At 48.7% G+C, this 70,611-nt stretch overlaps 1 protein-coding gene across 2 annotated transcripts; it reads left to right on the top strand.

The window, feature by feature from the left end:
* The first annotated feature begins 14,552 nt into the window (after window positions 1–14,552).
* On the top strand, window positions 14,553–56,567 carry LDLRAP1 (low density lipoprotein receptor adaptor protein 1). Of its 2 annotated transcripts, XM_043998160.1 has the most exons (9): window positions 14,553–14,689; window positions 31,083–31,225; window positions 32,772–32,884; window positions 37,662–37,776; window positions 49,542–49,614; window positions 49,802–49,882; window positions 51,195–51,325; window positions 52,269–52,303; window positions 55,558–56,567. In XM_043998160.1, exons 1-9 carry the CDS (start codon window positions 14,602–14,604, stop codon window positions 55,700–55,702), a joined length of 924 nt encoding a protein of 307 aa, XP_043854095.1. In that variant the 5' UTR covers window positions 14,553–14,601; the 3' UTR covers window positions 55,703–56,567. The 2 variants fall into 2 exon arrangements, with proteins under 2 accessions (XP_043854095.1, XP_043854096.1); XM_043998161.1 differs by lacking the exon at window positions 49,802–49,882.
* Window positions 56,568–70,611: the final 14,044 nt, after the last annotated feature.

Here is a 70,611-nt window from a genome sequence, read left to right as displayed (position 1 = left end):
CCCAAACACAGGTGGGGTGGGTATCAAGCAGTGTCCAGAAAGGGCTCAAAGGGCTACTCTCTTGGGAGTTATTTTGTTAGGCTTCCTGGCATTCCTGGAAAGTGTGAAGGGGCAGACAGAAGCATGTCCATTTTATTTTCTGATGGAAACATTGAGGCGCAGAGAGCCCATAAAAATGGGGACATGGGGGCAGCTAGGTGGCACAGTGGATAGAACACCGGCCCTGGAGTCAGGAGTACCTGAGTTCAAATCCAGCCTCAGACATTTAACACTTACTAGCTGTGTGACCCTGGGCAAGTCACTTAACCCCAGTTGCCTCACTTTAAAAAAAAGGGGGGCATGGAAGAGCCTTAAGGAATCCTCAAGAAATAAAACACGTACAGAAGATGTTTACTTATTTATTATCCTGAATCATAATGAATGTTATTTGGAGTTAAATAAAGATAAAGATGGCAATACTGGGGGTTCATATGGATTTATATCCATATAATAAGGCTAAACCTCTCAATGGTTCTCAGGTTTAGAAGTACCATCCTAAGGGCCTTCTGAGTTCCAACATCCCATTTTCTAAGGGCCCTCCCAGCTCTGATTTTCTGGGTTCTAAGGTCTCTGGCATTCTACATTCCAAGGCCCCTTTGGCCCTGATATTTTGTGTTCTAAGGTTCCTTCAGAACTGCTGGAACAGCTCAAAAAGGATTTTAAAAATCAGATAAGAGAGGTAGAAGAAAAATTGGGAAAAGAAATGGAAGTTATATAAAAGAATCATGAAAAAAGAGTCAACAACTTGGTAAAGGAAACACAAAAAATGGAAAAAAGACGTACAAAAATTCACTGAAGAAAACTCCTTAAAAAGTACAATTGGTCAAATGGAAAAGGGGGCACAAAAATTCACTGAAGAAAATGATTCCTTAAAAATTAGAATTATTTTTTTAATTAAGTGGAAGCTAATGACTCCATGAAACATCAGGAAACAATAAAACAAAATCAAAAGAATGAAAAAAAATGGAAGAAAATGTGGAATATCTCTGAAAGAGATCCCAAAATTAAAATTGGTTATCATAAACAAATTTTAGAACTCCCAGGTCAAAGAGAAAATACTATAAACAGCCATAAAGAAACAATTCATGTATCATGGCGCCACAGTCAGGATTATACAGGATTCAGCAGCTTCTACATTAAAGGATTGGAGGATTGGAATATGATATTCTAGAAGGCAAAGGAGCTAGGACTATAACCCTATCCAGCAAAACTGAGTATAATGCTCCAGGAGAAAAATGAATATTCAGTGAAATAGAGAACTTTTTAAGCATTTCTTATGAAAAGACCAGAGCTAAATAGAAAACTTTATTTTCAAATGTAACATTCAAGAGAAGTATAAAATGGTAAACAGGAAAGAGAATACACATGGGATTCAATAATGTTAAACTGTTTACATTCATACATGGGAAGACGATACTTGTAACTCAACTTTTTCACTATTAGGGCAGTTAGAAGTGTATATATACAGAGGGCATGGGTATAAGTTAGTTATGATGGGATGATATCCCAAAAAACAAAATTAAGAGATGAGAAAGAGGACTATATTGGGAGCAGAGGGAAGGGAGAGGTAGAATGGGGTAAATCATGCTATATGAAGAGGCAAAGAGGGAAAGAGGGAAAGGTGGGGGTACAGTTTGGGCAATGCTTGAACCTTACTCTCATGGGAATTGGCTCATAAAGGGAATAATACACACATACTCAGTTTCATACAGAAATCTATCTTACCCTCTAGGGAAGTAGGAGGGGAGGAGGATAAGGGGGGCAATGGTGTTGATAGAAGGGAGGGCAGATTGGGGGAGGCAGTGGTCAGAAGCAAAATGTTTGCAAGGAAGGATAGGGTAAAAGGAGAGAGATGGATAAATAGGAGGAAACAGGATGAAGGGAAATACATAGTAATCATAACTGTGAAGATGAGTAGGATAGAGTCACCCATAGAATGAAAGAGGGATAGTACAGTGCATTAAAAATTAGAATCCTACAATATGTTGTTTATAAGAAACACATTGAAGCAGACACACACAGAATAAAGGTAAGGAGCTGGATAAGAATCTATTATGCTGGGGGCATAGGTGGTGCAGTGGATAAAGCACTGGCCCTGGATTCAGGAGGACCTGAGTTCAAATTCAGCCTCAGACACTTGACACTTACTAGCTGTGTGACCCTGGGCAAGTCACTTAACCCTCATTGCCCTATCACACACATACACCCCCCCCCAAAAAAAAAAAGAAGAAAAGAGAAAAAGAAAAAAGAATCTATTATACTTCACCTGAAGTAAAAAAAAAATCAGGGGTAGCAATCATGATCTCAAAGAAAGTAAAGCCAAGAATAGATCTAATTTAAAAAGATAAGGAAGGAAACTACATCTTGCTAAAAGTATAATTGAAAATTAAGTAGTATCAATACTACACATATATGCACCAAGTGGTATTGCATCCAAATTTTTAGAGAAGTTAAATGAATTATAAGAGAAAATAGACAGTAAAACTATACTTGCGGGGCAGCTAGATGGCACAGTGGATAGAGCACCGGCCCTGGAGTCAGGACTACCTGAGTTCAAATCCGGCCTCAGACACTTAACACTTACTAGCTGTGTGACCCTGGGCAAGTCACTTAACCCCAATTGCCTCACTAAAAAACAAAACAAAACTATACTTGCAAGGAACCTTAACTGTCCCCACTTAGAACTAGATAAATCTAAGCAAAAAAAAAAAATAGGAAAGAAGTTAAGGGAGTCAATAGAATTTTAGAAAGGTTTGATATAATAGACCTCTGGAGAAAATTGAATAGGAATAGAAATAGAAAAGATATACCTTTTTCTTAGTGATATTGGTTGACTAGGTGGCACAATGAATAGGGTGCTGAGCCTGGAGTCAGGAATACTCATCTTCCTGAGTACAAATCTGGCCTCAGACACTTACTAGCTGTGTGACCCTGGGCAAGTCACTTAACCCTGTTTGCCTCACTTTCCTTGTCTGTCAAATGAGCTGGAGAAGGAAATGGCAAATCACTCCAGTATCTCTGCCAAGAAAACCCCAAATGGGGTTACAAAGTCAGACATGACTGAAAAATGACTGAACAACATGGCACCTACATAAAAATCGATCATGTATTAGGGCTTTAAAACCTTACAACCAAATGCAGAAAAGCAGAAATATTAAATGTATCCTGTTCAGATCATAAGGCAATAAAAATTACATTCAATAAAGGGCCATGGAAAAATAGATTAAAAGTTAATTGGAAACTAAATATTCTAATCCTGAAGAATAAGTTGGTCAAAGAATAAATAATAGAAACAATCCTTAATTTCATTAGAGTGACAACAATGAGACAAAATACCAAAATTTATGGGATGCAGCCAAAGCAGTATTTAGGGGAAAATTTATATCTCTAAGTGCTTATGTCAATAAAATAGAGAAAGAGAAGATCAGTGAATTGGGCATGCAACTAAAAAAAAAAAAACCCTAGAAAAAGAACAAATTAGAAATCCCTAATTTTAAACACAACTTGAAAATCCTTCAAATCAAAGGTGAGATTAATAAAGCTGAAAGTAAGAAAACCATTGAACTAATTCAACTAAGAGCTAGTGAAAAAAGAAAACAACAAAATAAATAAGCCCTTGGTTAATTTGATTTTTTAAAAAGAAGAAAAAAACCACATTACTAGCATAATAAAAAATGAAAAGGATGAATTCATCACCAATGAAGAGGAAATTAAAGCAATTATTAGGAACTATTTTGCCCAATTATATGCCAATAAATCTGACAATATAAGCAAAGTGGATGTATATTTACAAAAATATACATTGCCCAGATCAACAGAAGAGGAAATAGAATATTTAAACAACTCTATCCTAGAAAAATAAATTGAACAATTGAACAATGAACTCCAAGAAAAAAATTCCCAGGGCCAGATGGATTCACAAGTGAATTCTACCAAACATTGAAAGAACAATTAATTCCAATAATATATAAAGTATTCAAAAAATAGGCAAAGAATTAGTCCTGCCAATTTTTTATGACATAAATATTGTATTGATACCTAAACCAGGAAGAGTGAGAACAGAGAAAGAAAACTACAGACCAATTTCCCTAATGAATATTGATGCAAAAATTTTAAATAAAATATTAGCAAGGAAATTACAGCAACATATTACTAGAATCATACACTATGACCAGGTGGGATATAGCCCAGGAGTGCAGGGCTGGTTCAATATTAGGAAAACTATTAGCATAATTGAACATATCAATAAAAAAAAAACAGAAATCATATGATTATTTCAATAGATGCAGAAAAGGCTTTTGACAAATACAGCACCCATTCCTATTAAAAACATGAGAGAGCATAGGAATAAATGAAACTTTCCTTAAAATGATCAATAAAACCATCAATAAGCATTATGTGTAATGAGAGTAAGCTAGAAGTCTTCTAAGTAAGATCGGGGATGAAGCAAGGATGTCTATTATCATTACTATTATTCAATATTGTACTAGGAACTGTTAGCTATAGCAACAAGAAAAAAAAGAAATTGAAGAAATTAGAATACGTAATGAGGAGACAAAACAATTACTCTTTGTAGATAATATGATGGCATACTTAGAGAATGCTAGAGAATCAACTAAACTAGTTGAAATAATTAACCATTTAAAGTTGCATGATATAAAATAAACCCACATAAATTATTAGCATTTTTACATATTACCAACAAAATCCAGCAGCAAGAGATAGAAAAAGACAATATTAAATACTTGGTAGTCTACATGCCAAGACAAACCCAGGAACTATATGAACATAATTACAAAACCCTTTCCACACAAATAAGCCAGATCTAAACAATTAGAAAAATATTAATTGCTTATAGGTAGGATGAGCCAATATAATAAAAATTATAATTCTATTTAAATTAATTACTTATTCACTGCCATACAGGTCAAACTACCCAAAAATTATTTTATACACCTAGAAAAAAAATCACAACAAAATTCATCTAGAGGAACAAAAAGTCAAGAATATCAAAGGAATTAATGGGGGTGGGTGGGATGTGAAGGAACGTAGCCTAGCTGTACCACATCTTAAACTGTATTATAAAGGGGTAATCATCAAAATAATCTGGTACTGAGCAGAACATTGTATACAGTAACAGCAACATTGTGAGATGATCAACTGTGATAGACTTAGTTCTTCTCAGCAATACAACGACCCAAGACAATTCCCAAATATTCGTGATGGAAAATGCTCTCCACACGCAGAGAAAGAACAATGGACTCTGAAAAAATGTCATGGGGAAAATGGGATAAGGGGTTCAGGATAGGGGTTAGGGGTTTGGGATAGGGGTAGGGGTTTGGGGTCCTTAGGAATTCCCCTTTAAAGAATTATACCCTCTTGCACACAAAAGCAATTAGAATGGGGCGGCTAGGTGGCGCAGTGGATAAAGCACCAGCCCTGGATTCAGGAGTACCTGAGTTCAAATCTGGCCTCAGACACTTGATACTTACTAGCTGTGTGACCCTGGGCAAGTCACTTAACCCCCATTGCCCCGCAAAAACAACAACAAAAAAAAGCAATTAGAATAAGACAGTAATTTATTTAGTGGCAGGGGAAGGGACGGAAACCATGAAAGAAATCCTTGGACTTCTCATGGGGAGAAAGGCATGGCAGAGTGTGGCTCTGAGACTATTTTCCCCATGACATACAGATCAAAAAATAGTATTTTCATGTTTTTTTGCTTTTTGTGTTTTTTCTTTCTCATGGCTTTTCCCTTTTGTTCTGAGTCTTCATTCACATATGACTATTGTGGAAATATGTTTAACATGATTGCACTTGTATAACTTATATCAGATTGCTTTCTGTCTTGGGGAGAGGGGAGTGGAGGGAGGGAGAAACATTTGGAACTCAAAATCTTATTAAAAAATGAATGTTGAAAACTATCTTTACATGAAACTGGACAAAATAAAATACTATTTATTTAAAAAAATAATCTAATACTGGCTAAGAAGTAGATGGTGGATCAATGGAATAGATTAGGTACACAATACCCAGTAGTAAATGACCATAATAATTTACTGTTTGATAAACTCAAAGACCCAAACTTTTGGGACAAGAAATCAGTATTTGACCAAACAAAAATGGGAAAATTGGGAAAAAGTATGGCAGAAACTAGGTATAGATTAATACCTCACACTATATACCAAGATAAGTTCAAAATGGGTACATGATTTAGATATAAAGGTGATACTATAAACAAATTAGGGGACCATGGAATAGTTTGTCAGATCTATGAAGAAGGGGAGAATTAATGACTAAACAATAAATAGAGAGTATTATGCGATGTAAAATGGATAATTTTGATTGTCTTAAAGAGTTTTTGCACAAAGCCAATGCAACCAAGATTAGCAGGAAAGCAGAAAGCTGGGAAAGAATTCTTACAGCATGTGTCTCTCATAAAGGCCTCATTTCTCAAATATATAGAAAGCAGAGTCAAATTTATAAGGACAAAAGTCATTCCCTAATTGATAAATAGTCAAAGGATATGAACAAGGAGTTTTTAGAGGAAGAAATCAAAATTATAAATGGTCATATAAAAAAATGCTCTAAATCATTATTGATTAGAGAAACACAAATTAAATCAACCCTAAGGTACCACCCCATACCTATCAGCTTGGCTACTATGACAGAAAAGGAAAATGATAAATGTTGGAGGGGATATGGGAAAATTAGGATGCTAATACACTGTTGGTGAAGTTGTAAAATGATCCAACCATTCTGGAGAACAATTTGCAATTATACCCAAAGGGTTATAAAACTATGAATAACCTTTAATCCAACAATACCACTACTAGGTTTGTATCCCAAAGAGATTGTTTTTAAAAAAGGAAAAGGACCTATTTGTAGAAAAACATTTATAGTAGCACTTTTTGTGGTGGCTAAGAATTGGAAATGCAGGGGTTGTCTATCAAATGGAGAATGGTTGAACAAGTTGTGATATATGATTGTAATGGAACACTCTTGTGCCATAAGAAATAATGAGCAAGTTGATTTCAGAAAAGCCTGGAAAGATTTCCATGATCCGATAGGGAGAGAAGTGAGCAGAACCAGGAGAACAGTGTTACATAGTAACAGCATCATCCTATCTTGGTCAACTGTGAAGGATTTAGCTATTCTGATCAATTAAATCATCCAAGACAATTTAGAAGGATTTATGATGAAAAATGCTCTCCACCTCCAAAGAAAGAATCGATGGAGTCTTAATGCAGCTCGAAGCAGACTATTTTTCACCTTCTTTATTTTTTTTTTGTGGGGTTTCTTTTGGTCTATTTTCTTTTACAACATGACTAATATAAAAAATATGTTTTGAATGATTGAACAAGTATAACCTCTATCAAATTGCTTACCATCTCAGGGAGGGGAAGAGGGGAAGGACTGAGAGAATTTGGAACTTGAAATCTTATAAAAATGAATGTTGAAAATTGTCTTTTAAAAAAAGAACAAAAGAAAATTGTCTTTACATATAATTGGAAAAAACCAAAATACTACTTAATTGCCAAAACAAACAAACAAACAAAAAACCCTGAATGTTAAAATTTTGTTTTGCATGTAATTGGGAAATAATGAAATATTGTTCCAAGTTCCCTTCAGTTCTGACATTCTGTGTTCTATGGGTCCTACCAGCCTTGATATTCTGTGTTCTAAGAGCCCTCCCAGCTCTGACATCCTGTGTTCTAAGGGCTCTCCCAGTTTTGGCATTTTGTGTTCTAAGGCCCCTCCCAGCCCTGACATACTGTGTTCTAAGGCCCCTCCCAGCTCTGACATTCTATGCTCTAAGGGCCCTCCCAGTAATGACAATCTATTAAATCCTTTCCAGAAACGACTTTCTAAGGTCTTTGAAGGCACCATCCCAGCAGCTGCTTATTCCACCTACGCATGAGGTCATCCCTTCCCAAATGCAGAGCACAGAATTATGTGATTCTGGAAGGTAAGGACTGTTTCATTTTTCTTTGTATCCCTAGCACATGGTAAAGACACAGATATGGTGATTAATAAATGTTTGTTTAATGGACTCCAGGGGCGCAGGATTTGAGGTGGGTCTTAAAGATGGAATAAAGGGGGGATGCAGTAATGAGTCTGGAAATATACAAGGGGCAGTGAGGAACTTGGAGGAGCTGCAGCAGAAGGCAGGAGGAGAGAGCTTTCACTGTCTTTTTTTTTTTTCCTTTTTTGAGGCAGTTGGGGTTAAGTGACTTGCCCAGGGTCACACAGCTAGTAAGTGTCAAGTGTCTGAGGTCAAATTTGAACTCAGGTCCTCCTGAATCCAGGGCCGATGCTCACTCAGTCTTCTTGTGGGACTGCTGGCATGGGACAGGCAGTCGGGGTAGTGTACCACAGAGAGATTTCATTGCTCAGTATTTATAGATCCACATGGGAACTGAAGAGGCAGCTAGATGGCTCAGTGGATAGAGCACTGGGCATGAAGTCAGGAAGGCCTGAGTTCAAATATGGCCTCAGACACTTTACTAGCTGGGTGACCCTGGATAAGTCACTCAACCTCTGTTTGCCTCTGGAGAAGGAAACGGCAAACCATTTCTTTGCCAAGAAAATCCCATGGATGGTGTTGGTATGATATATTCTGTGGGGTCATGAAGAGTCTGAATCTGAAGCCTTGGCCTCCTCTGTCTAGGATCTGAGGCCCTGACCTAACCGATTGGCAAATTCTAGGACTGATCTATGATTTGGCTGGCCCAGTCCTGACCAGTATGTCCCTCCTCCCAAAGGAGAAGATGGATGGTCTCAGCAGGCCTTCCAAACGACAACACACAAATGCAGACAGAAGTCGGTTGGCAGCTGGAGTGACCCTGACACCTTCAGCTTGTGTGGGCCTTATCTGCCATTCTGGGGAGTACAAAGAACCAAAACTCTCTGCATGCCACACAAGGAGCCAGAGGCCCAGCTGGATACACAGGGCAGGCAGTATGGCACAATGGAGATGCATGCCAGCCTCAGATACCAGTAGACCTGGGCTCTGATCCTGCTTTGGACACCAGCTATGTGACTCTGGGCAAATCACTTATCCTTTCTGAGCATCATTTTTCCTGATCTACAAAATGGGGATAAGATCAGTGGTACCTACCTCATATGGTAAGGAGCAAATGGGGTAATGGGGGAAAGCCCAAGCACCACTTGCCATTGGAAGCCTTTCCTGATTACTCCAGCCGCTCACACCTTCCCTCTCCCCAAATTATCCTGTATATGTTTTGAATTGTATACATAGTTTGTCCATGGGAATGTCAGCTCCTTGTGGGTAGCAATAGCTTCTTTTTTGTCATCTCCTCAAAGACCGCACATAGTAGGTGCTTTAGGAATACTTGATAGTTTCAAGTACTTGACAAGTCTTAAAACACTTGTCATAGCAGTCATTAGTATTATTACACATAGGATATGTGTCCTGTACAGCTGAAGTGTGAAACATACGGCCCATGATATTCCTGGGTGCAGACCAAGCCAGATTAAAATGCAATTGGGAAATATTTCACAAAACAAAGTACAACAGAACATAGATAATGTTAATATGTAGTCTTCCAAGTCACTACTCATATAGTAGGAATCATTATGTATGGTTTAGTGACCCATTTCTATTTTAGTTTTTTTTTTCTGTGATGACACTAATGCTTTTTATTTTTTAAAGTAACAAACATTTTTATTTATAGTTTTGGGTTCCAATTTTTACCCCTCCTTCCCTCCCTCCCTTCCCCCCTCCCAGAGGGGGCAAGCAATCAGATATAGATTACATATGTGTGATTATGTAAAACATTACCATATTAGTCACTTTGTACAAGAAAACTTGAATAAAAGAAAAATAATGAAAGAAAGTGAAAAATAGCATGCTTCAGTCTGTGTTCAATCAATATCAGTTCTTTCTTTGGAGGTGGATGGTATGTTTCATCAATAATCCTTTGGGATTGTCTCGGATCATTGTATTGTTGAGAATAGCTGTCTTTCACAGTTCTTCATCAAACAATATTGCTGTCTCTGAGGTGCACAATGTTCTCTTGGTTCTACTCTCTTCACTATACATTTTCTATTTGAGTTTGACACCATTGCTGTGCAGGGTATGTCCTATATGTGATCTTATTATAGATTTGGGGAAGGGAACAAGCATTTGTATAGTGCCCTCTACATGTAAAACACTATTCTATGTGCTTTACGAATAGTATCTTGGTTTTCCCAACAATCCTGGGAGGTAGGGGTTATTATGGATCTCCATTTTTCAGTTGAGGAAACTGAGGCAGAAATTATGTGACTTGTTCAGGGTCACACGGCTAGTAAGTATCTGGGGTCACCTTTGAATTGAGGTCTTGAACTCCAGGCCTAGGGCTCTGTGTACTATGGTGCCACCTAGCTGCCTCTGAGCTGGAAAAGGCCATCTAGCAACCTTTTACAGGTGAGGAAACTGAGGTGCAGTGATTTTTGTTTTGGGTTTTGTGTGTGGGTGTGTGACTTGGCCAGGATTATGCAGCTAATAAGCACCTGAGGATTCAAACTCAGGTTTTTCTGACTTCAAACCCTGTTTGGTCTCCACTACACCATCTTGGGAGAGGGGGAGGGGGAAGCCACATTCTAAGCCACTTGAAATGGAGAGTTGCCACAGAAGGTGGTTTTGTGTTTAAAAGTTTCAGGGAGGTGGAGGCCGGCAGGCTGCAGATGAGAGTAAATGAAGAATTCCTTGGGCAGAGGCCAACCTTCCTCATGCTGACTCAACATGTGGAATCAAGGGAGCCCTTCCCTGTATCTGGGACTATAAGGCCTGGCCTAGCTCTAGGGAGGCCCGCCTCTAGAATAGGAGGCTCCTCTGTAGAGGTGCAGGAAGAAATGCAGAATCACTGCTCCAGACAAGACTGTCCCTTCTGGATCCTGGAGAGAAGTCCCTTGTGCCTGGGCTGGTGCCGCCCAGCTCCCATAAGCAGCTGTCAGGCATTAGCCTTCAAGTGTACCTATCTCAGCTCTGATGGAGTCAGAGCTGGAATGGGTCTAAGTACCAGTGATCAGAACACAGAACATGTAACGATAACGGGCATCCATCCAGGGCTTTCAGGTTTAAAGAGTTCTGTAGGGATGTTCTCTCATGTGATCCTCATGACAACTCTGAGAGGTAGGTGTTGCTATGATCCTCATTGTGCAGATGGGGGAAACTGAGGCTTATAGAACAGAGAATGTCAGAGGTGGGAGGGCCCTTAGAATACAGAATGTCAGAGCTGAAACCCCTAGAACACAGGATGCCAGAGCTTGGAGGGGCCTTAGAACACAGAATGTCAGACAGGAAGTCAGAGATGATAGGGCCCTTAGAACATTGGGAAGAACCTTAGAACACAGGATGTCAAAATTCGGAGGGACCTTAGAACACAAAGCTGAGAGAATACAGAATGTCAGAGGTGAGAGGGGCCTTAAGGATTATCTAATCCAAATGCCTCATTTTATAGATGAAGAAACTAAGGTTGAAAGGAATACATCCTTGCCCAAATTTCCACAGTTTTTGAGGTAGTAGGGGTAGTAGAATCCCAGTATCCCGCCTCTTAGTATATTTCTCTAACCATTAGACCACACTCTCCACCAAAGCAATCCAGAAACCTCAATTTGTTGGATTCTACTAATTCATTAAGATGTATTTATTCATTCATTAATTCATTTATTTATTATTTTTTCATTAAGACATATTTACAAAGTATATAAGAGACCTTTGGAATCACTGAATTTACAGCCTAAATGCATTCACCTAAGCCAATTTAGCTTGGAGACTCTTTGCTAAGAAAAATGATTTTTTTCTTTTTAAAAGCATGTTTCCCTCAATTCCAAGTAAAAATAATTTAAAATTTTAAAAAATAATTTTCAAGTTCCAAATTCCTTCCCCCCCCCATCTCCTCCCCTGTCCTTGGGAAGGTAAGTACTTTGCTATAGATTATACATGTGCAGTCATGCAAAACACATTTCCAATAACTTTTTCAGAGAGGGTTGTGGGATTAGCTCTGGCCCTAGCTGTATGACCCTCAGCAAATGTTTTCCCATCTCTGGACTTAGTTTTCCCAACTATAAATGACAGGGTCAGCTTGATGATGCATAAGGCCCTCCCCAGCTTGGACCCTCTCGGTCTTGAGGTCCCTCTAGCTAAGGTGTTTGTTGAAGTGCATACACTGGGAGGACCTCCCAGAAGAAGGAAGCACAGCCCCTGCCTCCCACCCCACCACAACCTCTTGGCAGAAGAACCTGGGTGGGAAGGAGCCCAGGAAGAAGGCAGAGTTGGGTGGTTGAGGAGGGCAGGATCTTTTCAGGAACAGAAGTCAGCTTCGGGGAGGGGGGGGAAGAGAGAGGGAGGGAGGAGAGGGAGAGAGAGAGAGAGAGAGAGAGAGAGAGAGAGAGAGAGAGAGAGAGAAAGAGAGAGAGAGAGATGGAGGGAGGGAGGAGGGGAGAGGGAGGGAGGGAGGGAGAGGGAGAGGGAGAGGGAGAGGGAGAGAGAGAGAGAGGGAGAGAGGGAGAGAGAGGGAGAGAGGGAGAGAGAGGGAGGGGGAGAGGGAGAGGGAGAGGGGGAGGGGGAGGGGGAGGGAGAGAAAGGGGGGGAGGGAGAGAGGGAGAGAGGGAGGGAGGGGGAGAGGGGGAGAGAGGGAGAGAGGGGGAGAGGGGGAGAGAGGGAGAGAGGGAGGGAGGGGGAGAGGGGGAGAGAGGGAGAGAGGGAGAGAGGGAGAGAGGGAGAGAGGGAGAGAGGGGGAGAGGGGGGAGAGAGGGAGAGAGGGAGAGGGAGGGGGGAGAGAGGGAGAGGGGGAGGGGGAGGGAGAGAGGGGGGGGAGGGAGAGAGGGAGGGGAGGGAGGGAGGGAGGGAGGGAGAGAGGGAGGGGAGGGAGGGAGGGAGGGAGGGAGGGGGAGAGGGGGAGAGAGAGAGAAGAGGAGTCATTAAGACTGAGCCAGAGTGAAAGAGACAGGTGGGGAAAGGAGGAGTGTGTGGGTGAGCAGACCGGAAGGAGAGGCCCCTGCGCAGGGCGTGAGGTGAAAGGTAAAGACTGAGTGAGCCTCTGGGCAATCCACCTGAGTCACCTGGAGACCCATTTAGCCCCCTGCCTTCCTGGGGGAAAGTTGGCAAAAGCCTCCCTTATCTTTAGGGAGGGGCGGGGTTGGGCTCTGTGAGAAGGATAAGGGAAGGAGACAGAGCGGCTTATTCTGTTTTGGGGAGCGCTCCCCCAAACCTGTGGTGCAGGTACAGACTCTCACATGCCTGCCCAGTGCTGGCTGGGCTTGAGCATTTCTCAAAGTCACTCACACATCCACCCTGCCAAATCCTCCATCCAGCCCTCTTCTTTCTTCTTTCTTCATCAGCTGGGTTTCACTTCTGACTCCTTCAGGAAGACTGTTCAAAGATAAGAACCCCAGCTGTCACCTCCCAAGCCTGCTGTGGTGGCGGGTCCTAGGTTAAGAACAGGCACAGGCTTCATTTCCTGGGGTCACTCCCTAGAATGAGCCTTTCTATTTGGTTCTCTTCCTGGGTCCTGGCCTTAATGAGCCCTCACCAAAGAGGTGGATTTTGAATCCAGAAGTCCTGGATTTCAATTCAGACTCAGCGAGTGTCTGCTTTTCCCAGGGCCTCGTTTTCCTTGTTTAGAGGAATTGGCGTGGGGGGGGGGGGCGGCCTGCATTTGATGGCAATCTGGTGAAAGCTATGGACACCTCAGAATAATGTTTTCAAAGCATGGGAGGAAATGCTGAATTTCATTTGGAGTTTAGCGAAAATAAAGATGCATTTTCCTGGCCATTCAAGTTGATGAACGCTCTGGACGACCCCCCCCCCCCCCCCCCGCAGGCCCCCCCCCCCGCCAAAAGCGATCTAGAATTCAGGACTCAGATCCCTTCCAGATCCATTGGCCTAGGAGCCCAGTCCTAGTCTCGGCACTGGTTCCAAGTTACTGCAAGCTCAGAGAAGCCCCTCCTTACTGCAGAGAGAAGGCAGGTGGGTCTGGAGGGCAACCCTGCCCCGACCTCCATTCCTGAGTGGCTCAGCTCCCACGTGGCAGAAGCTGGGCCCGGCGTGGGCGGGCGAGAACCTCTAGGCACAATAACGGAGAGACTAGGGGTGGGTGGGGAATTCTTAGGCTCGGTCCGCTTCCGGATGCTCCGAAGGCCAAGGGAACCCAATCCGTTCTACGCGGCGCCTCCCAGGGTCTGGGTCAGATCCCAGAGCCCAGAACCCCAGATCTCAACCAGCCTCCTTGCCCAGTTTAGTTTAAACACTCTTTGTCTCTGTTGGGGGTCGGGTCGGTGACGTTAAATAATTTGCATTAACCCCGCCTCCTGGTCATAAGCCCCGCCCCTCCACCGGCGCTCTTGTAGGCTCTGGTGAGGGTAGGCGGGGCTTCGTTTGCATCCTCCCGCCCCTCTCTTGGAGAGCGTGTGGGGGAGCCCGAGGGGAGGAGGGGGCGGGGCTCGGCGGGGCGGGGCGGAGCCAGGAGGGGGCGGTGCGCGCCGCGGGCCCCAGCGGAAAAGTTTTTCCAGGCGGAGAGTTTTGGCGTCGGCGGCGGCGGCCGGAGCGGGGCCATGGACGCGCTCAAGTCGGCGGGCCGGGCGCTCATCCGCAGCCCCAGCATTGCCAAACAGACGTGGGGAGGCGGCGGGCGGCACCGGAGTGAGTGTGCGCGCCCCTCGGAGTCCCCTTTCCTCCCCTCCCCCACCCCGCCCCGCCCCACCTCCCGCCGGGAGGCCTCCAGTCCGGAGTTTGCAAAGTTTGGCCGCGGCCCCGGGAGGTCATGGCGGGTCATGGCTGGGGTTTGGGGGGGGGGGGGGTGCAGCACCTGCCCAGGGGTGCGTGTGCATGTGTGCATGCGTGTTTGTGTGTGTGCATGTATGTGCGCGTGCGTGTGTGTGTGTGTATGTGTTTGTGTGTGCACACGCGCGCGTGGAGCTCTTAACTTTCTGGAGACCACTTAACTTCCCCCCTCCCCCAAGCCTTGCTGGGCCCGAGTCTGTCCCTCTAGGGCTGCTTGGGGGACCCTGGGGCACCCTTTTCCCACCCTCTGCTGACCCAGACTCGGGGGTCCCCGAGCAGCGAGGGGCAGCCCTGGGAGACAGGACAAGCGCCACCGAATTGTCCCCAAACACTTTCTAGCTGTGCGACCTTGTGCCCACTCTGGGCCTCAGTTTCTTTCCCTGTAAACCGAGGGCATCGAAACTTGGCCTCCCTGCCCAGCTGGGTCTGAGAGGCGAGGGCTCTAAAGTGGACATGTGGTTTTGTCATCCTCGGCCTCTCTGCTCTTCCTCCTCCCAGTTTCTGCGGGGGCGTGGGGAGGGAGGGAGGCCTTTGGGCTATTTTTAAAGCCTGTTGTTCCCTGCCTTCCCCGGCGGGCTTCTGTCCCGGAGGAGCCCCGCCGGCGTCACACCTTTGTTGGAGCTGGCAGCAGCCAGCGCTGGTGTGACCGACCCCCTGGGGCACCGGCCCTCGGAGATGCCAGGGCGCAGCACCATCTTTCTCCTTGGCTCCACCTGGCTCAGTAGGCTGGGGTGGGGGGCGCAGCCTTCCCCTGGGCGTATGCTGCACATCCCGCAAGCCCCCCAGCTCCTGCGGGAGGAGGTTTTGCTTTTCCTGGAGAAGTTGGGAAGGGGACAGCTTACAGGACAGATGGAGAGAAGCCCTGCCTCTTACCCTGACCAGAGTAGCCTTGGTAATCCTAGCCTCTCCCAGACTACCCTGGGAGCCTAGGAGGAAGATTAAGAGGCTGGAATCTTAAATCTGTCCGGAGCAGGCTGGTGGGTCAGGTTGGGACTCTTGAACCATCTGCCCTTTGGCCTTACACCCCACAACCGGTAGGGACCGTTTGGCTCCCAGGCCAGGGACCTTTGGGGGTGAGGTTTACAAACAAACTTTTGAGAATTCTGGAGGAAAGCCACTATTTGTGTATAGGCTGGCCTTGGTCTGCCAGTGGGCAGTGCCCTGTCCCCTGCTGGGACCTTGTGGGTAGGGACTAGATAGGAGAATGGAGGTTGGGCACAGGCAGTGGGCATCATTCTCTCTTGTGTGTGTGAGTGAGAGAAACTTGGGTTCAAGTCTCAGCCCTGTCCCTCATGCCACTGGATAAATCAGTTTCCTCATTTGTAAAAAACATAGGGATTAGACTGGATGTAATCTGTCTTGAAACTGTATGTATGATCCAATAAACAACTGTGGCATAATCGTGTGTGGAGAGGGGCAGGAGGGAACGAAGGGGTCTCTAAGCATGATCCTCCTCACAGGGGTCCATGAAGGAGTCTGCTTCCAGTGGTTCAGTCTCTATCTCCTCCCAGGCTTTTGCCATTCTTGTCCACTTCTCTCTGTAAATTCCCCTAACACACACCTCTCATTCTTTTGATATTTTGTGGATTCCAAGTACACAGTGCCCCACCAGTTAATCAGAATTAGAGCTTGCTCTCATGCTATATCAGTTTCTATTGTCTTCCTATCTCTCTGTCCCTCAATTGCCTATCTGTTTCTATTGCCTCTATGTGTATCTTCTCTCTCTTTGTCTCCCTGTCTCTTGCCTTTCTCATTCTCTCCCACTTCACTCTGGTTGTCATATTATCACAGACTTAGAGCTCAAGGGACAGACCTTTATACAATCCTGGCCAGGGAAACTGAGGCCTGGGGCAGAAAAATGAGTTTCCTGAGCTCCCCTAGATCAGATAGAGAACCAGGCTTAGAACTTGGGTCTTTTGACTTTAGAGCCAACATTCTCTCCCTGACCTACCCTGCCCTCCATCCCTTTTCTTTTCTTGAACCCGTGGTCTTCTTTCTTCTTTTTAAAATTTATGCTTTTTTGTTTTTTTAATTTTTTGGGGGGGGGCAACGAGGGTTAAGTGACTTGCCCAGGGTCACACAGCTAGTGAGTATCAAATGTTTGAGGCAGGATTTGAACTCAGGTCCTCCTGAATCCAGGGCTAGTGCTTTATCCACTGTGCCACCTAGTTGTCCCCTAAAATTGATGCTTTTTAAAACACTGTCACCCTTGTGACAAAGTAGAGTTAAACCAACCAAAGTGCTCCATCCACTTCTGCTCGAGGCTCACCACCTTTCTACTAGAGCAGTCATGAAATCACCAAAGTTTAGAACTGGAAAGGACATCGGTCTCCATTTAATCCAATTTATGCCCTCAAAGAAGCCCTACGCTTTACAGGCCTCCAGGGAAGGGGACCCCATCACCTTCTGAGGCAGCCTCCTCCACGCTGGGATGACTCTCCTTGTTAGGAAGAGGAGAAAGGCCCCTTTCATTGTCCCTCTGCTGAAGTCAGGCTTCCCATATCCTTTCTTGATCAGACCTGTCTGCAGCATCTTTTCTGCCACTACTTGCCCCCCCAGTTTCCTTTGCTTGAGCTGAGCATTCTAAGCCTGGGAGGTCAGGAGGGAATGCATTCCAGGCATTAGAGAGAGAAGATGTCATGTGGGGGGAAGAGAAGTCAGCCATAGAGAATGTGAAAGGGAGTAACATGAACCAAGTCTGCAAAGGTAGAAGGGGGAGCCAGATGGTAGAGGATTTTAAATGCCTGACTCAGTAGTTTGTAGTTGATCCTAGAAGCAAGAGGGAGCCATTGATGGTTTTTAAAGCTATTGGTGGTGATGTGACAAGGTTAGAACTTGGGCTCCACCTGTACCCAGGACAGTAGAATGTAAACCCTTTAAGGATAGAGACTGTTTTGCTTGGGACTTTGTCTTCCTGGCACAGAGCCTACAAAATAGTAGGTGCCCAATAAATGCTTATTAAATAGCTGGCCTGACTATCCCCATTGTCTTTTTAATCATTTGCTTCTTGGCCTGGGCTTTGGTTCTCCTGGGCATTGGGGGAGAAACAACAACATCAGTACCTGAGGAGGAGAGGAAATGGTTGAGTTAAAAGATCAGTCAGTCAGTCGGTAAACATTCATTGTGGCCTAACCATGTGCCAGGCACTGTGCTCAAACCCCAGCGTTTTCAAAAAGAGGCAAAAGACAGGCTTTGCCCCCCAAAAGCTCACAATCGAATGAACAGGTCAGCTCATCTATAGAACTGAGACTGCTTTCTTGGTCCATTCCTTCAACAGACTTATAAACTTTCCACCCTTTTTGGAGAACTTGATGTAAAGGACTTTCCTCTCTGGGACCTGTAAGTTAAGAAGTATGAGTTTTGTTTGTCCCATTCTGCAGATGAAGATCATGAGGATTAAAAGGATGATGAAGGGGCTTGGCCCTAGAGCCAGTAAGTGTCCCTGACCAGACTCTAGTCCAGGTCAGCTGACCTATAGGGCCATAGATTCAGAAGAGAAAGGTACTTTAGGGATCGTCTTGTTTTACAGATGAGGAAACTGAGGCTCAGAGAGAAAGTGACTTGCCCAAGGTCACACAGCATAAGTGGCAGAATCTGTGTCCTCTTTTTCCCTGCCTCCCATCTTTGTCCTTGATGAGTTCATTATGGACTTGCTTTGTGTTGGGGGTGGGGGCGAATGGTCACTAAGTTGTATCCTGGTTTAAAAGACTGTATGTAGTTATTTCCCCTCTTTGGGGGAAGGGACTTTTTTTTTTTTGGCCTTGCTTTGTATCTTCAGCACTTGGCACACTGCCTTGTGTGTAGTAACAGCTTAATAAATGCTTGTTGGCTAAGGACGACATAGGAAGAGCTCAAGGTGTTGGGGGATGGCTAAGGAAGGAAATTAGCCAGGTATGGTGAGAGTGAAGTCTGGGGGTCAACTCCATGGCTGTGTGCTCCCTCCATGGCCGACAGAAACCCCAGAAGACCCTGGCTTCTTTCTTTTTGTTTTTTCCTTAGTGAGGTAATTGGGGTTAATTGACTTGCCCAGGGTCACACAGCTAGTAAGTGTTAAGTGTCTGAGGCCGGATTTGAACTCAGGTCCTCCTGACTCCAGGGCCGGTGCTCTATCCACTGTGCCACCTAGCTGCCCCGGCCCTGGCTTATTTCATAACACCATCGATCTTGATTTAGAAGGCAGACTAGTCCATTCTCCAACCCTCATTTTGCAGATGAGGGCTAGGGCCTGCGAACAGCACACCCCCCTTCTCTCCTCTGATGCTGCCACCTCAGGTGCAGGCCTTCACCTCACATCTGTCCTGCTGCACTAGATGCTGGTGAGGCTGCTTGCCACAAGTCTCTCCTCACTCCAGTCTATCCTCCACTCAGACACTAAAGTGATTTTCCTAAGCTCTGGGTGACCCACCCCTACACAGTAAAATTCAGTGACTCCCTATTGCCTCCAGGACCAAATACAAAATCCTCTAGTGTTCAGAAACCTCCCTAAGCTAGTGTCTCTCCTCCCTTTCCATCTGTCTTATTATCCCCTCCCTCCCCACTCTGCTCCAGATAGTCTCTCTGGCTGCCCCCCATGTTTGGAATTCTCTCCCTCCTCAGCTCTGACTACTGACCACCCCGGCTTCCTTCAAGTCCCAGTTAAAATCTTGGTTTTTACATGAAGACTTTCCTGATCCTCCTTAACACTTGTGCCTTCCCTCTATTTTTTCCCTATCTTAATAATATTTTATTTTTTCCCAATGATATGTAAATATAGCTTTCAACATTTTCATTTTTGTAAGTTTTTGAGTTCCAGATTTTTCCCCTCCCTTCCCTAAGGTAGCAAGCAATCTGATATAGGTTATACAGTATAATCCTGTTAAACATATTTCCGCACTAGTCGTGGCGTAAAAGAAGAATCAGAACAAAAGGGAAAAAATCATGAGAAAGGAAAAAAAAGTGAAAATAATATGCTTTGATCTGCATTCAAACTCCATAGTCCTTTTCCTGGATGTAGAGAACATTTTCTATCATGCCTTCCCTCTGTTGAATACCTCCACGTTACCTACTATATTAATACCAAGCATGCCTACTCTGTGGTTCACATGAGTTCAAATCTCACCTCAGATACTAACTGTGTGACCCTGGGCAAGTCACTTAGCCCCAATTGCCTTAAACATCCAGGGCCATCTCCAGTCCTCCTGATGTATATCTTGCCACTGGACCCAGATGCTCTGGAGGAAAGAGTGAGGTTGGTGACCTTGCATAGCCCTGCCTCACTTAAATCCCTTCAATGCAAGTCATGACATCACCCTGATGTCATGGTCCTTTTTGAGAATGAAGGACAAACACCAACAACAATTGTTTCTATTACAGCTTGGTTCTACATAGTTATTTTTGTGTTATCTCCATCATTAGACTATGAGCCCTTCGAGGGCAGGGACTGCTGTCCCCTCTTTGTATCTCTCGCACTTAGCACCGTGTCTGGCGCATAGTAGGCCCTTAATAAATACTTGTTGGCTAACCAAGGATGTTAAGTGGCTTTTCCTGGGTCCCTCTGGTATTTGGTGTCAGAGGTGGGATCCAGATCTAGATCCTCTCTCTGGGATGCTCTTCCCACTGTATTGCACTGCCTTCCTCTAACATTTCTCTCCTGGTAGAGGGGTCTGTGAAATCTCACTTGCTTAGATTGAGAAAGTAGTCTCCTAGTAGTTCTTCCTGCCTCTTCTCCTGCATCTAATCCATTCCAGAAGTGGCACAGTATAGAGGGAAGCACTAGGTTTGAGACCCGAGTTCACATTTCCATCCTGACACCAGCTGTGAGGATCTTAGGCAAGTCACCTTTCCCACTCTGAGCCTCAGTTTCCCCATCTGAAATGGGGGTCTAGTGATACCTGTATTACCTCCCCACTGATCCTAGGATAAGAGGCCTGGAGCTGGAAGGGACCTCAGAGGCCATCTAGTCTGACCCCATCATTTTATACATGAGGAAGCAGAGAGGAAGAGATAGGAAAAGGCTGGCCCCAAAGTCCACAGGCAGTGAGTCTCAGGAGTGGGATTTGAACCCAGAGCTTTTGAGTCAAGAAACAGTGCTCTTATGACTTTACTAAGTGCTCTCTCCATTATTATCATCATCACTCCACCATCTCATTTGGCCAAGTTAATCTTTAATACGTATTGTTGTGTTGTTCTGATGCTCAAAGATCCTACATAGCTCCCTAATTGCCTGCCATCTAGTGCCACTCTCTCTTTTTAGTTAAAATTGTTTTCTTTGACATCCTCTGCATTCCACCCAAACTGGACTGGCCTCAGAATGTGTCCTGTGTTTTCTCAGCTCTTTGCTCGGGCCTGAGGTGCAGAAGTTTCAGGTGTTACTCCTCCCAGTTCCTCTCCTGCATTCCTACCTCCATCAAAGTCAGCACCGACGTGCCACCTACTCCAGAAAGCCTGTCATTCCTTCCTCCCCACAAAGACAATAACATTCTTCCTCCTCAGATCAAAGTCAGTGCTTAGTTTGTGCCTGTCACTAATGTGATTTTCATGACTAGATTTCCAGGTTCTACGAGAGCCTTGACTCCTCTGATTTTAAGCTTTCTCTTAGACTAACATAGGAGGCATTTAGAGAAATGCTTACGTGGAATCAAATTGTGGAGGAAGCCACCAAGATCCCGGTTGTGGCTTGTACCCCTTGAACTTTGCAAGAGGGTTTGGCATAGAGTCTCTTGCCTCCTGGGATGGACTGGTGGCTGACGTGTCTCCCGCCCCTACCCCCAGGGGCACATGGAAAATGTCAGCTTTTGGATGGACACTGACATTTTGTCCAGGGAGATAGTTAATATTAGATCTGACCCCAGGTCACAGTTATCCTCAGAGAGGCTTCTTAGTTCTCTGGGGTTGGGGGGTGGGGGTGGGGAAAGGAGGGCCCTTGGAGTACAAAATGTTAGAGCTGGGAGAGATCTTAGGCCTCAGATCTTCAGAGCTGGGAGGGATTCTGGACACTGTCAGAGAAAGGATCTTGGAACAGAGAATGTCGCTGCTGGGAAAAATCTTAGGACATAGAATAACAGAGCTGAGGAGGAAACCTTAGGACAGAGAATGTTGGAGATGAGAGGGACATTAGAAAATAGGGTATTAGAGCTAGGAGGAGGGCAGATTTAGAGCATGATGTCGGAATTAGGAAGGGGCTTAGAACATGAAATGCTAGAGTTGGGGTGGGGCTTAGAACACAGGATGTCAGAGCTGGGAGGGCCCTTAGGACACAGGATGTCAGAGCTGGGAGGGCCCTTAGAACCCAGGATGTCAGAGCTGGGAGGGCCCTTAGAACCCAGGATGTCAGAGCTGGGAGGGCCCTTAGAGGCAGCCTAGCTCCTTTTATAGATATGAAGCCTTGAGATTCAGAGAGAGGAGAGGGGCAGGTCATGCAGATAGTTTGAGCTAGAACTGGCAGCAGGACTCAAGGTGTTAGAATTCTCCTTATGCTGCTGTTGCTCTTGCTGCCATCTTCTGCTCCCCGGGGAATTTAAATTGGCCTGCCTGGGGAGCTGTTTGTAGTTCCTGACCACCTTGACCTTTAACCTTTGGGATGTCCTGGGTCTATGCTTGGTGGGGAGGAATGGAAAGAGGGGAAGATACTTGTCCCCCTTCTATTAAACTGGATCTTGTGGGGAGCTTTTGGTGGGATACTCACCAGCCCTGCTCACTCCCTGAGCAGAGCCCCAGACTCCCTCACATAAGGAGCTAGAGCTTCCCTTTGTTGGAGCTCTGGGGAACTGAGAGGCCCCGAGAGGAGTGACCTGCCCAAGCTCCCACAGGTACTAATTGAAGCACAGAGCATCAAGACAGAGCCAGGCTTCAGCCGGGCCCAGGTCTTCTCAGCCACTCTCCCCGCCAGGGCATGCTGACAGCTGGCCTTTTGGGTGAGCTCCTTCAGGAGCACTGGTGGTCATTAGAGAACACGTTGCCATTTCTCCCATTTTCTTCTCACGGTGCCTCAGACAGCTGCCATTACTCCCATCTGACAGACGAACCCAAGACAAAGTTATTTGCTGTAGGTTAGAGGTGGAGGTGGCATTGTCCATAACCTTGTTCTCTGGACTCCCATTCCTGTGCCTTTTCTCTTTAATGGACTGCCCTTCCTTGCCCAGTACATCCCTGGGAACTTGATTCAAGGGAGTTAGAACAGATTTCTAACATCCTTCCCAGCTTTGACATCCTGTGTGTTCTAAGGGCCCTCCCAGCTCTGACATCCTGTATTCTAAGGGCCCTCCTAGCCCTGACATCCTGGGTTCTAAGGGCTCTCCCAGCTCTGACTAAGGTCCCTCCCACCTGTGACATTCCATGTTCTCAGGGCCCTCCCAGCCCTGACATCCTATGTTCTAAGGGCCCTCCCAGCTCTGACATCCTGTGAATATGCTAGCTTCTTGGATGGGAAGAGGCAGGGTCCAGGTACCTAGGTCCCATAGGTGGCCCACTGTCCCTGTCAGTTGCCTTTGCAGGAATCCCCCCAGAATGAGGGCTTCTCCTTTAAGTGGATGATCCTCCCCTCCCCCCAGGGCCTCTCCAAATCTTGCATGGCATCGGATGATAATGACAATGGACAGCTCTCATTAACATCTGCCTGTGCACCAACTGGAGGCAACAAGTTAGCTGGAGCATGTGCTCTGTCCTCATTTAGCTCCAGCAGCAGGTCATCTGTGAATGGCCATGTTAAAGTGGCACTGTGGCTCCTGACAGATGTCCCTAAAAACAGGCCCCTGCAATGGGGGCTTGGTCTTGGGCCTGGCATTCTCTGGGCTCCAAAGAGCCCCTCTGGGATATGGAATCAGGGCATTGCCGGGAGGATTTTAGAAACCCTCAGCTTAGGGGAAAGTAGATGACGTGAGGGGCTCTCAGTGATAGAGCCCAGCGTGAAGCAGAGAAGTGGAGGGAGGCCTGGGTAGCCTGGTATTTGTACAGCAGGGAGGACACTTGCACCAGACTCACACCTTTCCTCTGATGCTTAGCTTGGGCGACCTCGGACAACCACTTAGCCTCTATCTGCCTCAGTTTCCTCATTGGTAAAATGAAAGGGTTGGATTAGGTGACCTCCAAGTTCTCTCTCAGCTCTGTGATGTCTCTCTGGCTTTTAAGGCCTTGGTGTGGACCTTGAAAAGAAGCATAGGGCTGGAGTCAGAGAGCGAGCATGTGCGAGCGTGTGCGTGTGTGTATGTGTTGGAAGGAGGAAAAGAAGGCAAGAGGAAAGCAGGCTTGTGCTGGGGCTCTGTGGAGGAGGGAGGAGGGACAGGTGGGGCCTGGGCTGCAGGGAGAGCTCCTGTTAATCTGATTCATAATCCCCTTGGGGTTGGACCCCTCCACCTGCTTGGTCACCACCTGGTTGGTCCAGAGGACTCTTGGGATCCCTTCTGTAAAAAATTGGTACAGACTAAATGTTCTCTGAGGTTCCTTCTGGTTTGAAATCTGTGATCGGGTACGTACCCTTTGTGACTGATAGCCATTTGTAAAGAATTAATTGTTATTTGAGGTTTTTATGCCTCGGTGCGCACTGGCCTGGGGCTCTGCAAACCGCACTGTGCTCCACCCACTGGTTGTAGCCCTTGCCAGGGCTCTGGCACCTCACGTCATCACCACTCGCGAGCCTACATGGGCCTGGCAAAATTATAATGATTGGAAGCCTAGTGAGGGCGGTCATGTGACTGTCAGAGCGGCCATCCCATTGGCTGGGGCTGTTTGGGGTGTTTCTAGGTTTGGGGGAGGAGAATTGGGCATTCTAGGTGGAAGCTGGAAATACCCTACACAGTCCCAGCCAATGGGATGGCCGCTCTGACAGTCACATGACTGCCCTCACTAGGCTTCCAATCATTATAATTTTGCCAGGCCCATGATGACGTGAGGTGCCAGAGCCCTGGCAAGGGCTACAACCAGTGGGTGGAGCACCTTGCGGTTTGCGAAGCCCCAGGCCAGTGCTCGCCGAGGCATAAAAACCTCAAATAACAATTCTTTACACATTGTAGAATTAGAATCTCGGTTGTCCATAGGATTGGGATGTACTAAGAACCCTAGAACAAAAACTGTCAGACCTTAGAATCTATAGTATCAGGGCATGGAGGAATCCTGGAACATAAATGACCAGAGTTGGCAGCTGGGTGGGCCTTAGAACGTGGGGTGTCAGAGCTCAGGGGACCACTTAGAACGCAAAATGTGGAAGTTAAGAGGGATCTGAGACCCCAGAATGTCAGAGCTGGGAGGAGTCTTGGAGGCCCTCTCACCCTGCAGCATTCTTGCCTCTCATTCGCGGTGGTGTTGTGGCCCATTTCGCCTCTCCCGAGTTCTTCTTCCTTCCCAGCTGGGCTCCCCAACTCCCTCTCCCACCAGAGCCCCCATGCCCCTTAGTGATACCACACTGACCCTGGGTCAGAAATCTTCCCTCTTCCTTCTCCTCTGCCACGATTTTTCCATAGGCACAGTTGCAGGTGACATAAAGGTAGAGAGAGGCCACATGACGCAGTAGATAGAGGCTTGACCTTGGAGTCTTGAAGACCAGGGTTCAAGTAAGTGTTGCCTCAGCCACATTCCAGCCGTGGAATCCTGGGCCAGTCATTTTTACCTCTTGGTGCCCTGGACAGCAAAGGGAAGGTTTGGAGGTGGGGATTGGGGAGATGAAATGGTGAAGTCTGTTTGTCCATGTTGAGTTTGAGATGCTTCCCAGACACCCATTTCAGGTGTCTAGGATTTGTTGGAAATGCATTACGGTAGCCCAGGAGAGAGACCCAGACTGGCTTTATAGATCTGAGAGCATAATTGAGCTCCTGGGAGCTGAGAAGATCACCAAGTGAGATAGAATAGAGCGAGAAGAGATGGGGACCCTGGTCAGAGCCCTGGGGGACTCCTGCAGTTAGAAGGCTTGGAAGCACTAGTTTTGTTCTAGGGCAGAACTGAGCGGTGTGTGGCAGCATGAGAAAACACAGCTGGATTCACCATAAAGCAGAAATCTAACAATTTTAGCCGAGTGGAAGTGGAATAGAGTGTCTTAAGAAGAGGTAGGTTCTTCTCCCAGGCAAGGGTGGGGTGCGCTCCCTTGACTGTGTTAGATTGTTTGGTGTATCGGCCTTTGGGCTGGGCCTGTTTGTACTGGACAGCCTCTGGGGTCTCTTCCCAATCAGATTCTGTGATCCCTTCCCCACGGCAGAGGAGGCGGGAGAATCAGTGGCTCTGAGCACAATAGGTCCTGGTGCCGATAATATTGTTCCCGCTAATTCCAGGAAGTCTTCTTTTCCAAGGAGGGGTTTCAGATTTTTCATTTGGGAAGGAGGAAGTCTGGCCAGTTGGAGGAATTTAGCTTTGCTGAATGCCAAGCATCCAGAAGTCAGAGGGGAGTGGCAAATGTTTTGAGACCCAGGAGGTCATCGGGCGACCTTGGCAAGCGCCTGTTGCCATGGATCGGAGAGAACGGAAACTACATTGGAGAGGGTCCAGGAGAGCGTTGGAAACACAGCGTGTGTCCTAGGGGAAGATGAGGAGACAGCAAGACTGTAGGAGGCATAGTGCAGTATCGTTCAGGCCTGAAAGTCCTGAGATCCGAGTGTTGGCAGTGGCCGGAAGGTGAGGGCTGGAGAATATGACATCCCTCCCCGGGGAGCTGGTCCTTGGGAAGGAAATAGGAAGTCATGCTTGTAGTTGGAGAGATTGTTGTCAGAGACGAAGGGAATCCTCGCTATGGAGCTGAGGCTGTCTCGTCCAATCCCCTGACTTGAACAGATGAGGGAACTGAGGTCTCAGGAGGTTGCCCACAATCACATACTTAAGTGTCAACAATGGGCTTTCCACTAAAGTCTTCTGATTGCTTAAGCTAGCTGGTGGGTTTTCTTCTCTATTTAAAAATTAAATTTTTTTTCAATAAACATTTTATGTTCTTCCCCCACCTCATTGGGAAAAAAGAAAAGGAAAACAAAACTTTGGTAGCACATAGGCATCGTCAAGCAGAACCAGTTCCTGGGTTGGCTGCACGGGCCTCATTTTTCATCATGAGTCCATCACCTCTCTGTTAAGAGGTGGGTGGCGTGGTTCTGGGCCACGCTGAGGGCCGTGTTCTGGTCTGCGTTTGCTGCCTGATGAGGTTCGAGGCCCACCCAAGCAGTAGGTCATTCCAGACTAGCTTTTGGGCAGATCCCTCTTCCCAGAGCTTGGTGTCTTCACCTGTGAAATGAGGGGGTTGAGCAGGCATCCTTGAAGACCCCTCCTCATTCTACCATCCAGGTTCTAATATTCCCTTGAGAACAGGGAGAGAAGAAGGCAGAAGGACAGAGGGCAGAAAGCGCTTTCCCCCTAATGTTTTTATCTATTTCTCTCCATCTCATTTCCAAGGAAGTGGAGGGTAGAGACAGCCTGAAGCCACAGTATCTTCTGGTACAGCCTTCAGAGGGTTAATTATATGAAAGTGCCACAGCCTGTTGTGGCTTGTGGTTAGCAAAGCCCATAGGACCTGCCTGAGCTTTGCCGGAGACGCCCTGTCCCAGCTGCCTGTTTGACTTTCCTGTCTGCCAGACAGGCAGCGAGTGAGAACAGCCCTCTGAGGAGGCAGCCTCACTGCACAGCCTTGTCCCAATGGGGCGAGAGCGGCTGCTCCCAGTCAGGGCCATAGGACAGTGCCCCAGAACTGAAATTCAGTCTTCAGCAGGCCATCGGCCTCCGGCAGCCTTCCTTCTGGGACATGGAGCTCCAAGTGGATCCTTTCTGTGGCTAGGCCAGCCAACTTAGGATGCGGGATAAATAAATAACAGCAACAATTGGAGTTCACCTTCATAGAACGGCACTACCTTCTGTTAACAAAATATATTATTGATCATTTTTTGTTGCTTAATTTTTAAATAAGTGATAGAATAAGTGACAGGTTTGGAGTTAGAAAAATCTGTTTCCAATTCCTGCCTCTGACACTTAGCACCTACCTGGGTGACCTTGGGGAAGTCACTTAACCCCTATGGGCGTCGGTTCGCTCATCTGTAAAATGACAGAGCTGGACTAGCTGACCGCTAAGGTCCCTTCTGGGTCTAGGTCTGATCTGCTCCTTAGCTCTAAAGCTGTGAACCCATGAAACCTGCTTCACTATTCAGAGAGCCCTCTTCATAACAAAGAATAGGATAGAGGAAAAAAGGCAGATCAGCAAGACCAGAAGTGTCAGCTGAGTCACTGGGTATAGGTAGTACTTCTCACACTCCTCCACCTCTGCAAGAGAAGTCACAGGTTTGTTATTTTAATTCTGTTTTTGTCGTAGTTTTGTCATAGTCATTGTGTCTGGTGTTTGTTTTGTATCCGTTCGTGTAACTCTTCCCGTACTTCTCTGCATTCAGCATTGTTGGCTTTGCTTTGCTTTTCTGAAAAGTGCTCCCATGTACATTTGGTTGCACATGGAGGCCTTTATATCTGACTTGGGCCTCACACCTGGCAAAGGGCTTTCTTCTTCCTCTCCCCTCTGCCTCCCTCATGAGATCGGCAGGGCATCAGAGTCCCCTCTCTGTAGGAGGCTGCTGAGGTGGGGGCTTGGCCGAAGTCACAGAGCTAGGAAGTGGATAAGGTGGGACTCAAACTCAGGCTTCCCTGGGCCCTGTCCACTGTTCTCTACTGTGTGACCAGGGCATGTGTTTCAAACAGTGACCCCAGAAATTCAAGCCCGGAGCTCCTGACCATATCTGGCTGCATTTACTTCCTGCCACTACTATCCAGGGGCTTCCCTCAGAACCTCTGGCTGAGGCCACCGTTAACCTTGAGTCCCAAGTGGTTTAGCCTATTCTCTCTCTGAGCAGGAACTCCTCCTCCAGCATCCCTGATGGAAATTCCTCCTCAGCTCTGCCTGCAGATACCCATCAAGGGGTGCCCCCCACCTCCGGAGGCCGCCCATCCTTCTTCTGGATAGCTCTGATTGTCAAGATGTTTTCCCTTAACGACCACTGTAACTTCCCTTCATTGTTCCTAGTTGTGCTCTTTGGGGCCGGCCCAACCACATCTAATCCTTCTTCCATACTTGAAGACAGTGATTCTGCTCTCCCTGATCTTTCTTTAGGTAGCGTTTAGAAGCCCTGTGCAGTCTGGGCCCATTCTTACTGCTCCGTGATCCGGCCAAACCGGCCTCCTCTGTTCTTAACACAGGACGCTCGTTTCCCATCTCCATGCTGGGAATATCTCTTCTCCTTGGCTCTGCCTGTAAAATGCCGCCCAAGTGCCATCTTCTGCAGGCAGCTTTTGTCTGAGTCCTCCAGCTGCTAGGGCCTTCCCTCCCTCCCTCCCACCTTGTGGTGAAGTACTTTGTGTGTAATTTATTTCTCTTTGTGCCCTCTGGACTTCTTTGGGACTTACTGGGTCCCTCATTCCAATGGAAGTCCTCTGAAGCCTCAGTGCCTAGCGCTTGCCTGGGATGCAGTATGTGCCTAATAAATGCTGGTTGGTTGATTGACTGATCCTTCAGGCCACACGGCTCCACTTCCTTTGATTCTCATATAATGTGGTCTCCCCATGTCTCACTCTTTTCCTTTGGACCAGTTCCAGTTTGTTCATTGTCTTCCCTAAAACGTGGTGTTCACAATGAAACAGGTGTTTGGGGCTTTTCGTTGTTGGGTGGGTTTTCCCCCTGGCACTTAGCACAGTGTCTAGAACATAACAGGTCCTTACTGAACGCCCAGGGCCCCACAGAGAGGGCGCTGGGGCCGTGAGGTCTCCTGCTGCTGCGGCTCCTATAGCTCTTCTCAGGGAGCTGCCTTTCATAAGCTCTCCTGCCCTGGCGACCCTCCAGGCTGCCCTCTGCCTCTAGCCCCCCGAGGACCCCGGCTGGCCTGTTCTTCCCCCAGCTTCGCTCATCTCCCCAGAGAGCTCCCTGATGTTGCCTCTCGGCCTCTGACCAAACCATTCTGAGCTGCTTTTCCGGGGGGAGGGGGGAAATGTGGGTTCCTAACATGGAAGAAGGTCGGGCATGAATGAAAACACCATTTTATTCTTCCATGCTAGGTCCAAAACATTCCTCCTCATGCCTACTGGGGCCCCTGGCCTTGCTGCCTGTCTTTGCTTTCCATGGAATTGTTCGATATCAGAGCTGATTAGTGCTTGTCTAACCCCAGCTCAGATAGATTCACCAGTGGGAGCTCCGTGCCTAATCACACAGCCCAGCCCTTTTCTGGAAAGTTCTAGTTGTCTGGGAGTTGTTTCTCATATGAAGAGGCAGTGGGGTACAGTGGGAAGTGAGTTGGGCATGGGGTCACTTAGGTTTGAGACACCTCTGTGTGAATGTGCCGTGGCAGCTGTGTGACCTTGGACAAGTCCTTCCACCTCCTGGAGGAACCTGAGTTTCACCATTTGTCAGATGGTGGGTATCCCAAAGCAGCAGGGGCATGTGGTAAAGCATGTGCTAAAGCATGTGCTACAGAAATGGGAACCCTCTTATAGGACGGACTCAGCTCCTCCTTTTCTTTTTCTTTCCTTTTTTTTTTTGTGAGGCAATTGGGGTTCAGTGACTTGCCCAGGGTCACACAGCTAGTTAAGTGGCTGCGGCCAGATTTGAACTCAGGTCCTCCTGACTCCAGGGCTGGTGTTCTATCCACTGTGCCACCTAGCTGCCCCAGCTCCTCCTTATAAATACTTTTTATTTGCTTGGGGTTCAGGGCTGAGATACATTGGAGGCAGAGCTGATGGTCTGGGCCTCTGTGTGTGTGTGTGTGTGTGTGTGTGTGTGTGTCCATCTGTCCATCCCTCTAAGTGGGTAGCACTCACCCTAGACTTGAAGTCAGGAAGACCTGAATTCAAATTTGGTTTCAAGATACTTAGGAGCTTAATAATCTGGGCAAGTTACTTGCAAGTCTCTTGAATCCTTATCCTGGGGGATCCCACACCTGGTTGACCCCATCTGCCATCCTGTAAATTAGCTAATCCAGCCCCCAGCTCTCCCTGGATCAGAGGGGATAGGGACAGCTAGGGTCCCTGTGGATGTGTGGTTCCCTCATTGCCATGCTCTGTCTAGTTTGATGAAATAAAGCTTTCCCCTCCTCCCATCCCTGTCACTCTCCTGACTCCCCCTGCCCTCCTTGTGTGTTACCTTGTCTCTCCCCCCCCCAAGAAGTCCTCACTTGGCCCTTGCCCATCTGAGGAGCACTCTGACGTCATTGAGAGACTCGTGGGGCTCGAGGTTGCTTTGTCCATCCCCAGCATCCCCTCCTTCGTGGGGATGTCCTGGCATATGACCATAGGAATCATGGGTAGTCACGGTTGCTCTGTTCCCTTCTCCCTTCTCCTCAACCAGAGTTACCTGAGAACTGGACAGACACGAGGGAGACCCTGCTGGAGGGGATGCTGTTCAATCTCAAATATCTGGGCATGACCCTGGTGGAGCAGCCCAAAGGGGAGGAGCTCTCTGCGGCTGCTGTGAAGCGCATCGTGGCCACGGTGAGTCCTCTCTGACTTAGTGTGCCGACGACATAAACTGGAGTTGGGCCTTTGCCTTGGGTGGTAGATTGGGGTGTGAATGGAGGGAATCTTGTCTTGCCTTGGGCACAGGTCCCTGGTCCTTGACTCCCTCCGTATGGAGGTGAGAAGGGATCCTGGCCTTGGAGTTGGCAGCCCCGGGTTCAGGTCCTAGGGCTGCTGAGGCCCTGGTAATGTCACAATGGACAGGTCACATCTCTGGGGCCCTGGTTCCCTCCTCTGGAAAATGAGGGTTGGACCAAATGCTTCTTTTAGCTCCAACAGTCTGAGTCTGTGAGCCCGTGTCTGTAAGAAGGCATTGTTCTGAAACCCTCTGGGAGACAGGCAGCGGCAGCTCCTGCTGTTGTCCGGGGCCCCGGGGAGAGGGGGTGGAGTCAGAGGCCAGACCTGGACGGGTAGCCCCCTGTGGATTCCAGATCTGCTCTCTTGACTGCCCATGTGTGCCAGGGCCTGGGCCCAAGTTCTTGGTGGAAGGCTCCAAATAACAGGCAGGGGGGCAGGGATGGGAATGGGCAGCCCCCGGGGCCCAAGTGGGGGCTTAGGTATTTGAGGATCACAAGCTGTGGGTGTTCCCCTTTCCTGGCCAGGGCCAGGACTGAACTCTCGTGTGGTGCCCACAAGGTCGCTAGCGCCCTTCTTGGTTAGTTTTCCCTTTTTGTTAAACGTCTTTCAAAGCTCTGCCTTGATATTTCCCAGTTCTTGTGCTGACTCTCATATGGGCCCTTGGGTAAGGAAGGGCAGGGAATCACAGTGCTGAAGGGATGGGCTTGGGGTTCCAGAGGCATCCCCGAGGGCCTGACCCCCTTGGCACGGTCTGGGCCTGCCCTTTGACTCCGTCATAAAAAACAACCAACCACCTGATCAGCAGCTCCAGAAGGAGGGGAGAGGAAATGAAGGTGGAGAGATCCTGCTCCAGAATTGGGGCTGCTCCTGCCATCAGTTTTTCTTTCTTAAACCTAAAGTCTCCCCTTCTCCATTCATCTCCCTCAGCTCACACTTCTCAAATGTCAGGGCCCTTAGAACACAGGATGTCAGAGCTGGGAGGACCCTTAGAATTCTGAATGTCAGAGCTGGAGGGCCTTAGAACACAGGATGTCAGGGCTGGGAGGGAGCTTAAAACACAGGATGTCAGGGCTGGGAGGGAGCTTAGAACACATACTGTCAGAGCTGGGAGGGCCCTTAGAACATGGAATGTCAGAGGTGGGAGAGCCCCTAGAACACAGAATGTTAGAAATGGGATGGTTCTTAGAACATAGAATGTCAGAACTTTGCAGGACAACAGAACACAGGATGTCAGAGCTGAGCAGGGGCCTTAGTGCCCCTGTAGTTGTACACTGCTTCTCCTCCGGCAGGATTGGTCTGAGTGTCCATCCAGGGCTCAGCCACAGGGGTCAGCACCAGGAAGGGGAGGGGCCGTTTTAGGCCTGGGGAGGCCGTGGGGAGGCCTTCACAGATGGTGAAGTTGCTGGGCCAGACTTTGCGCTAACCTTGTCCTTCTTTCCCTAAGGCTAAAGCTAGTGGGAAGAAGCTTCGGAAAGTGACCCTCCAGGTCTCCCCAAGGGGCATCATCTTACATGACAGTGGGACCAATGAGCTGATTGAGAACGTTTCCATCTACAGGTAGGCCCTGCCTCCAGACGCCTCCATCTTGTCTTTTGGGTGAGGGTGTGAAGGGGACGAGTGGGCAGAGTTTCCCCCACCAAGAAATTATGCGATCATCGACCTAGAGCCAGAAGGGACCTGCCAGGGCCCTCATTTTACAAATGAGGAAACTGAGGCCCAGAGAGATTGAGTGACTTGCCCAAGGCCACACAGGTAGTAAATGCCAGGGCAGAATCTGAACTCATATCTCCTGACCCCAAAGCCAGTACTCTTCTCTGGACTGCAATTTCTAGTCTGTTCAATGCCTACATTAAGTCATTGCTTCAATACCATAATGATTACTAATTTTATTAGTGTGAATATTCCCTCCGGGGCCTAGCACAGTGCCTAGCACATAGTGCATGCCTCATAAGTGTTTGTTGACTGACTGATGCCTGCAGCAGCCCCTCTGTGCCTAAGGTGACCTTGAGCAAATTCCTTAGCTTCTCTTGGCCTCAGTTTCCTCATCTGTAAAATGAGGTGACTGCATTTGATCTTTTTTTAAAAAAATTTTTAAATTTTTTTTTTTTTAGTGAGGCAATTGGGGTTAAGTGACTTGCCCAGGGTCACACAGCTAGTGTGTCTGAGTTAAGTGTCTGAGGCCAGATTTGAACTCAGGTACTCCTGACTCCAGGGCTGGTGCTCTATCCACTGCGCCACCTAGCTGTCCCTGCATTTGATCTTTTAAGGTCCCTTTTAGCTCTACATCAATAGCATATGGTGGGTGCTTAATAAAGGCTTATTGACTGACTGACTGACTGTTCTTTGAGTGCTTCAGTGACCAAAACATGCATCCTCTGGTGGCAAAGGGCTCCCCTCTAGCCTTCCCAGGGCTGGCTCTCAGGCAGTGGCCCTGCGGTCCTGATGACCCCTTGTTATTGCTCTCTTGCTCCGTTGTCTTATCCTACTAAGTAAGAGAAGGCGCAGTGTGGAAACGCTATTGGATTTGGAGGCAGAGGGCCTGAGATCGAATCCTGCCTTGGCCGTTTTCCTGCCTCCTGAGTCACCTTAGGGAAGTTGCTGAACTCTGGAGCCTCAGGTGCCCCCTTTGTGGACCGAAGGGCTCAGACCGGACCGGGGCTTCTTAACCCTTTTTTGTGTCCTTGACAGAAGCCTCGGACTCTCTCAGAAGAAAGCTTTTAAATGCACCTAGCATTACCTAGGAGAGCCCTTGAAATAGGGCTAGGCTAGCAGAATTTAGAAAAAGCCACGTCCTGCAAGTCCACAGCCCACAGGTTAGGAAACCTCGGCATAGAGGATCTCCGAGGTCACTTCCTGTTCTGAAGCTTTGGTACTGATGGAAGCTCTTTGAGGGCAGGGACTGCTCCGGACCCCCTGCTGACCAGTGCAGTGCCCGGCACTTAGGGGCTTCATGGTCATTTGTTGAGTTCCCAGCAGTTCTGTGGGTTGGGCGATGAGGGTAGTTAGCCTCCTCCCACACACCATAAATGCCCGTCCTCAGGTACCTGCGACCAAGGCATGGGGAGGGGGGCAAGGTCCTCAATCTGCCGGGGCTCTGTGAATTTGCTTTTCCAAATATCTCAAGCTAGGACCTCGTGCCAAAGCCACATGGGCAGAGGCATCTTTGGCAACACCCCTGTCATGATGAGTCGTTGCTCTCCACTTTGGGACCTCTGTGGTCAGAGAGTCCATGTGTGACCGGGAGCTGGAGCGTGGGAGGTCCATGAGCTCTCTCTTTTTTTTTTTTTTTTAGTGAGGCAATGGGGGTTAAGTGACTTGCCCAGGGTCACACAGCTAGTAAGTGTTAAGTGTTTGAGGCCGAATTTGAACTCAGGTCCTCCTGAATCCAGGGCCGGTGCTCTATCCACTGCGCCATCTAGCTGCCCCCATGAGCTCTCTTTTACAGATAAGGAGACTGAGGCCTGCCAAGGGAAGGAGAAGTGAAGGCCTTGTGCAGCCAGTACCCTCGGCTGCACCATCTGTGGGCCCCTTTCTGATCACTCATAGGAGCTGTCCGGCGGCACTCTGCTGATCCAGAATTGTGGGTCGCACCCCTTTCTGCTGCTCCGGTCCTGCACGGGAGGCAGGAAGGATGAAGCCTCTTCCTCGGGAGAGCTCCCAGGCTAGGGCCTAGAACCCTGGGAGGTATGGGCGGGGCCCGAGACAGGGGAAAGTGGTGGATTTGGTGGCAGAGAACCTGGGTTCCAAAGCCCCTCTGCTTCCTCCTCCCTGTGTGACCCTGGGCCGGTCGTATCACCCTCCTCTGTACAATGAGGCAGTGGGGCCAGCCGGCCCCTTAGGCCCCTTCCAGCTCGGGAGCTGAAGGCCCTGTTACTTATTCACCAGGTGGCTCTGGGCAGGCAGCTGCCCCTCTGGGCTGAGAAGCCTTACCCTGCCTGCCTCACAGAGCCGCTGGAAGGATGTGGTAACTCGTTCTCACTAAAGCTGTTATTGTTTTTCTGTCCTGACTCCTTGTGACCCCTTTAGGGGCTTTCTTGGCAGAGATATAGCAGGGGTTGGCCATTTCCTTCTCCAGCTCATTTGACAGATGAGGAAAATGAGGCAAATGGGGTAAAGTGACTTGCCCAGGGTCACACAGGAAGTGCCTGAGGCCGGGTTTGAACTCTAGCTCCCCTCGAAGCCTGGACAGCTCCCATCAATCAGTGAATAATGGCCTGAGACTGAGGGTGTGGGGAGGAGGGACCCTGGCTTCAGCTCCTTTTTTGAAGCCTGCTGGCTCCCCTCCAGATCGGGATGGAGTCATTGAGACCTGGAAGACAGTTCCTGCCTAAGCTTGTGTGATGACACAATAGGGCAGGATGTGGCAGGAGCCATGCAGGGTGAGCCTAGGCACAGGCCACCCTGGGGGAGGAAGCCAGAGAGAAGGTGGTAGTAACTGCCCTCCTCTCCTCAGCCTCTTCTCTCTCTCTCTCTCTCTCTCTCTCTCTCTCTCTCTCTCTCTCTCTCTCTCTCTCTCTCTCTCTCTCTCACACACACACACACACACACACACACACACACACACACACACACACACACGATTTTTTTGTTTTTGGAGGGGATGAAAACCTTTTCATACCTTTCCTTTCTTTCAACAAGCCTTTTCTCTTCTGTGATCCTCAGTTTACTCATCTGAAAATGGAAGTTTGGTGCCCTTCACAGTTCTGTCATTCCATGTCTAAGGGCACTCCCATTTCTGCCAATTTGTGTTTTAAGGGCCTTTCCAGCTCTGACACTATTCTAAGGGCCCTCCCTCCCCTGACATCCTGTGTTCTAAGGGCCCTCCCAGCTCTGACATTCCATGTTCTAAGGGCCCTCCCAGCCCTGACATTCCATGTTCTAAGAGCCCTCCCAGCTCTGACAGTCTCTGTCATCACTCCCTGTGACTTAGCTTCAGCAGATATTGATCAGGGATCTGCCATGGGGCTGTGGTGCTGGTCATCCTTTGAGGCTATCTCAAGGCTCCCATTTCTCTTCCAGCATGTTAAGCCCTTTTGTAAAAAGGGCTTTCTCCCAACAGCCCTGCCAGGCAGGCAGAACACGTGATTATCCCCATTGTCCAGAGGCATACAGAGAAGTTTTTCTTCCCCCCTCCCACCCCCTGGGGCCCAGTGGCTGGCCAGTGCCAGCAGTAGGGCTCACATGCTGGCCTCCTGAGTCCAGCACTTCCCTTGCCCTTGTAGCCCAGCCATAGTCTCTGCTCTGGGTAAGTAAGGCCCGGGAGGATGCAGAGTTGTGTAGGACACTGTCTGAGAATCGTTATTAAATAATGACAATACCTGGCATTTATAAAGCACTCTACAGTTTGCAGAAATACATATTAATGCTTTGGGGCTTTATTAGTGTGTAGGAGAAATCAAGCATAGAATTGAGAGTGAGGGCCTGGGTGTTCTGATTGCTGTAGGAGCTGGGGGGGGGGGGCTGGGAAGGGGCCAAGGCTGCCTTGGCCATTGACTACACTGGGATCTGCAGCCCCCCAGGGTAAGGCAGATGAGCCTTGCCACCTGCCTGGGCTATTGCAGTGGCCCCCAGTAGCTCTCCCCACCTCACATGTCTTTCCTTCAGGCACAGCTGCCAGTCTTAATTTCCTTATGAGTAGATCTAGTGCTGTCGCTCCTCTGCTTAAAGATAGTCTGTGGCTCCCCATTACCTGCTGAGTAAAGGTCAGACTCTTGTGCTTGCTCATGGAGGCCCTCCACAAGTTGGCATCACCCTCCCTTTCTATTCCCTTCTCATACTGTGCCCCCCTATCTAGCTCTTCCTGTCTGGGCTGCAAAGCTGGCCAGTGCTCAGGCCCTCTGATTAACAATCCAGCTCTCCGCTCCCTGACCTGTTCTAGTAGCCCCAAAAGTGAGGGTGTGTCTGCCATTACTGTGCCTTCCGAAGCCCCTTCTGACTCTGAAACCCCCTGAGTTGATAATAATAACTCATATCTCTGTAGTGCTTTAGGTTACAAAGTTCCTTCTTCATAACTGCCCTGGGAGGCAGACAGTGAAAAAATCCCTTTTCCTCTTGTGAAAATTAGAGAGTTAAAGTTTCAAGGGTTAAGTGACTTGTCCAAGGTCACACAGCCAGCAGGTGGCAGAGGCAGGATGGGAAGTCAGGCCTTCCACCCTGCTTGGGAGCAGGGGGATGGATCAGATGACCCCACCCTTCCAGCCTTAGCAGGCAGAGCTCTCCCTGGCTCCCCCAGAAAATCCAAGCGGCCACCCCTCCTAACCCTGGGGGTGTGGGCCTGCCTGAGGGAGGGTCCTGGTTGGGCTCCTAACCCTGTGCCTTTGGTCCCAACCTCCAGAATATCCTACTGCACGGCAGACAAGATGCACGACAAGGTTTTTGCCTACATCGCCCAGAACCAGCACAGTGAGAGCCTGGAGTGCCACGCGTTTCTCTGCTCCAAGCGGAAAATGGTTAGTGGGAGACCCAGCGCCCCTCAAAGCCTGTGGGGAGGGGGGAGGGGGGAAGTTGGGGTCCCTTGGTTTTGGTCTGTGCACCGCCCTCCACTGGCCTCCATTCCTTGTCAGCCCTGGATGTCATTCCATGCATCTTCTAGAGAAATAGATGACAGTCTAGTCTCTGTCCTCAGGGGGACCCCAGGCTGGAGGTGGGCAGGGGAAGACGGCTCCTGTCCTTGGTTTGAGGAAGGGCCAGCACAGAAGTCCTGCCCTTGGAGATGAGTCCCCGGGTCTGAGGGTATAGGCCTAGCCCCTTCCTCATGGCAGGAGAGAAAGAACACGGATGTGAATGTGCAGAGGACCCAGGCATGAGGTCCTATGCACTGGGCGCGAGTGGGGTCAGGGAGGCCTCAGGGTCTGCCCTGACACGATGCCTGGTGACCCATGCCCTGGGCAGAAACTCTCCAAGACTAAGCTGCAGAGCAGATGCCAACCTTCCCAGGCACAGGAAGTTTCTTCCTGGAGAGTGCCCCGTGTGAATGAAGGCCCAGGTCCAGGAAATCACCACACTGCCCTGAGTCAGGGTGAAGTCAGGCAGGTGGCCTCTGCCAGGGAGGACGTTGATTTCACAACAGTGTTCTGCCTGTGGGATGGCCGGCTCTCCCCACCCTTGCTTCTCTTGCTAAGTCTGTGCTCAGTCCTCTAGAACCCCAGAGTTATGGAATAGCAGAGCTGGGAGGGCCTTAGAACATGGAATGGCAGAGATGCCAGGAGCCTTAGACTAGTCTGTCTTCATTATACAGAGGGAGAAAATGAGGCTCAAACCTACACACTGCGTCAGGTGCTGAGCTAGGACCAAACCCAGCCCTCCCCGCTTTCCCCCCTTCCCCCCATGTTCTGTCTGTTGCTTACCCTTGCCAAGCACCCAGTATCTAAGGCCCACTACAGAGCCCTGGTGGGAGGGGCATTGTGGGTGGTAAAGCACACTGAGGGTCAGGAGAGGCCTGGGTATTCCTCTATCTCCTCCTGTGTAGAGCCGGGTGATGATGGACCTAGAACCTCGTGAGGCAGAGAGGATGATGGCTCCAAAGTGCTGAGGGTGAGCCCCCCTGGAGCGGCTTCCTGGGTAGGTCTCAGGGCCATCTCCAATGTGTGGGTCCTCAAGCGATGGTGTTCCTGCCCTTGGCTGTTCACCCGGCAGGGAGAAAGGCCTTCCCCGGGGCTCAGAGGCTAGCTCTGCCCGCAGTCCCCCACACAGCAGCTGAGCAGAAGGGCCCAGAGAGGCCCCCCAGCCCCAACACTCTTTATCCTATGGCAGGAGGGGCGGAGACCCAGGAAAAGTGACTGGTCTGAGTCTGGTCTTGAGTCACAGGCAGGGGTAGGACTTGAACCCAGGCCTCTTTGCCACTGTGCTGCTTTGAGACCCTTCCCAAGGTGCCTCCTGGGAAACCTTGAGTAGGTGCCCTGTGAAGAGGACATCCCACTGCAGGACCGGCATTAGAATTCCAGCAGTGCAGTTCAGTCTCAAAAGGACCCTGGCCAAATTAACTGGCGCAGTGGGTAGAGCGCTGGTCCTGGAGTCAGAAGACCTGAGTTCAAATCCCACCTCAGACATTAGCTGGGTGACCCCTAACTTCTCTCTGCCTCAGTCTCCTCATCTGTAAAATGGGAAGTGCTTAGCAGACCTCAGAACCTTACAGAAAGGTCAGCTGTGATTAGCCTCAGCTTATTTTGGGAAACTGATCTGGCCCAAACCCTCTCCCTCCCTCTTTGAACTCAAGCTCCTGGAAGTTAGGAACCATTTCATTTTTGTATTTGTATCTCCAGTACCTGCATGAGAAAATAATGATTCATAATGAATTTCTTGGGGGACCCGGAGAGCAGTGTCAGTCCTTTCTCCCCCCTACTCCAGAAAGTTCTTGAGGAACTTCAGCAAATCTTTTCTGGGACAAGACCAAGGGAACGAAAGAAATGGAGACAGATTCTTTTGTCTGGCTCTGTGAAGGACCACACCTAGATAATGGACTGGAGTGAGGGTTATCTGTAGAGTTCATTTTAATATAGATCACCCTGAAGTCATGTCAACCAATGGAATTCCATGCTAACCAATTAGCTCTGATCAATGTATAATGATCCGTCTCTATCAAAAGAGGATAAAACCCTTGGCCGCGCCAGGGCCTTGTTCTCTTGATGTGCGTGCGCTCTTCCTCTTAGGACAATGTAGGTTTTGTAGATCTTCTGAACTCTCCTTGAGACCACGTCCTGTTCCTGCTTTCTGCCACACAGTCAATTCTTTACTGGTATATATAATATTAATTAATAATAAATGCTTATGGCCCAAACTGGTGCAGTAGCAATTAATAGCAATTAAATTTATAAAACACAGGAGTAGCGATAGCAATTAATGGAGAAAATACACCTTCAGCCTAATCATTTTTTTTCTTTTTTTTTCTTCCGGGGCAATGGGGGTTAAGTGACTTGCCCAAGGTCACACAGCTAGTAAGTGTCAAGTGTCTGAGGCCGGATTTGAACTCAGGAACTCCTGAATCCAGGGCCGGTACTTTATCCACTGTGCCACCTAGCTGCTCCTAGCCTAATCATTTTAAAAACCACACCTGGCACCTAGTAGGTGCTTAATAAACGTGTTTTGCTTGGTTGGCTTCACTCGGTGAGGAGAGCCCAAGATGAGCCAGAAAGATCTGGGTTTGATTCATGGTGCTGGCTGTCCTTGGGGACCCTGGGTCCTACTAAGACCTCCCTGGTATGCTCAAGTGTAAAATGGGCATGATCGTGGCACCTGCCTTCCAGGCTTGTTACAAGGCTCAGAGCTTTGCAGAACCTTTAAAGCAGGAGATCTCAAACCTTCATGTGTCCTGGACCTTTGGGGCAAAATCTTGAGATCTACGGACCCCTTCTTGAAACAATGTGGTTTAAAAAATTCATAATTGACTCAAATGCTATACATTTCTGTTAGAGGCTAGTGAAAATGAAGATTCCGCCCCCCCTGTTTTGCCATAACCCAGATAAGAATCATAGATTTATAGCTAGGGGGGACTTCAAGGTCAGCTAGTCTTACCCTCTCGTTTTACAGATGGGGAAATTGAGGCCCCCAGGGGGAAACCAAGGTGGAGCAGCAATCCCAGGCAGATCCCTGCTTCCTCGATCAGCCTTTCCCACCATTTGGGGCTGTCCCTGTTCTCCCCCCTCCCCTCCCCCTCCTCTCTCCATCCCCCTCCCTTTTCTCTTCCCCTCCCCTCCTCCTCCCTCCTCTCTCCCCCCTCCCTCCCCCTTCCTTCCTTCCTCCTCTCCCTTCTCCATCTCCCTCCCTTTTCTCCTCAATCTCCCTCTGCCTTGTGATGCCTGGCAGTTCTGGGATGGGGCCTTGGCACGTCTCTTTCACGTTTCTGTCTCCGAGCTGAGTCACCAGTGGCCAATTGCTTAGCTTCTGAGATTCTGCTGGCTCAGATTTAAAAATACCAGCTCATTAATCCCCTTTGTTACCCTCATCCTCCCGTCCTGTCGTGTGCAGCTGGCCGAGCTTGGGGCCTGGGGATGGGTTGCAGGTGGGAGGGAGAAGAGGAAGGGAGCAGGAGCAGGTTTCCCAGAAGCTTTGCTCCTTCTTGGGATGGGAGAGTTTGTAGCTTGACTAAGAGGAAGGGAAAGGTAGGAGTGAGTGGCTCAATTCAGTAAATAATTAGCAAGCCTGCAGTAAGCACCTACTATGTGTCAGGCCCTGGGCTGGGACTCCAGAGAAAGGCAGAAAACAGTTCCTGCCCCAAGGAGTTCATGGCTTGATAGGTGGGAGGAGGGGTAGGCCCTACCCTGATAGGCCAGACTTCAGCAGATGAGGGCAGAAAGACATCCCAGCAAGAATGAGAGCATGGAGGAAAACAGATGCCAGGGGCATCTAGGTGGCACAGTGGATAGAGCACTGGCCCTAGATTCAGGAGGACCTGAGTTCAAATCTGGCCTCAAATACTTGACACTTACTAGCTGTGTGACCCTGGGCAAGTCATTTAACCCCAATTGCCTCACCAAAAAAAAAAAAAGAAAAGAAAACAGATGCCAGCCCAGTACTGGCTAAGGGTCTGCCTGCCGTCTGGGGCCTGGATGGTCCCTTTCTCTTTTTTAACAGCACAGTCTACACTGGCTTATTCTGAAACTGGATGCAGTTTGTGCATTTCCCCCCCTGAAATCAGCCTCATCAATTTCATTGCTTCTGCACTTGGAGGACTTTGCAGGATTGATTAGATCTATGAACCCTCCTCCTCCCTCCCCTATCCTTGGGCAGCATGGGATAGGAGTGGCAATGGGGCCTCTCACCATCTCAGTCCAGTTAAGCAGGGTCTTTTGGTTTGGCTGTTTTCCTTCTGAGAAGGACCTTAGCTAACTCAGCTTTTCTGAATGAGCAGAAAAGTCAGACATAGATAGAGCCAGAAGGGGCCTTAGAACAGAGACTGTTAGAGCCAGGAGGGCCCTTAGAACACAGACTGTCACAGTCCATAGAACTCAGAACTTTAGAGCTGAGAAGGGTCTTAGAACCCAGAGTGTTAGAGTAGGGAGGGCCCTTAGAACCCAGAGTGTCAGGGTAGAGAGGGCCTTAGAACACAGAATGTCAGAGCTGGGAGGGCCCTTAGAACATAGAACGTCAGAGCTGGGAGGAACCCTAGAACCCAGAGTATTAGAGCAGGGAGGGCCCTTAGAACCCAGAATGTCAGAGCTGGGAGGGCCTTAGAACCCAAGATGTCAGAGCAGGGAGAAACCTTGGAATAGGGAATGTGAGAACTGGGAGGGATCATGGAGAACATGTGGTTTGCCCTTCCCAACTCCTTGATTTTACAGAAAAGGAAAGTGGGCCCTCTCCAGCTGAAATGACTTGCCTAGTTAACACTAAGACTTAGGGGCCTCCTAATTCTTTGTCCAGCATGCTTTTCTACATTTATTAATGTCCTGCTATATGCCAGATGATCAAAAACGGCCCCTCCCCTCAGGGAGCTCACTTTGTATAGGAGGAGGCCGCAGGTACATCCTGCATCCCAGCTGTCGGTGGCATCCTCATGCCCAGCTCGAGATGTTGGAGGGGGACCTTCCCTCAGGACAGAGAAAAAGATGTCTCCCGAGAGAACTCGGCCACCTGGTGTGGGCTCCACAGATGGATGTGTAGAGCTGCCCGTCTTCTTTGGAGATGATGCCCACCCAGAGACCCCCCTCAGCAGAGCAGCCCCTGTCCCTGCTCTGCCGAGATAAGGTTCTCTGCAAATTAAAATAGAACTTGGCCCTGGGGTCAGAAAAGATCTTGCCATCAGCACCAAGCTTGTGTCTTTACAACTAAAGGAAAGGAGAGGAGAGGGATGCAGACAGAGGGAGGGAGGGAGGGAGGGAGAGGGAGAGATAGAGGGAGGGAGAGGGCGAGAGCGAGAGCGTGAGAGCGAGCGTGAGCATGTCTGTATGTCTGTGTGTCTGTGTGTCTGTGTGTCTGTGTGTCTGTGTGTGTTTGTTTCCTGGAGTGGTCCCCACCCTCCCCTCTGCCTTTAGCAAACATTTACTGAGCCCTGGTAGGGCCAAGCCTTTATTCGATGTCATGAGTCAGAAGGTGATGAATGAGGCCCCATTTAGCATGTGAAGAAACTGAGGCTGAGAGAGGTTCAATGACTTGCCTTAGGTCTTATTGAGTCATGTCAGTGGCGTCCCACTCTTCCTGACCCCATTGGGGTTTTCTTGGCAGAGATACTAGAGTGGTTTGCCATTTCCTTCTCCAGTACATTTTACAGCTGAGGCAACTGGGGTGAAGTGACTTGCCCAGGGTCACCCAGCTAGTCGGTGTCTGAGGCAGGATTTGAACTTGGGTCTTCCTGACTGCAGGCCTGGTGCTCTGTCCACTGTGCCACCTAAATGCCTGTTACTTGGTGGTAATATAGCTGTTTGTTTCACAGGGCCATAGATTAACATTGGAAGGGAGCCTAGAGGTAATTTAGTTGACCCCACCCTTATTTTATGGGTCAGTCAGAGGCCAGCCAAGGTTAGAGGATGAATAGAATGGGAAGCTTCTTTAGGATGGGACGGGTTTCACCCTCATATTTCTATCCCAGGGCCCACCAGGTTCCTGGGCAGCAGGTGCTCATTAGTGAGACCCCAGGTCTGTGACTCCGCAGCCCTCTGGCCACTGGGCCCCATTGCCTCCTCCACATCATCGAGCACTCTCGGCACGACTGTGAGATCGATCAGCTGTATTATGTCCATTTTGCAGATGAAGAAACTGAGGTTCAGAGACATCAGCTGGCCAGCGATGGGGAGGGGACCTGACCCAGGGCTTCTGACTCCAAGTCTTGCCTACCTTCACTCCAGTGCCTGTGTGGCCTAGTAGGAGGAACACAGAACTTGGTATCAAAGATGTGAGCTCAGATTCTGGCCCTGTCGCTAGCTTTGGGTTAGGTCTTGTAACCTCTGGGCCTCAGTTTCTGTAGCCGTAAGGTGGGGGTGACAATCTATCATGTCCTCACGGGCTTGTTGTGAGACAGAAATAAGACATCGTTGGCAGAGAGCTCTGTGAACCTCCCAGGAGCTGTGGGAAGTGAGTTATGTCATTCTTGCTCGCCATCCCAGCTCTTGAGGTTGCTGCGAGGGAAACAGATTTTAAGCTGTGAAGTGCTTTATGGGCGGTGGGGGAAAGCAAGAGGGTCTGGCTCTCCTTTGTAAAGGGAAACTCCCAGAGGAGGAGAGTCTCTCCTGATCCCTCAGGCTGGTATCTTCTCAGAATCCTCTATTGCTTGGGGGCATTAAGAGGTTACATGAGAAGCCCAAGGTTAGTATATGTCAGAGACTGACTTGAACCCAGGTCTTCCTGGCTTTATGCCAGCCGCACTGCCCTCCATAGATATGAAGCCCCCAGGGGCTGGGCCTCCTAGTAGTGGAGATGAGATGAGGGCTCACGTCACTAGAGGCCAAGGCAGAGTTGGGCAAGGGCAGGGCCGTGGCTGAGGGAGGTCCTAGAAAGGGAAGGCTCTATTTCTGTGTGACGTGGATCAGGAATTCATGGCCTGCCTGTGTGACCATCTGCCCTTGGGTCTCCAGCTCCCGCTGCAGTTTCCAGCCTTTGCCCCAGAGCCTGCTTCTCCCCTCAAGAGTCCAGACCTCCTCGTTCTGCTTTATTTCCCATATCAGTGTTCCCTGGACTGGACGTCTGGGGTTTTATGCCTGGCTCAGCCCCCAGCTCGCTGTGACTTTAGGCAGGTTCCTTGACCTCTTTGGGCCTTCCTTTCTCTGTAAAATGAGAGGAAGGGGTCGTTTTTGTCTCTTGCAGACAGGGGATGCTTAATAAATGTTTGCTGAATCTCCAAGGTGTCTCCCCCTCTGGCTCTGACATTCATTGCTCTAAGATCCCTTTTTTGGGGGTCCACAGTTCTGGAATGTTCTAAAAGCTCTCTCCCTTCCCAACTACAGCCAATTGAAACTTACTTAGTCCCCAGTAGGGATGCCCAGTTTCTGGGTTCCCTCTCACTTTTTTTTTTTTTAGTGAGGCAATTGGGGTTAAGTGACTTGCCCAGGGTCACACAGCTAGTAAGTGTTAAGTGTCTGAGGCTGGATTTGAACTCAGGTACTCCTGACTCCAGGGCCGGTGCTCTATCCACTGCCCCATCTAGCTGCCCCTCCCTCTCACTTTTAATGGTCATTATAGCAGAAGTTAGAAGACCCAAGGACAAATCTGGCCTCTGCCTTTTACTGTGTGACCTTGGGGAGTCAAGTTCCCCACCTCTCTGAGCCTCCTTTTATTTCTTTAGAAGATGAAGAGATTGGATGGGAATGCCCGCCAAGGCCCCTTTCCACTGCATGGCTTATCATCTGGGATGGGCCTCCTTCTTGGTGACTCTAGCTGGCTTAGCGGGGTGGAAGGGGGAGTCTTCAGGGTCAGTCTGTGAAGGGTGGTTTGGAGAGCATGGCCTTGGCTCTCTCTTGCCCCATCTTGGGTGTAGAGCAAGCGCTATTGAAAGCACCCAGGCCTGGGCAGAAAGTCTCATCCTGATTCCCCACATCCTCCCTTGTCAGAGAGCTCCAGGCAGAGCCAGTGAGACATGCATCTTCCCTCCACTCCCCACCCCTTCCCGAGCCTTCCCTCTGTTCCCCAAGGCCCATTCCCCAAAACAACACGATTTAATTGAGATATGAATTGTCGCCTATTGCCTTTTTCAAGAAAAGAAAGAAAAGTGGGGTTTTTTGTTTTGTTTTTAACATTGAAAATCCCCCAACACGCTGAGTGATTTGTGCCAATTAAGCTTCATGAAGTATAAAATCTCATTTGAATGTCTCTGGCATTTACATTTTTGATGGAAATGCGAACACTTTATGGCAAAACTTAAATATGGTAATTAAGTATGAAACTCTTCACAGCTGTTTACAATTTAAGCTGTCACGTTGGAATCAAGTTTAATAGACCCAGTTACCATTGAGAATTGGCCATGAACTAAAAATATGGACTAATTATATGCCAGAGTCAGACAGCCCTACATCTTGGCAAGACTTGGGTGCCCAATGCTAGATTCCATCCCCTGGCCCCTCCCAGGAAATCTGGGGTGAGGGAAGGCCATTGGTCAGTTTGTGTCATCTGCAGGCACAGCCGATGACCCTGCTGACTGCCACAACCGTGGCTCCAATGAATGCTGAAATTACAGGGGACGTGGAGGCATAGAAGTGCCAGCTCTGGAAGGGTTCTTAGACACTGGAAGGGCCCTTAGAACATAGCGTAGCAGAGCTAGAACATTTGCACAAGGTTGCCTCAGGCTGGGCCCATAACAAGACACAGGGAAAAGGAAAAAGAGGGGGACCAGGCTGCTTGTGTGGGCATTGGGGCCGTCCGAAAGGAAGCTTGTGAACCCATGGTGAATGTAGGGAGGGCTGGAGGAACCCTCATCAGAGAATGTCAGAGCAGACAGGGCCCTTAAGAACACAGGTTGTCAGGGCTAGGAGGGCCCTTAGAACACAGGATGTCAGAGCTGGGAGGGCCCTTAGAACAAAGGATGTCAGAGCTGGGAGGGCCCTTAGAACACAAAATGTCAGGGCTGGGAGGGCCCTTAGAACACTGTGTCAGAGCTAGAAGGGCCCTTAGAACAGAGGATAGCAGAAGTGGGAGGGCCTTAGAACACAGGATGTTAGGGCTGGGAGGGCCCTTAGAACCTGGAATGTCAGAGCTGGGCAGGCCCCTAGAACATAGCATGTCAGGGTTATACCCTGGTTGAACTTGAGCTAGACCTCAGGTGTCTTGAGTTACCCCTGTCCAGTATTCTTCTTGCTATGCCATGCTGCCCCCTTAAAGAAGGGGGCACTGCATGAGCTAAGGCCCAGAGGCCAGATTGAGCAGGAGGTGAGTCCCCTGAGATGATGGATTTCCTTGGTCAGCAGGAAGTAAGGTGAACAAACATCTCTGACCCTGCCCTTGGCTGTGTCTGGAAGCAGGAACTCTTGGGTTTCGTTTCTCCTCATGCTCTCTACTGAGCTGGCTGGGGCGTGTGTCTCATTCCTCCTTAGGGATCCCAGATCTTGTCTGAACACCGGCTCTATAGGGTTCAGCCTGGAAAATGATGGAGCTGAGGGGACTGAGCTGATGCCCTGAGGCTTCCCCATGACCTTCCAACCCCTCTTCCTCCTTGGGCCCTGCAGGCAGCCTAAGAGCCTAGCATTCTGCCCCAGTCCTTCAGGGCAACCCACCCTCCCCAGCTGCCGCCGAGTCACCCAGTTTGTGGCCCCTTATCTTGTGGTTTGGCTCCATCACAGGCCTTTCCTTCTGTACCCGCCCCAAGCACTGCCCCATATGGTCCCCCTCTGCCCCCCCCCAGACCCCAGAAGGAGAAGGCCCTGGTGCAGGGGGGTGGATCCCAGAGCTTCATCATCCCCAGGGAGTCAACCAAGGCTAGCAAAAGAGGGTCAGAGGTTCCTTTCCCAGGGAAGGGGAGGAGAGGAACAAAGCTTCTGTCAGCTTTTGTTCTCCAACTCTTCCTTCTTTATTTTCTCCCAATCCTGGAGCTTCCCTACCAAAGGATCCCAGATCCTTCCTCAGCTAGAGGCTAAAAAAAGACCTTGGAGTCTTAGTGGACTGCAAGCTCACTGTGAGTCAGCAGTTCCCAGCATCAGAACGAGGCACTGATAGTGCCACTGTTCCTCAGTCTACGTCAGGCAACGGCCGTCCCCTTGTGTTCCCTTCTGGGTGCCCCATTTCAGGAAGGGGCTTGATGAATTAAGTTCATCTGGGTGGGGAGGAGATCGATCAGGGAGCATCTGAGCTAGGGGCAAAGGGGAGACCATGCTCTATGAAGGTTGATTAAAGCAACCAGGTTTACTTAGACTGGAGCATCTTGGAAAGGGAGATCAGAGGAGGGAAGGAAGGAAACCAGCATTGATTAAGCACCTGCTTTTCGCCAGCCACTCTGCTAGACAGTTTACAAATAGTAGCTCATTTGATCCTCACAACAACCTCTGATTATCCCCATTTTACAGATGAGGAAACTGAAGCTGATAGAGATAAAGTGATTTGCCTAGGGTTGTAATAGCTAGTAAGTGCCTGAGGTCTTCCATTTGAAGCTGGGTCTTTCTGACTCCAGGCCTAGCACTTCACCATCCCACCTTGCTGCCTCTTGGGAGGTGGTATCACTGGCATTCAAGGTTGTCAGATGGAAGAAAGGTGAGGCCTTATTTGGTGTCACCACAGAGGGCAGGACGTGGAGCGTTGGTGTGAAATTACAGGGAGGTGGATTTTGGTCTAGTTCATAAGAAGCAGAGCAGACCCCTGATGGAGTGTGCTGTCTTGAGAGTGTGGCATTTGAGATAATAACAGACACCAGTTCTGGGCAATCCTATTATCAATTTATCACTCTACTGGTAAGGGACTGACAAAATGGCTCCCTGACTTCTTGTAGTCCAAACAGGGAGAGGGAGGGAGAGAGAGAGAGCAGGAGAGAGAGCGCACAAGAGAGGAGTGCATGGCTACTTTTCCAGGTTCTTACCCCTTTTTGATTAAGAGGCCGGTCATTATACATCAGTCAGATCTAATTGGTTCATGTAGTTAAAGGTGGATTACATCAGATTAGAGGCACTGAAAATCCCCTTGATGCAGGACAATATCTCTATATGGTAATCAATCCAAAGAATTTGGACCCCACCCAGACTGATCCTGCACCCTGGCTACTGTCTGCCTGTGGTCTGGCTGACAGTAAGTAACAAAAAGGGGAATCTGATTTCCCCATCAATAATTATTTTCTCACAGGAGGTAGTGAGTTCCCCACCACTGGAGGAAAAGCTGTGTGACCATTTCAGTTAAGCAAAAGAAATCAACCCGTCTGAAAATGTCAGCCCCATTCCGCACCTGTAGGCCTTCACCTCTGCTGATAGATGGGAGGCACGCCTCTTTCTGACGTTTTTCATTGGAAGTCCATTTGACAGCAGTGTTCTAGAGGACATTTTTGTTCCGAGTACAGGTTAGACTAGACACTTGGTGAGGGGTGCTTCACCTCTGTGATGCTGGGTCCCCGCATCTGGCTCCCAGGATCCCCCGGCCAGGTCCTGTTCATCCTTTCCTCTTGGCAGCACAGTGTTCGGGGCTCATTTTGGTTCACCCCTCAGCCCTGCAGGGGAATCTGTTACCCTTGGCAGCCCCTGGGTGGTTCTTAAGCTGCAGCCCTGCAGCCCGTAGCTCCTATTCCCTGTTTCATTCAGTGCCATCCGTGTTGGCCAAGTCTCTGTTATGTGGAGCCTCGTGGGACTGAAGGCTCGGCCTCTCCTTTTGTCTCTTGCAGGCTCAGGCCGTCACCCTCACGGTGGCCCAGGCTTTCAAAGTCGCCTTTGAGCTTTGGCAGGTGTCCAAGGAAGGTGAGTCTAGCCTGGGCACAGAGGGAGGTGGTTTACCAGCTCATTCCTGGCAGCTTGACTGGCAAGCACGCTCAGCCCATTCGGTGCATGGACTCTGTCCTCAGCCACACTCCTCCCTTGGCACCTCTGATGCTCCTTCCCTTGCCTTTCCCCAAGACCCCAACCTCTGTTCCCTTGGTGCTTGTAGAGAAGGAGAAGCGGGAGAAGGCAAACTTAGAAGAGGTCGCGTGTGGGGCTCGGCTGGACAGCTCCCCGTCCCTAAAAGGCCGTGAGTCTGTGGGCTTGGGGAGGGGAGGGTGGGAGCAGGCAGGCAAGGGGCTGGTGGAGAGCTACCACAGGAATCCAGCTGTGCTCTGAACACCTATGTCTTGGCCCCTTCCCTTCCAAGTTCTCAGTGCATGGTCCACAGATCCTGTGGGGGTCCATGGTTCATGGCCTGAAAGATTGACGTGCTCTGTGACCCTGGACAGGTCATGTGACAAATCACTGACCTTCACTTTCCTCATCTCTAAAATGGGCATAATCAGATGGCCTGTATTAAGTGCCTGCTGTATGCTGGGCATGGTGCTGACCCCGAGTAATAATAATGCACACTTCTGGTACCTTGCTCACAGGGTATTGGGAGGGTCAGATAAGATCAGTGTGCCAAGTGCTGTGAAGCACTGGATGTGTGGAGCCAGCTAGTCTTCATCTACCTATTATTCTCAGTAATGAGACACTGCTTTAAAGGCCTAGTGAAGGAACAGGACAGGAGTGAAGCTGATAGGAGCTGGGCCCAAACCAGAAGCAGAGAGAAAGAAAAAGGAACCTTTGGGGGAAGTGTGGGGACCTTGTCTGCCAGGTGGGCGTTGGGGCAGTCCGAAGGAAACTTGTGAGCCCATGATGAGCGTGGGGAGGGCTGGCAGAACCCTCATCAGGGAATGCCAGAGCTGGGAGGGCCCTTAGAACACAGCATGTCAAAGCTGGGAAGGCCTTAGAACACAGGGTGTCAGAGCTGGGAGGGCCTTAGAACACAGGGTGTCAGAGCTGGGAGGGCCTTAGAACACAGGGTGTCAGAGCTGGGAGGGCCCTTAGAACACAGCATGTCAGCTGGGAGGACCCTTAGAACACAGGGTGTCAGAGCTGGGAGGGTCCTTAGAACACAGGGTGTCAGAGCTGGGAGGGCCTTAGAACACAGCATGTCAGAGCTGGGAGGGCCCTTAGAACACAGGGTGTCAGAGCTGGGAGGGCCCTCTGTTGGAGTAGAGATTGGCAGAACATCCTGTAGTTAGTGTGAGGGTTGGAAGACGTTGGGGTGAAGATTTGGGCAAAGACCCTTATCTGCTATTGGCAGCTCTGTGATCTTGGCCAAATGACTGAGTCCTGCTGGGGCCGGTCCTCTTCTTTGTGACGAAGGCAGCCATTGCAGATGAGCCCTGAGGTCCTTCCCAGCTCTGATGTCATGCCCGCCCTTTTCCTGTCCTGAGCAGTCGGGGGAGTGATGGCAGGCTGTTGCTTTCCCTCTCGGGACACATGGGGAAAGTTGAGGGAAGGGGGTCTCTCTTTCTAAGTTCTCTTGCTTGGGGGGGTCTCCTCTATAGCGATCACTACTGGAAACCTGCTGGACCTGGAGGAAACAGCCAAGGCTCCCCTGTCCACTGTGAGTGCCAATGCCGCCAACCTGGATGAGGTGGGGAGGCCTGAGCCCCTGGCCAATAACAACGTGGTCTGGGTGAGTCCCCTGAGTGGAAGGATAAGGGGGAGAGAGTGCTGGGCCTTGGGAGGCTGGGCCCCACCCAACCCCACCCCACCTCCTCCAGTGTCCAGTCTGCCCCACCCGGAGGCCCTGCTTTGTGCTCAGACAGCTCCAGTGCCCAGCCCTCTCTGGGCTTTGTAGGGGTCAGTGCCTGTTTGGGTCCCCAGGATACCTGCAAGGCTGGCTGTGGTGGGGATGGGGGGGAAACAGTGTCCTCTTGAACCAGAGGATCCTCTTCAGTGGGCCTGGCCTCCGTGGTGCAGCTGTGTCTCCACAAAGCTCCCCTCTCACCCACAGCTGCTAGGACTTACTCTGATCAGGTCAGGGAGATTAGCTCCAAAGCCCTTGTCCCTGGCCCAGACACGGAAGTTAACCTCCCTATCACATCAACCCCTTCCTCACTGGTCAGAGGGGAACCTCTGGGGACAAGAAGGACTTAGATACAGCTTGTTCCCTGACTCACTGTATGTCCCTGGACAGCCCCCCCCCTTTCAGCCTCAGTCTCCTCATCTATAAATTGAGTATTTTTCTAATAACAACTTTGCAGGTGAGGATCAACTAAGATCATTATGTGTAGCTCCTTAAAAAAGATCAAAGACCGGGGATAGTTGTGCAATGGTGTTTTTGACAATTATCCAGATATTGAATAAGAAGCATAGGTTTATAGATGGGGGGCGATTCAAGGTTGGCTAGACTCACCCTCTCATTTTACAGATGGGGAAATTGAGGCCCAAGGTCCCTTCCAACCATCAGCTATTGGATGCTGTCATCAGTTATTTGGGGAGAGAGACCCTTGGCCCCACCAGCCCACAGCTGTATGACAGTCCTTTCCTGCCCCTTCTGATTCTGGGGAGCGTGAGATCAATGGCAGGCCAAGCATGGCTCCTAACATGGGCCTCTTGTGTTTGTTTTCTTTTAGGAGCTAGATGACGGCCTTGATGAAGCCTTCTCAAGGTAACTGAATCAGCGCTGCCATGCTGGGAGAGGCTGCACCACAGCCTAAAGGGACACTCCAGGGGAGGCCTCTTGGGGGAAGATGGAGGGCCCCTCCCTAGATTCATGGGCAAAGAGAGACAGAGACAGACAGAACCTGCCCCTTTTAATCAGGAAAAAGGAGAGAAGGGAAACGGGGAGGGAGAGGGAGGGAGAAAAAAGAGGGAAGGGAGAGAGTGAGAGAAGGAAGAAGAGGGGAAAGGAGAAAGAAGAGAAAGAGAAGGAGGGAGGAGAAAGAAAGAGACAAATAGGAAGAAAAGAAGAGAGAGGAGGGAGGGGAGGAGGAAGAGACAAAGAATAGCCAGCCACTTCAATCAGAGAAGGAGGAAGCCCTGGCCAGTGCAGAGGGAAGAAGAGCTATGCCCAGCTGACCTGGGTACTTTGTGGCTAGAGAGAATGACCCCTCCTGTCTTCCCTCTTCTCCTCTTCTCCCCTTGTGCATAGCACAGTTCGTTTGGGGTTAGTCAGTGACTGCATGATGAGTCCTGAGCCCCCACGCCAGGGCTTCCATGTTAGCTAGCCCTTGGCATTTCTGTTTGAAGGGCAGCTCGGGCCGTGGAAAGCCCGAGGATGTGTAACCCCACCCCCCAGCCCCTTCCACCTCCATTAATGGGAAGGGGAGAGTGATGGCCTATTGTACTTTTTTGGTTTAGCAAACTCTTGTTTTAATGTTTTGGTTTTTGTTTCCGTCTCTGGTTTTTACATCCCCCATTTCCCAATGGATCTCTTCTCCCTGCTTCCCTAACGTGGAGCCATCCCTTGTAACAGAAATCAAAAACAAAGAAAGACAGTTCAGCCGACCTAAGCAACACAACCACAGCATTTGTAGGTTTCCACACCCATGACCCCCCACCTCTGTCTGCCAGGAAAGGGAGGGAGCTACATTTTTCTCCTCTCTTCGTTGGGGACGCAGATAGATGGTCGTTCTGTTCATCCTTTCGGTAGTCCTTGACGTTTCCATTCCTGTGGTCATTCTCCAACGTTGATATCTTTTGTTTATGTTTTAACATCATCCAGATTTCCCCATGCAGCCCTCCCCTCCCCCTACCCACTGAGCCGTCCCTTAGACTAGAGATTTTTTCATTTCATTTTTATTTTTTGAGTTTTTTTTTTAAAGAAAAAAAGGAAGGAGAGGGGTACAAAAAGCAAAACCAATCAGCCTCTGGAAAAAAATCTGATGTTCTATGCAGTGCTCCAACTGCCCCCCTGCAAAGGATCATGGGGACATGTCTTCTTGTAGCTCTTAGGCTGGGGCCAACTTGGTTCCTTTTCATTTCACAATATTTGGTTTTGTGGTTTTGAGTGGACGACTTCTATCTAACATGGTTGTCCCTCAGACGTGTTGTTTGTCTGGCTCCCCCTCCTTCACTTTGCCTCCCTTGCTCTGTGTTCATCTTATTCACCATTTTCTTTCAGAAAAATAAGAGTATTCCCTTCCCTTCACAGGCCATCCCCCAGTCACTGGGTAGTCACTCCCCCTCCCTCCCCCCCCCCCGCCCCCTCCCCCCAGTTTTTAGCTACCACGTACTTTCCTTACCTATGAGATAGGCTGGTCAGAGATGTTCCATTTCACAGATAAAGAAGCCGAAGTTCAGGGAGGTTGGGTGGGTTGCCCAGGATTAATCATGGAGCCCTTCCATTCAAATCCGGGCTTCTGATTCCAAGGCCCAAGTCACCCCAGGCAGGATATGGTTCAGGGGTTCAGGAGAGAGGCTCTGTCGAGAGACAGCTCAACATGGCTGAGTGGAAGGCCCCAGCCATTAGCATCTGTTTCTTCTTCCCTACTCAGTGGATCCGTCTCTCCCCAACCTTCCCATCCTCTGTTTCCCTTCTATGTTCCTACTCTTACTCAGGGAATTTCCTAACCAGGCCTTCTTAGTGAATTGTATAACACCTCACCGTTCTAACCACAAGGCATAAGGGAAGGAGCCCTGGCCTTGGAAGGCAGCAGGTGGCATTTTGTAACCCAGCTCAGCTACCGACTAACCATTTTGACCTTGGACATAGCCTGAGACTGTTTTCTATGAAGTGCGCAAGTTGGATTAGATTTTTTTCTTTGTAAATAGTATTTTATTTTTTCCAATTACATGTAAAAATAGTTTTCATTGTTCATTTTTTATAAGATTTTGAGTTCCAGATTTTTCTCTCTCCCTTCTCTTCTTCTTCCCTTGGGACACAATCTGATATAGGTTATACATGTGCAATCCTATTAAATATATTTCCACATTAGTCATGTTGTGAAAGAAGAATCAGAACAAAGGGGGAAGCCATGAAAAAGAATAAAAAACAAAAAAAGTGAAAATAGTATACTTCAATCTGCATTCAGACTCCAGTTTTTTTCTCTGGATGTGGATAATGTTTTCCATTATGAGTCTTGGAATTGTCTTTGATCATTCTATTGCTGAGAAGAGCTAAGTCATTCATAGTTCATCATCACACAATGTTACTGTTACTGTGTACAATGTTCTTTGGTTCTGTTCACTTCACTCATTGTCAGTTCATGTAAGTCTTCCCAGGTTTTTCTGAAATCTGCCTGCTTATCGTTTCTTACAGCACAATAGCATTCCATCACATTCATATGCCACAACTTGTTCAGCCATTCCCCAATTGATGGGCATCCCCTCCGTTTCAAATTCTTTGCCACTACAGAAAGAGCTGCTATAAATATTTTTGTACATGTGGGTCCTTTTCCTGGATTAGATTTTTTAAAACATTTTTTCTCTTAACAAGTATTTATTTTCTTTCCTGCTAACTCCCCCTACAAAAAAAAGGAAGGAAGGAGAAAAAGGAAAAGAAAGAAAGAGGACAGAAAATCCCTTGTATGTAGAATGAAGCAAAACAAATTCCCACAGGTGAGAGTTTCTGTCATGGGCCTCCTTGGCAGTTTGGGGGAGCCCCTGGACCCTTTCTCAGAAGAATGTTTTTAAATGAATAAAATAAATTACATAGGATTACAAAGGAGGCATATTCTACTGAAATACAGTAGTCAAATTAGTTCAGAAGGTCCCTCCCAGTTCTGATGTTCTGTATTCTAAGGTCCAGAGGCCCCGATCTGGTTAAAGCCAACAGCATCTTTCATATGCTTCTGACAGGCCACACAGAAGCTGTCAGAGACAGTCTCTGTTCTATGCCTTTTCTTGCTGTTGCTGAGCCCTGTAACATCCTTCCAGGCCTGCAGGCCTCTGTTCTCACATTGCTCTCTTGGACTCTTCCAGGCTGGCCCAATCACGGACAAATCCACAGGTCCTGGACATCGGGCTGACGGCCCAGGACATCCAGTATGCCCAGTGCCTCTCCCCTGTGGACTGGGACAAGCCGGACTCAGGCACCTCTGAGCAGGACGACCTCTTTGGCTTCTGAGCATCTGAGGGCCAGTGAGGCCAGCAACCACTACGCAAATGGACCAAAGTCATCCTCTTGGGGAAGGGGAGGAGCAGGTCCCCTTGTCCTCAGACGGCAGCCTCTCATGGCCCCGTCAACCACTAGACCAAAGGCATTATTAATGCAGCTCTTTTTTTTTATCCTGCTTTTTTTTCCCTTTACAAACTATAGGATGCTTCAAGCCTATTTATTCCGTGGACTCTCACTCAGACACAAGCGTTGTTGAGCATCTTCCGCTGTGTGATGTGTACAGTATTATGACCAGCCTTTTGGCCCCTCTCCGGGGGAGGTCAGCTTCTCTCTTACCTCTTCTCTTTTTACAAAGCCAGGGCCGCTTGGTCTTAACTCATTCCTTCCCCAAAGAGTCACCTTGGGGTCTGCTCCTGTTCTCCCATGGAGGAGAGGGGACAAGGAGGGAGGGTGGGGGGCCCTGCTGGCCTGGGTGACTGGGCTCTCTGTGAGCTGGAGGCCAGAATACTGCCCATTAAGCTGCCCAAGGATGAGCTGACTCCAAGAGCCCCTCTCATCCAAAGACTCAACAGCTTTGCACTTTAAGACATGAACCCAAAGCCAGGCCTGAAGATGGTGAAAGGAAAGTGCTGAGTCTGTAGGTAGCTTTTAGTCTTCATTCTCAGGGTGGGTTAGGGTTTGGACCCCAGAACAGAGAAAAGCAGTGTAGTGTGGGTGGAGTGAGACGCCAGGAAGGCGCTCTCCTGACCTTGAGCCAAGCCCTTTCCCCTCGTTGGGCCTCAGCTTCCCCATTCAGCAAAGGGGGAGAGGGTTGGACTTCCAACTCCAGCATCCTGTTATTTTGCCTTATTAAAAGTTAACTGACTTCTGCTGACCTCTGTCATGCCGCCCCATCACACTGATGAGATTTGTCCTGTGACTGCCCTTGGACTTGGCTTCTGTCACACTCTTCCATACTCTTACTGGGGTTCAGAAAAGCAGCCCCATTCCTGTCTGTGAATTTGGGAAGTCACTGGTGTGACATTCGTCCCCTCAGTATTGGCCAGGTCCTCCCAGGAAAGAGCACGCGGGGTTGGGGCATTGATTTGTTACCAGATGATGCCTAGTGCCCAGCCACGCTGACCCTGGGAAGCCAGGCAGGGGACCCCGGAAGGCCGCCAGGCTGTGCTTTTCTGCCTTAGACATTAGCAGTCACGGCAGTGTGTGAACCCCTCAGTGGTCCAGGATATTGTTGTTAGGAGCCTTGCTCCAGCCCTGCTTGGTTGAAACAGAAAGTTTATGAAATTTGTCATTTGGCTTTAAAAGATTTACTTGGTCTGTGGCCTTGGGCATATTTCTCCCCTTGGTTTTTCTTCTTCTATTTGATATGGGAGTTGGGTTAAGTGATTCCTTCCAGCTGTTGTCATGTTTTAAAGTCTTTTCCAGTTAATGACATTGTGTGTCCCAAGGCCCCTCCCAGATCTGACGTTCAGTTTTCTAAGGTCTTTGCCAGCTCTGACATTGTGTGTCCCAAGGTCCCTCCCAGCTCTGACGTCTTCTAAGGTCCTTGCCAGCTATAACACTGTGTTCTAAGGGCCCCCCCAGCCCTGACATTCTGTGTTCTAAGGGCCTTTCTGGATTTAACCTTGTATGACTCCCTTCTCTCTTATCCCACCCCAAGATGTTCTTCAGCTCCCTAAAGTGAATGGACTGAGAACAGTAGAAGGATCTCAGCATCCTGCTTGCCTGATAGCAGAACCTGCCAGTTGTGGGAACAGAAACTGTTTTCCTCTGTGTCCCTGCCTCATCAGACCTTGGATTCGCTGTTCACCCCAGAGCCGAGTGCGCCCAGGGACTCTGGGTCTGGTTTGGGGGAAGCCTCCCCATGGCAGGGCCTGGAGGGAAGGGCTATACTCGTGGGGAGCCAAGAATTCTTTCTGAGAAAGATCAGCCCACATGCCTGCCCTGTGCTTGGGAGGCTACTTTCCTCGGGGTCCCTTGTGTCCGTGTTGCTGCCCCCCCCCCCGCCGCTGCCCAGCTGTCAGGGTTTTGTTCTTTAATGTTGCATTTTGTTGAGGAAAAGAATGAAAAGTTCTCCCTCTTTGGGGAGAGGGGAATAGAAATTGATCTAGTACTTTGAGGTTTTGAGTCACACAGCTGAGGTGCCGAGGATACTGAGCTACCCTGCTCTCCGTGAGCTTAGGTTTTATGGTGAGACTCTGCATGTGTGTCATAAATTTGGCAGAGTGGATAGAAAGTTGGCCTCGGGAGTGCCACCTGGGTTCAAACCCCACCTCCCATGGTTTGTGTGACCCTGGACAAGTCACTTATCCCCTCAGTTTTCTAAGCAGCTCTCAAAAGATTGAGGTTCTTTTCTGTGTGTGTTTTGGACCCTTCGGGCTGTTTGGGAACGTCTGTGGGCTCCCTCTAAGGACCATGGTTTTAAATACATCAAATTAAACACATGGTTACAAAGGAAATCAGTTATGTTGAAATATAATTATCAAAGTAGTTAATGAGTCAAGTAAGTGAATGGAAGAAGTCTGACTCATGAGCCTCCACAGAACACAATCAGCTTGAAGCAAAGGCATTTATTGGAATAATGGTGTAAGAACGGTGGCAACAAAACCTTTCCCCCTCTGATAAACCTGGGGTGTACTTTCACAAATACACAGCATCAGTTAGAAGTGCACATGCATAGGTAGGGTTAACAAATTGAGAGGCAATTAAATGTGGCCATTGTCTATTCAGAGAGACCCTTTATGTCCTCTAGGGCTATAGAACCTTAGTTTCTGCTAGATGCTGCTTTCTTCATTGCCTACAGTCATAACCACCTCCATCTTTGAGCTTGCCAGGTGTCCTGACCTCGGGTGCACTGTCAGGCACCTTAAGGAAAGCAGAGCTCACAACATAAGATGAGCAGGAATCTTATCTTAGGAGCTTGCTGTCTCCCAAGCAACCAAGTCCAGGTTCTAGGTGCTAACCTCTGTCTCTTTCTCAGTGCCAGTTTGACCCTCCCTCAGGGACTAACTACATTGGTATTGCTGGGTGTTTCTTCTGCAATATATCAATATTGCCAGTGTGAAAGGGAGGAGAGAGAAATCATCTCACCTGATGCTGGTGTAAGAAGTAAAAGATTGGGGCAGCTAGGTGGCGCAGTGGATAAAGCACCGGCCCTGGATTCAGGAGGACCTGAGTTCAAATCTGGAGTCAGACACTTGACACTTACTAGTTGTGTGACCCGGGGCAAGTCACTTAACCCTCATCGCCCTGAAAAAAAAGAGTAAAAGACAAAAGGGGATGAGCAAACACTCGGCAGCTGGACTCACTCCTTCATCAAAAGCCTTGTAATTCCCTCAGGTTGACCAGGAACCTTCTTTGCATTTGGTTGTTGGCTTGTAGAAAGACTCCGTAATTTGATCAGAGATTATTCTACCCTGTTCACCACCTACTTTACAATGATCAATATCCAAAGGTACAGCTAGCTGCCTCAAACAGTACTGAGTTCCCCATCACTGGAGGTGTTCAAGTAGAGGCCAGGTGACCAGTTACTGGTGATGTTGGCAGGGTGTTGGACTTGATCACCTCCTGGGTGATGATCTACCTCTAGGATCTGAGAAATTTTACTTTCCTTAAGGCCTTGTGGGTATATAGGGCAAGTAAGGTGTTGGGCATAGCTGTGTGGTGCAGTGGGTAAGAGTACTGGACTTGCAGTTAGTTACTAAGGCATCTTCCTGAGTGCAAATCTGGCCTTAGACACTTATTAGATGTGTGACCTTGGGCAAGTCACTTTACCCTGGTTGCCTCAGTTTCCTCATCTGTAAAATGATCTGGAGAAAGAAATGTTCAACCATTCCAGCATCTCCACCAAGAAAACCCCAAATGGGGTTATGAAGATTTGGACACAGCTGGAAGCTGTTGGGAGAAATTGATGGTATGGGGCTGAACTCCATTTATTAAGTACCTGCTATGTGCAAAGCACTGACGATTTAGGCAGAGCTTGAAACTCCAGCATGAAAAACAACTTTCCCTCCCTTCAGGAGGCTTACAGTCCAATGCATGTCAGGAGATAGATAGCATGCATGTGACGAAGGATTACATGAGGTGATAGGTGATGATGTAGGAGAGGCCCTGGCAAAGCACTATATACCGTGGAAGAAGTAAAGGAAGAGATAAGACACGGCAGGACAAGCACAGAGATGAAGAACATTGAGGTTCGAAATGAAGCTGGGAGCTAGATTGCAGAAGGTCTTGAATACCAGAGTCAGGAAGGAACATTAGAAGGAAATAAGGGGGCAGCTAGGTGGTGCAGTGGATAAAGCACTGGCCCTGGATTCAGGAGGACCTGAGTTCAAATCCAGTCTCAGATACTTGACACTTACTAGCTGTGTGACCCTGGGCACTTAATCCCCATTGCCCTGGAAAAAAAAAAAGGCAAAATAAAACAGAAGGAAATAAACATTTATTAAATACCTACTGTGCTAAGCGCTTTTATAAATAATTTCATGACAACCTGGGGAGGTAGATGCTATTATCTTCATTTTACAGATGAGGAAACTGGGGCAGATAGGTTAAGTAACTTGCCCAAGGTCACCTAGCTATTAAGGTTGGATTTGAATTCGTTTCTCAGATTTGAGCTCTGGTTTCCCAACTCCCTGCCCAAGGCTCTGTGCACTATGGCGCCACCTGGTGGCAGTTATCCCATAAACCATGATGAACCACTCCAAAATTTCTTCAAATGAAGAACAAACTCGGGAATCCCAGTGAACTGGAGACAAGCGATGGAGGAATCCCCAACTGGTACAACAACTAGGCCTTTTGAGTTCTGCCCAGGCCCTAGGGGGAACATCTGGGGACCATCTCTGGTGCAGGATAGGGGAGCTCAAAATTCAGAGTCGAGGACCAAGGTTCCCATTTTTGACCTGATGCCTCCCACTGGTTTGGAGGAAAGTCACTTCCCAGAGGCTCGGCTCCTTTCTCTCTATGGGAGAAGGAATTGGGTGAGATGGCCCCATAACTTCACCGTTCTCTGCCCCCAACAGCTGCCTGAGCCACAAGTCTGCCTGGACCATCTTGTTCTTGGGGGGTGGGAGGTGAGTCCCACCTGCTTCTGGCTGACCCTTAATAGAAGGGTGTAATGGATGAAGGAAGACCCTTTCAAGCTTCCTCAAACATCAGAACTGACATCCTGACCCAGAGGGCTCTCCTCCGCTACTTGTGCCGGTCTGTGCCTTGTGAATGTTTCCCTTTCCCATTTATCTTTCAGTCTCTTTCAAGTCTTAGAGTATAAAATATTTGGTACTTGCAAGTGGCTCCCAGTACACGAGACCCAGAGACACCGAGGTTTGATGTTGGGCGTCGGACAGACACGTTCAGAATTCTGAGCGGATGGGAGGTGGCAGGGCAATTGGCTCCTTTCTCTCTCTTCCCTTAATCTGAAAAGACATCCAACAAGTTCAACTTTCTAGTTAAATTGGGCCAGCCCTTGCGGTCTCCCGATATCTCAAATTATGGATGCTAAGTGTATTTGCCATCTGGCTGTTCATGCATAACTGATAGTGGTGGGGAAGGAACAAAGCCATCTTTTTGCTTTGATGTGACCTTTTCCGTTTGATGGTGCAGATCTTGGGGGTCACTGTTCCCTTTAAGGAAGCAATCCGCCCCAATTAAGCCTCTCAAGGGACTTGTAATTTCTGATAAACGGTGGTGCTCCCTGTGCCCGGGTGGGCCCACCAGCATAAGTTAGAAGGCCAACTCTGCTGGCATCCCTGCCTGCCCCTGGCACGCTCCAGCCCATCTGGCCATACACCCAACAGAATGGTTATTTCCTTAAAGAACCAGGAAGAGCCTTCTGGAAGCCAGAGAGCAAACAAGGGCTCGATCACCCAGCTATATGCTACTATATGCCAGTCACTGTGGGAGGGATAAAAGAGGTGGAGGGGTAGGAGGGAGGAGTATGTGGCAGCAGGGCAGGTGTCAAGGTGCTTGCCTCAGCTGGACTGCCGCCATACAGGGTGGCCAGATGGTGTGAGGCACTGTCTGATGGGGTTGAAATTGACATACCACCTAAGGAGGTAGTGAGTTCCCCGATCTTTGGAGGTCTCCAAATAGAGGCTGGATGACCTCTTGTAATTTTCTCACGACCAGTCTTCCCTTACCATCGTGATTTTATATTTAGCATGTGGGGAGTCAGATATAAAGATTGCACATTGTGTAATGAGATTTGCTGTCAAATGGCCGGGGTCTAAATGCTGTGTGACCTTGGGAAAATCATAAAGCTTCTCGCCTCAGTTTCTACCTCTTTAAAAGGAGGGAATTGGAGTAGGTCTCCAAGGGCCCTGATTGACAACTATTAGCCCTGACAGGCCCCTTTATAACAATCACACCTTAAAACAAATAGGCCAGAGGTTGGACCAAGTGAGGGCTGTGCCTTTCAAAGGAGGAGTCCCCTTGAGAGGCCACACAGGAGAGCGCTAATGATATTTCCAATACTCAAGGCGGTTGTGAACTCCTCTTTGGGAATAGCCTTTAGAGCCAATTAACAAGCCCCAGATCAATGTCATTGCCCTATTGATCATGTTAATTTGGAACAAGGTGCCTTCTAGGCTTAAGATTCTTTGTTCCAATGTTCTGTGGCTTACCTCTGATGTTTGAAAGCCCTTCCCAGCTCTGACAGTCCCTGTTCTAAGGGCCCTCCCAGCCCTGACATTCTTTGTCTAGGGAGGGCCCTAGAAACAGGATATCAGAGCTGGGAAGGCCCTTAGAACACAGGATGTCAGAGCTGGGAGGGCCCTTAGCACACAGGATATCAGAGCTGGGAGGGCCCTTGGAACACAGGATGTCAGAGCTGGGAGGGCCCTTGGAACACAGGATGTCAGAGCTGGGAGGGCCCTTAGAACACAGGATGTCAGAGCTGGGAAGGCCCTTAGCACACAGGATGTCAGAGCTGGGAGGGACTTTAGAATGGGGGAATATAATAGCTTAAGAGGAGTCTTAAAATGTCAGAGCTACACAAACTGGGCCTCTAGTTCCTGGCCACTGTCTCCTGCCTTTCTCTTTCCTTAGTCATACTGACAGTAGACATTTCCAGCCTCATTATGGGTAATTCCAAATCCAAGAACCCCCAAGAGATCTGCTTCGAGACTTTTTGAGTTCAAGAATGGGGCGCTGGCCCCCAAAGGGGGCTTCCTTATCATCACAGAAGAGAACTGCCGACATTATGGGCCTACCGCTGGAGGATTGAAATATTAGGAGCCAGGAGAGCTAGGCCTCATCTCGCTCTGTGATGGCTCACTGTGCATTGCTGGGATGGTCCAGCTCAGAGGTGCATTGGAAACGTTTGTTCATCAGCCCCTTCTGGGGGGAGGCTAGTGAGTCTAGTGGGCCATATGAATGTTTTCTGTTTTCTGCCTTTGTTCATTCAGGCCTGTGAGTCATAGAATCACAGCATTTAGAGTTGGCAGGGACCCCAGTGCCATCCAGACTGACCCACAGCACAAAATAATAACCACTGTCACATACCTGATACGTGCCTCTCTGGCCTCTCTCTGCAGCTTAGGCTTTGGCCCCATCTGATCTTTATGTTTACTACACTGGACACCTTTGCAGGAAGGGGCTCTGTTACCATATTTGGGGGCACATAGGTGCTAGCCACATTGAACATTTATTCAGGAGATATCCCCTATTTCCCAGTCAGGCCTCTAGGATTCAAACTGATGTGCATGAGCCCAGATTACCTTGGGGGACCCTTGGCCCTGGGCGGCACTGTTGAATTCTTCAAAATGAGCCGGCCTCCAGGCCCCCTCCCTGGTTTTTTGCTGGTACTCAGGGACAAGAGCCTCCAAATCGGGGGCTGATGCCAACCTTGCCCTTGATGAGTGGGTGGGAGAGCAGATAAGCTATTTGAGTCCAAATAGCTCAAGAATCATCAGGTGAAAGATGATGGAAATGAAGGGAGAAAAACCTTCTCCAAGCACTAACTGATCAGCTTTCCACTTGCCCTTCTCCAGGGCCCTGGATGATCATCTATGGCTCTCAAGTGCCGCAGAGACCAGGCCAATGTTGTCATTGCTGGTGCTGAGGATGACACTTGTTCTCCACTCCTGGGCAGGAAGGGGGGTAGAGAGGACTCCTACCCGTGCCTCCAAGAAAGGACCTGCTGGCTGTGACAAAGTGCAGAGGTGTCCCCGGCCTCCACATCCTTGGCCATTTCCTCCCTTATTTGGCACCTGTCAGCAAAAGAAGAGAAATCCATAGAATGTCAGAGCTGGGAGGGTCCTGAGAGCCTAGAATGTCAAAGTTGGAGAGGATCTTAAGAACATGGAATGTCAACTGGGAGGGCCCTTAGAACAAAGGATGTCAGAGCTGGGAGGGCCTTTAGAACACAGGATGTCAGAGCTGGGAGGAACCTTAGAGCACAGCATGTCAGAACTAGGAGGAAACTTAGAACACGGGATGTCAAGAGTCAGGGAGAGGGTGGGGGCTGAGAACAGAGGATGTCATAACTAGGAACAGCTTTATAATAAAATCAGGCACTGTGCTAAGCACTGGGGATCCAAAAAGAGACAAAAGGTAGTCTCTACTCTCAAGGAGATTCCCCTCTACTGGAACACAGAGCTTCAGAGCTGGAAGGGGTCTCATACCCCCAAATGTCAGATGTTGGGGGAGGGATGTGAACTTTCAGTTTATCGGTGAGAAAACTAAAGGTGAGGGAAGGGAAAGGACTTGCCCAAAGTGACACACTGGTTTCGTGGCAGGGCCAAGAGTAATGTCCAGGCCTCTTGAGACCTAATCTAGCATTTCAAGGGGTGAGTTACTCTTCTGCAGTGACCTTCCAGCAGAGGCTGAAGCACCATTTTCTGGGGATGTTTTGTAGGGGATCCATGCTCAGGTAGGGAATAGTTTACACCATGTGGGTCTCCAACCCATATGGGGTCATGTAAATGAATGTGGGGGTTGAAAAAATGTGGCAACAAAGTTTATATATACCTATTTTGTACACCTATATACCCTGGGGGTGCATAAAAGTTTCCTGGGCAAAAGGGGTTGAAAATGGGAAAAGTTTAAGAAGCCCTGGACTAGATGAATTCAGAGGTTCCTTCTGACACAGATTTTTTTTTTTTCTCCTCCAAGAGCTTGCTCAGCCATCCTAAGATTTGAATTGAGCACTATACACTACTCTCCAATTCCATGTGCCTGCTCTCTTTCTGGGATTGGGCAGTAGTGTGGGGTCTGGGAGTAGCTTCCTTGAGTGAGGGGTCTACAGGAGGGAGTGGGGGAGGTTGGCCCAAGCTCAGTACAAGATGGTGGTGGTGGTGGTGGGGGAAACGATCAAATGCTCTGGGCTTGTCATTTTGTAGTGTGCTTGAAAGAGTCTTGTTCTGGGAGCTCAGATCCCTAGGATCTTGTCCTGGCTCTGGCACCTCCCACCCCACTCTGTGACTCAGTTTCTCCTCTGAAATGAGGGGGATGGTGGACTTTATATATTTTTTATTTTATTTTATTTTAATTTTTTTGTGAGGCAATTGGGGTTAAGTGACTTGCCCAGGGTCACACAGCTAGTAAGTGTTAAGTGTCTGAGGCCGGATTTGAACTCAGGTCCTCCTGACTCCAGGGCCAGTGCTCTATCCACTGCACCACCTAGCTGCCCCTGGACTTTATATAAATGAATAACTGAGCTTTATAAAGCCCTTTAAAGTTTCCAGAGACCTTTACATACATTTTCTCATTTAAATTTCACAACTACCCTGTGAAATAGCTGGGTGGTGCAGTGGATAGAGCTTGAAGTCAGGAAGACCTGAGTTTAAATTTGACCTTAGACATTTACTAGCTGTGTGACTGTGGGCAAGTCACTTAACCTCTGTCAGCTTCAGTTTCCTAATCTATTAAAATGGGCAGAATAATAGCACCTACCTCTCAGGGTTGTTGTGAGAATCAAATGAGATAATCGTAAAATGCTTACCACAGTGTCCAGCACATAGTAGGTGCTTAATGAATGCTAGCTTTTAAAAAAGAGAAGTATAGATGACAAGATTCCTCCCATAGATTTGCTTATAGGGGATCTGAGATTCACAACTGTGAAGTCATCTAGTGCTCTCACTCTAACCCCCCTCCCATTCTCACAGATGAAACTGGGGTGCTGGGGAGCTGACTCACCTACTGGGATAGGTGCCATTGGCAGGTTAGGATTTGATTCCAGGTTCCTTGACTCTAGAACACTGGACCAGGCTTTACGAGAGTAGATTGCTTCAAGGAGTAGAACTTCCTTCCAAAGGGCACTGGGGCAACTGTATGAAATTTACACCTTTGAAAGCTACCCAGGAAGGCATGGGGTGGAGTTGTCATGGAGAGGTTGGGTGACTTCCCCATGGTTACCCTGATAATTTGTGTCAGGGGCAGGACTTGAACCCAGGTCTCCTTGATTCCAAGGCTGCCCTTCCATCCACTGTCTCATATCTCCATTTTACAGATGAGGAAACTGAGAAAGGTTAAAGTAATCTGCCCAGTTCATAGGCGTCAGAAACAAGATTTGAACTCTGGTCTTTTTGCTTCTGAGTCCATCACATTATCCAAGCTGCCTAGCCCCTCTTCAGCTGTAACACCCATGATCCCTCCCATAATGCCTCCTTTACCAGGAAGGTCATGCATAGGAAGGCACTTAGAGAATTACTACCACTGAATTATTACCCAGATATAAGCCAGTCACATCATAGAGTCATAGATTTTACAGTGTATGGGGGGAACTTAGAGGTTGGCCAGTCCCTCCAACCCCCCTCCCCAGTTTACAGAGGAGGAAACAGAGGTCCAGAGCTGGGAGGTGACCTGCCCAAGGTGCTCCAAGGGAGTTTTTACACACAATCTACCAATGTTTGCCACCATCCCTTTCCTCACCTCTTACCCCAGTGGGTGTCCCAACAGGAACCAGCTCTTTCCTGAGTCTCATTCCAGCCGTGTTTCTCATCTATCCGTGTCATCAGCATCAATGCTCTAGATGTCCGCTTGGGAGCTCGTGCATATGGGTGCATATGTGTGACCATCCGTCTGTCCATCTGCCTGCCCATCTGTCACCCAGGGCCCTGGGAGGCTGCGATGGCAGAGCATCATAGTGCTCAGGAGCTGGAAGAGACCGGAGACATCTCCCTGGTCTGACCCCTTCATTTGAGACAGGATCGAGGTGAGGCCCAGAGGAGGAAACCACCTTGCAATGATGATAAGTCACAAATGAGGGGCAGCAATGGGCTGTGTGTGGAGCAGTAGATGTAGAAGTTACCTAACCTCTGCCTCCTTCATTTTCTTTATCTGTAAAATGGGATAATGGCACCTACTTCCCAGGATCAAATGAGATAACGCACATACAGTGCTTCGAAGACCTTAAAGTGTCATGTAAACATGAGTCTCTACTGCAGGGCTGGCCTGGGTATCCCAAAGAGGTGGCTTCAAGTCTTGCCTCTGAAATCCACTGGCTGTGAGTCCCCAGACAAGTGGATTAATCCCTCATTGCCTCGGGCAACTCCCTCCCTCCTTCCCTCTCACTTTCCCTCTCCCCCCTCTCTCCTCCTCCTCCTTTTCTCTCCCTCTCCCTCTCCCTCTCCCTCCCCCCCCCCCCCCCTCCCCCCCCCCCCTCTCTCTCCTCCTTCTCTCCAGTAGAAAACCTGGTCTGAAGATGGGGCTGGGACTTGGGCTGGAAGGGTGCTTAGAACAGAGAACTCTTTGCCTCTTCTTTCCTGTGACATTGGGGGCACACATGGCATCCCCCCTTCACCTTGGTTTTGGCTTCCTGTGCCTGGGGAAGGAAGGAAGGAAGAAGGGAAGGAGGGCTGATGGGAATGTTTGGGGCTCTCTCCTTCAGAAAAGAGAGGTGTTGGCAGCTGTCCCATTAAGGGACATTTTACCCATGGATGAAAATGGGGGAGCAGCCCCCACTCTCTGTTCTTGCAGTCTGATAAGGTGCTGTAGAGACTGGCCCAGCAGCTTAGAGAAGACCATGCTTGACTCTGTCTCCAAGCAGCGCTGAGGTCTTGGGCAGTCTCCCTTCTCAAAGTTACTGGAGGTAATCTGGACGGATGGTAGGGTCCATCTCTGTTCTAAGGCTCCTCCAAGTCCTGACCTTCCCTGTTCTAATGTCCCTCCCAGTGCTGACATGGTCATCTCAGGTACCTTCCAGTTCTAAGGTCCTTTCCCACTGTGACCTACTAGCTTTGGCATTCCATGTTCTAAGGGGCAGCTAGGTGGTGCAATGAATAGAGAGCTGAGTGTCAGGGAGAACCAGGTTCAAATCCAACCTCAGACACTTACTAAATGTGTAACCCTGGGCAAGTCACATCACCACTGTCTGCCTCAGTTTCCTCAAATGTAACATGGGTAAAGTAATAGCACCTAGTTCCCAGGGTGGTTGTGAGGATCAAATGAGAAGCACTTAGTACAGTGCCTGCTACATAATAGGGATTAAATGTTTGTTCCCTTCCTCCCCCAAAGGTCCTTTCCAGCTCAACATTCTATATTCTAAGGTTCCTCCTATGTTCTAAGTTCCTCTCAGCTCTGGCATTCTATGCTCTGAGGTCCTTCCAAATTTTCTAATAGCTTCCATTTTTCTAGTGGTTTAAGTTTCAAAGCATTTTACATGTTAGCTCATTTGATCCTCATAACAACCCTGGGAGAGTAGGTACTGTTATTATCCCCATTTAACAGATAGGGAAGGGGCAGCTAGGTGGTGCAGTGGATTCAGGAGTACCTGAGTTCAAATCTGGCCTCAGACACTTGACACTTACTAGCTGTGTGACCCTGGGCAAGTCACTTAATCCCCATTGCCCTGAAAAAAAAAAAAGGACTGTGACCCTTAGTCTACAACTTTTCTGGGGCAGCTAGGTGGCGCAGTGGATAGAGCACCTGCCCTGGAGTCAGGAGTACCTGAGTTCAAATCTGGCCTCAGACACTTAACACTTACTAGCTGTGTGACCCTGGGCAAGTCACTTGGCCCCAATTGCCTCACTAAAAAACAAAAAACAAAACAGATAGGGAAACTGAGGCAAAGAGAGATTAGTTTGCTTGTTTAGGGTCATGCAGCTAGTGAGGGTCTGGGATGGGATTTCCTGACCCTACTCTATCCGATGTGCCTCACAAATTGCCTGGTCCTTCCTACTTTAACATTCTGTAATTGAAGGAAACTATCAGATCCCTCAATGTTCTTGTCACCTCCCCCAGGGTCTCAAGGCCAAGGGCTTGATTCAAGGCATAATTTGAAACAAAAGATAAATTCCAGCATGGAACTTCTCTTTGCCCCTCAAGACTTCCTTGACAGCCGTCTCTCTGATCCAGGGCCAGAGAAAAGTCCTGGCCTAAGGTTCACCTCTTGATATATCAGAGCCGTATGTGTATCTAAAAGAGATACACATAGCTACACATAGAGATGCACAGAGATACATAAAATTCCTCCAGAGTGTAACATGTCCTTGTGTTCACTCTGTGTTTGATTTGTGGCTTTTGCCCAAAGGTCTTAGGGATGGCACTGTTCAGTTCTGGGTGCCATGTTCCAGGAAGGACTTACTCGTACTGGAGAAGGAAATGGCAAACCCCTGCAGTGGCTTTGCTGAGAAAACCCCCAATGGGGTCATGAAGAGTGGGACATTTTGGAAATGATTGAACAAACTGACATGTCTGGAGGAAGGCAACCAAGATGAAGAGAAGGCCAGAGCCTCGATCAGAATTAGTTGAAAGAACTGGAGGGTGATTAGCCTAGAGAAGCAAAGAGGAAGAGAGAGGTATGTACTTACTGTCTTCCAATATTCAGATGGCTATCATGAGAAGGAGGGGTTATACTTGTGTAATTTGACCCTACAGAGGGTGAGAACTGAAAGCAGTTGGGAGTGGAGGGAGTGATGGATTCTCAGAGAAACAGCTTTTGACCCAAGATAAGGAATAACTTCCTTACAATTAGGGGTGTTAATGATGGAATAGGGTGCCTAAGGAAGTCATAAGCTCCTTGTCACTGGACGTATTCAAGCAGAGGCTTCATGACCAACATGTAAAGGGGGATACCAAATTGGGCATCTTCACGTGGTTGGGGTAGACATTTCCCTAACTCACTGAGAAGTTTAAGGTCTGTTGGTTACCCTTGACTTGGGGCTTATGTGGTGTTCATGGAGGACTAGCACCGATGTTGTGAGAACTTGTTCTTAGAGCTTGATCTAAGACACCAAGGTCATCCGCTGCATCCCGGGCCATCACCAGTTGTTTTGACTTTTGTCCTGCCCCTGGACCTTTTTTTTTTTGTTTCCCAAGTTTTATTGCAATACTGTGGGTGACCACAGGGAGAGAACCAGAATAGCGGAAAGGTAACTCTCCCTGTCCCTGGACCTTGATGGCTTTGGAAGAGAGAGCAAGGCTGATGACCTTGTGCAACTTGGCCTCACTTAAATCCAATTCATGGGCAAGTCAAGATGTCACCCATCATGATGCCATTGGTCTTCTTCAAAAACAAAGGATGAACGGGGCAGCTAGGTGGCACAGTGGATAAAGCACCAGCGCTGGATTCAGGAGTGCCTGAGTTCAAATCTGGCCTCAGACACTTGACACTAGCTGTGTGACCCTGGGCAAGTCACTTAACCCTCATTGCCTTGTAAAACAAAACAAAACAAAAACAAAAACAAAAAAACAACAAAGGATGAACAACAACAACCACAAAGGTTAGGGGTCAGCTAAGGTGCCTTTCAGCTCTGGGATTCTGTGGCCTTTGGTGCTTTCAGAGAGCTCCAGTCTTACTGCTAAAGTTGTAGATAGCCTATAGGCTTCCCAGACAGGATCCGTCAAGATCTGTTTAGGTTTAGTCCCAAGGAAGAGGGGGCCCACCAAGGAGAAAACCGGGGAGATCTGGCTTTCTAGCATGCTGGATGGGTTTTACTTTAACCAAACCTTCATTTCTACCCTCTTCTCACCCGGTTCTT

The sequence above is a fragment of the Dromiciops gliroides genome, chromosome 3, assembly GCF_019393635.1.
Source record: "Dromiciops gliroides isolate mDroGli1 chromosome 3, mDroGli1.pri, whole genome shotgun sequence".
NCBI classification, from domain to species: Eukaryota; Metazoa; Chordata; class Mammalia; order Microbiotheria; family Microbiotheriidae; genus Dromiciops; species Dromiciops gliroides.
This window is presented reverse-complemented; position numbering and strand designations above follow the sequence as displayed.

Bases quoted from the DNA above. Each gene is read 5' to 3' on its own strand.
- LDLRAP1 (XM_043998160.1), top strand. From the start codon at position 14,602: ATGGACGCGCTCAAGTCGGCGGGCCGGGCGCTCATCCGCAGCCCCAGC. The intron at 49,615-49,801 runs GTGAGTCTAGCC...TGGTGCTTGTAG, and splicing joins TTGGCAGGTGTCCAAGGAAG to AGAAGGAGAAGCGGGAGAAG. The intron at 49,883-51,194 runs GTGAGTCTGTGG...TCTCCTCTATAG, and splicing joins CTCCCCGTCCCTAAAAGGCC to CGATCACTACTGGAAACCTG.